This window comes from Rattus norvegicus, chromosome 19, assembly GCF_036323735.1.
Source record: "Rattus norvegicus strain BN/NHsdMcwi chromosome 19, GRCr8, whole genome shotgun sequence".
NCBI lineage: Eukaryota > Metazoa > Chordata > Mammalia > Rodentia > Muridae > Rattus > Rattus norvegicus.
The window spans coordinates 26,497,657-26,569,745 of NC_086037.1; the positions used below are offsets into that span (position 1 = coordinate 26,497,657).

Sequence of the window (72,089 nt, forward strand, 5' to 3'; positions counted from 1 at the left end):
GATGGCAGGGCCCATGTGAAACCCTTTTGGTTTCCACTTGAGTGGAATCTTCACCATGCTTTTTTTTTTTTTTCTTGAAACACAGGTTGCCCTGGAACTTACAGTCTTCCATCACTCTGACTCAGTTTCTCATGACTGGGCTCACAGGCTTAAATTACTATGCCCATCTTTGTTTTTTTTTTTTTTTTTTTTTTTTTGTATTTATAAATCTTCTAAAAGCCAGAAGGATCTAGAATTTAAAATTTTGCAGTCCAAGGCATTTCCAACAGGGGATTCTTGACCTAGGAGTATCCAGACCAGTTTTTATTGTGTGGGTACTTCATTCCCATAACAGCTTATGTTTGACAAAGAGTTCCAAGGTGTGATGTCACTGGGCATCAGGCGGTGTCCCAAATAGCAGCACCAACTCAGGTTGTAATTTAGGCTGGAGAAACTTACTAGGACGCTGGTAATCCTAGCACCCTGGGGCCTCACATGTCCTTAGTCTGATCTAGCAATGAATCAACTGCTCTTGAGGGTGGATTGGAATTCTAGTCACTGTGAGGCAGGAGCATTAGGATCCTACAGCCACTCTGGGCTCCATAGGAAGACCCTGTTTCAATAATAAAAGGGGTCACCTGCGAGTTCTTACTGTCTTCCCTGAGACCTTCCTGCTTGAGTTAGAATAGCTGTCTCACCAAGTTGAAGTAGAGGGCAGAATGTTGGTGCCTTCTATAGTGAGGACTAGTGACAGATAGTCTATGGAAATTCTAGAAAGATCTACAGGTATTTATGTCCTGTGCATGGGAATTGCTGGCTTCCCTGTGTCCTTTGCCTTTAATTTGCAGTCCATGGGGCACCTGGGAATGTCCCAAAACCAGGCTGCACACAGGGCTTATCCCATGATTCTCACTTGCACCCAGTGCCTGCCTGATAGTCATAAGTCTGACAGAGCCACTGTATGCTCTCCTGACACCTGCAGAGAGCAGTATACGGGACCCTACCATCCCCACACTGCCCATCAGTGTCTACAATGTCCCTATATGGCACTGAGATGGTCTAAGCTCCTTTCCGCCTATATGCTGCATCAGAATCTGACCATTCCTAATTTCCTCCTCTCACACCCACACTAGAAGCCCTGTACCCACACTAGCCCCAGCTGGCCTGTTGCCTACTGACATCTCATGGACTCTGTCCCAATCCCCTGCCCTGCCCTGCCCTGCCACAATCACCAGCCCTACCCTGCCCTGCCCCAATCCCCTGCCCCAATGCCCTGCCCTGCCCTGCCCCAATCCCCTGCCCAGCCCTGCCCTGCCCTCACTCAGCTGACATTGTGGACATCTCAAGACAGTCACTGGACAATGGCTGACACACTTGTCTGAAGACTGGAAATGTTTCTCGATCTTGGAGAGGAAAGAAGGACCCTCCAACTACACTGAACTCTAAGGAAGTTTATTCAGGTGAGGGATGACAGGGACTGTTTTGTCTCATGTCACACATGACAGTAGAAAATATCCTAGGTATTGGATGCCGCTGTTAGCATTAACAGAACAAAGCACATAGTGTTAGGAAGGATAATAAATTATGAGTAGGATTAGAACACCCCAAGCCTCTTCCAGGTTCTAGGAGAGAAAAAAAAAAAAACACGAAATACAGCATTAATGGGATAGTTTGGTTAAATCTAGTTACTAGTTTCTATTGTGATCCTATTGTCTGTGCCTGCGCCGACAGTGTGTGAATATCGGGTGTAGGTTTGTGGGGTTGAAAGAAAACACCTACACGGGTCACCCCTTTTTAGCCAGTGCCACCAAGGCTTTACTGAGATCTCCTTATATACCAGAGGCAAAAGCTGTGGAAAAACAACAAGGCAGGTGAAAATCCCCAACTAGGAAAATAGGACAAGTCTGTGTGGTGAAAGTTCCAGCCCACTCAGGGGCATAAACAGCTTCTTAAAAACAAGAAGCAGGAAAGCTCAGTGGGGAGGAAGGGTGCCATGGAAAATCCCAGCCCAAATCAGGGGCTAAGAGCAGCTGTCAAAGGTGTAAACAATTTCTTGCTATAGCAGGCTGAAAGGCTCAGCGAGGGGGGAGGGAAACACCAAGGTAGGGCCCAACAGGAGCCTTCACTGGTGGCTCTAATGTTTCACTTTCCTCTGCCAACTGGCCTCCACACTGTTTCTAGCACCATAATGATTTCAAGTCTTCCTCCTAAGGAATTTTGTGGCAACCGTTGAATGCTAAGCACAAGGCTTCATGAGTGTTCCCCTAACACACACCCATGTTGCAACTTTCCATGCAGGCTATTTCTTGATGTGATTTCAAGCACCTGTACATAATAAGACAGGAGAACATTTTGACTGCATATTCAAACTGGTATTATTTCTCAGGAATTTTTAATGGCTAATATTGGTGAAGGAGGATAATTTGAGTTAGGATGAGACATTTTTGGGCAGGATTTGGAAGGAACCATTCATTTAGATGCATAGGAATTACTAAGGTTTTTATAATCAAGCCTTGAGGAAAATTTGGCTTTGGAAGCAGGAGATGCTCAGTGGCTCTGCCCCGGGAAAGTCTCCTGGAAAGGGCACCTCTGCTTATGCTCAGTACAGGGAGAACATTAGCAGGAAGGCAAAGTCTGTTCCCCATGACATCAGTTGTCCCTTCTTGGACATTCTATTGTCTCCTAGAGAGTTCTTGGCGTCCTCTGCTATGTCACCAATGTTGTAGTGACAACGAGTGCCCTAGTTTCTCTCACTACGAGTCTGGCAGATACATCCTAAGACATGTTTTCCAGTCTTAGAAGTGTTTTGGGAGGGGGGATGTCGATTGTGGAGAGACTAGGGTGAAGGAGTCTGACCTTTCGTCTCAAAGAAATGATGGACAAAGAAAGTGGTTCTGGGGAATGTGGAGTAAGTTCTGGGCAGTGTCTTTTGAGCTTTCTGTGGAGGCGGGGGGAGGGATGGTGGGGGTCCTGCAAGCTTAAGCTGACCTTTCTAGCAATTGGCCACAACAACTGGAGCATCTAAAAAGGAATTGAATTTCCATGAATATCACAATTCCTGAAGGTCATGGATTTCAGAATTCTTTTCTGTAAGAAAGCACAACAGAGGCTAATAGGAGGAAAACTCCAAGACAATGAACTAAACTATACCCAAGAAAAACCAAGAAATTAATCTTCTCTCAATAGTTTAAAAAAAGAGAAGCACACAAACATAATTTCACCTATAACCAGAAAAAGAAGAGAATGCAGCAATCATTGGCTTTAATATCTGACCAGATCCTCTTTCCCTAATCCCCAAGCTCCCAGGGGCCAAACTGCCAGCCAAAGTGTATGCAAGGATGCTCTATGGTTCTAGGTGAGGCCTGTTGCCCCACCAAATGCAGATCCTAGAAGTGTGAGGTGGGGATGGATATGTGTGGGTGTAGGAGTACTGTCACATAGGCAAAGCTGAGCAGAAACGGGATGTAAGGTTTGATGAGGGGAGTGTGGAAAGCAGGACAACAGTTGAAATGTAAATAAATAAAATAACCAATTAATAAAAAATAGCCAAAAATAAAATAAGTAAAAAGGTAAATGAAAATTAAACCAAACCAACCAACCAAACAAACAAAAATCCCTGTAGTGTATTGGTCTAATTCTGCTTGTATTTTAATGCTAATTTGTGGAACTCAGGACTGGTTAACCCCAAATAACTGACCCTGTTCCCAGTTAACTGTGATTATAAAAAAGCCAACAGCCAACAGCCAACAGCAGAGAGATGGGGAGGTGAGCTTTGAGGGCTTTGCTAGAGAGGATCATGAGGAGGGAAGAAGGAGGAAGAAGCTGCCATAGAATAAAGGAAGAACATGTGTGATGGAGAGGAGAGAGGAAGAGGACAGCAGCCATGGTTAAGGGAGAGGAGAGCCTGGTCCTGAGGGCTGTCCAAGGGGAACAAAGAGCAGCCAAGATGCTACACAGTCTGTAAGAGTTGAGCGTTATTGTTTGGAAAGTAGATCTGATACCATGGAGGGCAGGCAGCTGCACAGCTACTGTGCTGACTAATGCACACTAAAATAAATTTAACAAAATATGTATAACCAGTAAGACAGCTCTGTAGAGGATCCTAAAAGGATTACTTTAGTTTGAAGGGAAGGACAAAATACCAGAGAACACAGGGGATAAATTAATAAAACTAGGAAAGTTAATCAAAGAAGACTGTGAAAACCACAAAAATTAACAAAATGACAAAATTTAATACATAGGTTTAAATAATAATTACATATCACTAAACTCAATATCTAGGGTGGTGGGGCATGAATTCTGCCATGGTCTGAACTCAGAAAGGTGGGGTTGGGAGAAACATGTATGGTTCAATATTCCACCCACATTGTGTCAATGTGATTTAATCTAAGGACAAAGAAGTGGAGCATCTCTCAGGACTTTCTTCTAACCCCTTGACAGGATCACTGGGGTGTGGCCTCAGTACTTCATACTTCTTGCTAGGTCAGCGAAACTCAGGGAAGCTTGAGATTGTCACAGCACAGTATTAGGCTAGATATACTGAGTAGATGATACTAAGTTGTTCAGATGGTGATATCCATTTGCATGTGTTCTTAATGTGGACCTAAGGAAAGAGAGATCAAGGTCCTTAGAATAGAAGGAACATTCCCAGTCCTTTTCTCCCATTCCAGACTGAAAGGCTGGTAGGGAGAAAGTGGTAAATAATAAAGAATTAATAGATGATGCTTTGAATGAAGGGTTGGTTTTTGTGCTGGTTTAAGGGAGGGTCTCAAGTATCCCATGTTGCCCTCTCCCTGGCTGGCCAGGTTCACTTTGAACTCAGATAAACCTGCTTCCACTTTCCAATATATAGTCTTACAAGAGGGGCCTCCGAGGTCTCTGAGGACAGCATTAGCCATTGACAGTTGAGGTGTGCAACCCACAACTTTAGTTTTAGCCACTTTGTTCCATGTCTACCAGCTATTTCAGATTGTTGCTGTCTATGCCTGACAATCAAGGACACAGAAAAATAACCTGATAGAGAGCAAGGACATGGTGATCACATCCTTTCCTCTTCTATATGTTCTGGATGAGGTTTGTTAAAATTCCAATATTGCAAAAAGCTTTATATAGGGCCCATCACATTAAGGGTCACTATGCACTGTTTCATCTAAAATGGCCTAATCAGAACTGACCGCCAGACAACACTTCCTGCGAAGTTCCTATGAGAAGCTTAAGTTTTTTGTGTTTTTTCTTCTTCCTTCCTTTCTTTCTTTCCTTCTTTCTTTCTTTCTTTCTTTCTTTCTTTCTTTCGCTTTATAGGTTTAGAGGAATGTATTTTGGGCCACGGATCTGCCCCTTGTATCTTAGCTATGGATGTGATCAATCAGTGTTAGTGTATGCATTCAATAAAATGTCCATTTTTGACTAAGGTAGATGCTTCTGTGTTTTGTGGGGTGACCCATTGTCAATGTCTAGTGAGTTGGGGCCCTGGGTATGGTCGCATACCACCAGGACACAGGGGGTACAGAGCAAAGGCAGAAGAAACTGCACGCAGTTGCAAGCTTTATTAATCCTTATTAAGCTAAGAATATGCATTACTACAATTTTCATTGTGTCAAGATACCATAAGATCATTATTCCCAGGATACCAGGAACAATGAGGGAAGATTATACAAAGAAAGACGAATAAACGAAAGCTTCTTCTAAAAATATTCATATAACAAATAACCTCTCTTATTATAATCAAAATATACTCACCATTACAAGAGAGCGTTAGAACCACTTCCACAGAAACGGGACACAGCAGAACATAATTTAAGGCCAAGTGAGAAAAACATTTTCTTCTCCAGGGCGGCATTCCAGCCCCTAGTTGAATCTGTCACCAGGCCTTTCTTGACCCTGCCTGGGAGCTGCATCTCTATGTCTTAACAATTCCTTCTTTTTTCTTTTGTTTTAAAGTAACACTTTACATAACATAGCTAAAGGTCCTTGTAGGGGTTTAGTCATGTAAAAATAAAGCAACATAATACATAATGTACATAAGATTATGGCAAAACTAGCTCCTCCCATGCCATGGAAAATTCTTTGAAGCCAAGCCTTGGGATCTAATCCTGTCAATTGATCAGCCAATAATTTCGCTATTTCCATAGGGGTAGTATCTTCTAGCTGTTTACCAAAAGACATTCGAACATCATATTTCAAGGCATTAATTACTTTTGAAGCACTTTCATTACGCTCTAAATAGGCTTGAATTAACTTCCAATCATGTTCTGTGTCATTATCCATATATTTACTAACACAAAAGTAGTAGGATTTCATCATGATAAGCAATATAAACCCGATAACTGGCATTTGCCGCAGCAGAAGAAACCATGAGTAAAGCACACATTGCTAAGAATAAGTGCTCAGCAGTAAAGGACTTTCCTGAAAGAGACAAAATTATTCCTTTCAGTGCTTAATTGCTTCACCTGACCCCACATAGGTAATAGGGTTGTCACTACACGGATCCTTATCCATTGTTGTTTGTGGACACTAAGAGAAGCCAGGGCCTCAGTAATGGAGGACACCTCCTCATCTCCTGAGAACATCCATCAGGAGAAAATGTAGCTGGTTTAACTGGATTCCTTTGAGGGTAGGGAGCAGTTCTTATTATTCTGTGCTTGGATCCATCTCCCGGGTAACCAGAATAGTCTCCCATCCTGTAATGAGACAAAACCCTCTCCCCTATATACAATGATGTCCCTTCCTGCCATTCAGCATCCCGGGCAATTTTTATCCATACTGTATGTTCCATTCCTTCTGGGGGGAAGTTCAACAAAGTGTCTATCTGCTCTTGATATAACTTCACCTTGTGGTAAATTAAGAAAATTAATAACGTATAATGCTTGTGCCATATAGCTCTGGGACTGGTCTGCAAACTCCATTCAGGTTGCATAAGGCCATCTCTTTTCCCCCTTTTTAATTTTATAATTTGTCATTATATGGTGTGGTGAATTCTTTCAACAAAAGCTTGTCCTTGTGTATTGTGTTCTGTGCCAGTAATATGTACAATATGATATCGTTGACAAAATTGTTTATATTGATAAGAAATATATGTTGGTCCATTATCAATTTTAATTTTAGAAGGCAGTTCCATAACAGCAAAAGTTTCCAATAGATGCTGTATAACATGAGCAGTGCGTACTCCTGGCAATGGTGTAGCCCACACAAATTTTGAAAAATTATCTATGCTTACATCTATATGTGAAAGGCGACCAAACTCAGAAATATGGGTTATATTGATCTGACACGATGTATTAAGTTGCATCCTTCTGGGATTAATTTGAGATGGAACACATTTTATACGTGAAGACTGACACATAGGACAATTAGCAATAATTTGTTTGGCTTGAGAATAGGGAAGCTTATATTTAATATGTAAATATCCTGTATTGGCATGATTATGACTGTGTTCTTCTGGGGTAGCAAATGCCACTAATTGATCTACCATATGATTGCCAAGTGTTAAAGATTCTGGAAATTTTGAATGTGATCTAGTATGTGTAATGAATATTCTAGAGTTTCATAATAACAACAGTCCTTTAATATGTGAGAATAACATTTAATATAGGCTTAGATGTAGAAACAACAGCAGTCGCAATATTCTGTACTACTCCTACAACATAAGCGGACTCAGCTATAATATTTTTACATCATGAGTAAAATCCGGCAATACATTAATTACCGCTAATAATTCATTTTGTTGTACTGACCCAAAAGAAGATTCTTGTCCCCAAAATTAATCTTTGGTCCAATAAGCCATCTTGGTGTTAGAGCCATCTGTAAACACAGTAAAGGCTGATGGTAATGGTTCAACAGAAATTAGTGTATTTATCAAATTTTTTTTTTGTTTTTTAAAGCAATCCCACAATTTACTATGGGGAGGATGAAATTCAATATTTCCAGTGTAAGAAATCATGGCTAATTGAAAAACCTCAGACATCTGCATTAAATATTCCCCTTTATCTTTGCTTAATGGGAAAACAAGAGCAGCACAATCATATCCCCACAGAGTAACACGTCTTTGTATGCCTTGCTGAATAATTAAAGAAATTTGTTCCTCATAATTTGTTAATGTTTGGTTAAAGTTTTATTTAATATAAACCCATTCTAAAGGCAACTCATCCTGAGCGAAAGTGCCTGTAGGATATTCAAGAGTATTTAAACATATAATTTAATAACTCTATCTGGATCAATACATGCCAAATATGCATCTTTCCATTTCCAGAAAAGATACCCTTGCATGCCTTCATATAAGCATTAATATCCCCAGCCTCCTTTATAGGTAATAATGCTCTCCTGTACTCTTCATTAGCATTTTCAAAAGCAAGCATTTGCAGCAGTTGTCCTCCAGCTTCCTCTCCTACCATTGTTCTTTCCAATGTTAATTTTAATATACATAAAAACTTAATATATGGTTCATAGAAAGCTACTACCTTTTTCAACCAACCAGTATCATCCTTTATAATAAGTCGGTTGGGCCACACCTTGAATCGATGCTGGCCTAATTATAGGAAAAGAAAAAGCAGGTGAATTCGTCATTATCCTCGTGTGAATCTAATGGTCAATACGCCATCCTTGGGAAACGACTTAGAAAAACCTGCTTCAGGCAGTGGTGCAGAGGGCAAAACTTTTACTTTCGTTTTGTCTTAATGAAGCTCTAGCTTCTTGTTCTGTATTCGTTATTACCCTGTCTGCATTCATGGCCTTGAACACAGTAAAAATTACAGCCCAAAGAGAACAGAAATTGGAATCTTTTTGCCCTGCCTGACAGCCTTTTTCACCTTAACTTTCACTTTGACCCAGATATCAGAATCCCTGGAACCCTCGTCAGGGAATCATGGAGTTTACTCTTGCTGTGTCTAAACACTTTTCTAAACCAGACTGAGAGACATGAATTCCCTGCACTCTTAAAGATGCTTAAGCATAGCGAGATGAAGAGAAGATTTATCTTGTCCCATTTCCTTGTAATAAAATGTACTTACCTTATCTGACTGTCCAGACTTACCTTCAGGGACCCTGTTCCAGTGCCATAGGTCGACGTCTAGGGTGTTGGGAGCCCTGCGTCCGGTCGCATTCCTTTCTGTGTTTCCCGATGCTCAGTGGCCATGCCACTCAAGCATGCTTTGAAATGAACCAGTCCTCAACCACCACCACCACCACCACCACCACCACCACCACCACCACCACCACCACCATCAGCACCACCACCAATTTGGTTTTGTAAATAAAGTTTTATTGACATCGCCATACTCAGCATTTACATCCTGTTCAGTGCTGCTTCTGGCTGCAGCTGCAGAGCTTAGGAGCCACAGAGCCCTTTAGGCTCCCAGAGCTGAGAGCATTGACCTTTTGCCTTGATGTGAAAGAGGTGACTGACCCCTGTGCTCGAGGTACCTTTCCGTGCCCCTTAACCCATAGCATAGGTCTCTGTGCCATCCTCTCCCTTTGCTGTGGTGTGCACTTCCTGGTACATTTCCGTTAGCTCTTGACATTTCCAGAGCATTGGTCTTGCAAATTGAATTTGCATGGCATCAGGAATAGACCTGATAGCAGGGTGTGGGACACTCCCTATGGGGAGCCTGCCCAGGGGCATAAGCTTACTTTTCCAGTCAACTCCCTGAACAGTGAGCCTTTGTGGGACAAGGTACTTCAGGACATGACTTGACCTCTCTGCAGTGCACCCAATCCCTGCTTGGCTCAGATGTCCCCCAGAGAGGTTGTGTGTTTTTCCCCAGTAGAGGCAGCACTCTGTGTGGTGGCATTGACATGGCATCCAGGAAAGTCAAAACCAGAGGGACATGTCGGGCAGTTGGAAGCAGATGTCTGCGTCCATGGAGAGAAGGATGGACTAGACACTCCTACAGGGGGTGAGCTGAGAAGCACTTCCTTGGCTTTTTCATAGCCATGTAGGCTGCATGCCATGCTGTGTACCCATGCTGTGATGAAGCCCCAGGCTTTGAGTCTCCCACAGCTGCTGTGTCCTGGGGCCAGGGTAGGATTAAGGAGACTTAAGATTAAGCAGGAGAAAGGTGAAAACCCTGGTTGCAGGGTGGGGATGGCACAGTCATAACACTCCTGCACATGAGGCCCCTGACTTAGAGCCGTATAGCAGCTGTGACAAGCCAGCTGTGGTGACACTCATCTGCAATGCCAGGCCATGGGGGGTAGAGGCAATAGGATCAGTTGTTTAAATATCCTTGGCTACACGGCAAGTTCGAGGCCAGCCTGGGCAACTTTGTCTATGAAAATAAGACAAAACTAGGTCTTGACTCTGAGCATCACAGCGTGTACCTGGCATGGTTGCCCCACCCCAGGTAAGAAACCCTTCTGTCCAGAGGCCATAACTGCAGGAGACCCCTGGCCAAGTGTCTATACAGCGCCCTGTTTGACTGGTCTGTGCTGAGGACCAACCACGCTCTCCTCAACAGGAAGGACATGGGAGAGGCTGTTTCTGTGAGATTCCGGGCCCTGAGACGGCCAAGAATAAACCCTGTCCTTGGGAAAGCCATGGAGACTAGGAACCCAGGGGATCTCTGCAAACACCAGGGCTGGCAGGGGACTCTCATCCTCTACAGCAGCTGCTCTCAATCTGTGGGTTCTACATCAGAGCTTCTGCACACCAGACATTTACATTACAAATCCTCACAGTAACAAAGTTACACTCATGAAGTAGCTCTCCAATAAGTTTATGGTTTGGATGACAACAACATGAGGAACTGAAATAAAGAGACACAGCATTAGGAACGGTAAGAACTGCCATTCTATAGGAACCCAGGCATCTGCACTCGGTGTCTGGGAGAGTGATAGGCTAGGCTTCACCCTCAGCGATGCCAGCATGTGGGCACCAAGCCCAGGTTTCACCACAATGTTTACTGGATATGTGCAGGCCTGGTTCCATCAAGAAGTAATAAAGGAACGCTTGGTAAAAAACACTGGGTACCAAACTGGTCAGGAAAACACACCCCCTCTGCTGAACTCCTCTCAGGAGGGCTAGTCTTTCCAGGAGGCCCCGGCTATAACCACAGCTTGTCTCTCAGTGCTTGCCCATTGGTGTCTTGACCATATTCAGATTTGAGGACTTTGAAGAGAATAGCTTCGAGCAGATTTGCATCAATGAATCCAACAAGTAGTTGCAGTCCTACTTCACCCAGCGCATCTTCAAGCTGAGGCAGGTGAGAGTGGACGCCTATTCCCCAGCCCAGCCCAGCCATCACCCTGAATGTCAGCGGTGTCCCTCAGGATCAGCAAGGATCTAAAGCTATGTCCTTGAACTCAGTGCCATGCTCAGCCCTTCCAGCCTCTTTCAACCCTTCTGGATGCTCAACTGCTCCTGCAGCAAGGCAGCAGTGTGCACATTCTGTCACGTCATTTGTGTGTCTACAGGAGGTCAGAGCCTGTCCCCTCTGTTCATTTCTTTTGCTGTATTTGCCTTTCTGAGGAGGCAGGACCCACAGGTATGGGAGGCAGCCACATGCATATTCTGCAGCCATGTCTGATTCCTCTGAGGCTCAGTCCCACTTACACACCTACCCTCCAACCTCCCCACTCCATGTCACCCCTGGGGCTCTGTAAACCTTCCTGCTTTCTGTCTTTATATAATTGGTGACACTGCAGCCCTCAGTGGTGTCATAGAGTGTTAGTTTGTCTTTGCACTGCCTGGAGGTCTGACTTAGGAGAATGGCTACCATTCTCATTCCTGTTCAAGGGTCAGAATCTGAATCCTATGTAAGGCTGAATAATACTCCAGCACATGGCTGTGCCATGTTGAATTTACACAGTCACCTATGGATCTTATATTTTGGCTTGTAAACACACACATATAAGACTCAAGTGACACCCAAGTGGAGAATTGCTGGAGTCCTCCATGGCTTTCTGAACCGTCTGAGAGACCATCCTGTCCACAGTGTATAGGGCACCATCTACTCATAGCTCACACAGCATGAGAAGATTAGGGAGGGTTAACCTGGCTTCTCTGTCTCCTACTTTCTGCCACACTAGCCTTAGCATCTTTCTGTATTGCAGTGAATGTTTAGAACCCAGGAGGATTCCAGCTTCCTTGCTCAAATATAGCAAGTTCCTCCTTGCCTGCTTTGAGACTGAGTCTCATGCAGCCCAGGCTGGCTTTGATCTCACCATTAGTTAAGATGGCCATGAACTCCTGGTTCTCATGCCTCAGACGTCTCTGAGTGCTGGGTGACAGGTATGCACCACTCTTAAGTCCTGCCACTGGGACAAGAGTGAGCAGAGCCAGCTCTGAAGCACACACTTTGCTGGTGTCAGTGATGACTGACTTATGTTTCCTGTCTTCCTTGCCCATGGCCCTTCTCCTTGGTGCATGCCATCCTTCCTCCCTGTGACTCATGGGGGACACCAAGCCTGAGGATGTCAGGAAGAAGTTTACTTACTTCACTGGGTTGGAGGCTGTTAGGTTCCTGCGTCAGTAGGTGAGATTCAAGCTAGAAGGTTTGTGGCATGAGAAACTGGAACAGAACTGGAATGGCAGGAACAATCGTCGCCTGGCTCTGAGAAGACCAGGTGGGCAGAAACTCATCGTTGGGCAGGTAGTGAGCTCAAGACCAGGCTGGGCATTGCTCAGCGTATGTGAACAGGTGTGCTTACATGGACATGTGTTTCCCCCACATGGTCACCACTTATCCAGGCACGGTGAATACTCCAAGGAGCTTTTTATGTTTTAACATTGTGTGTGTTTGTGTGTCCATACATACATATACACATATACATTCGTACATATACACGAATACACGTACATGAAAACACATGCATATACATGACTATACACATTCATGCTCACACACATATATATACACACCTACATGCATACACACATACACCCACACATACACACACATACATACATATACACATACATGCATACACACATACACATATACATACACACATACACACACATACAATACATATACACACATACAAATACACCTATACACACATATAGACAGACATATACACACATATACATATACACGTATACACATACATGCATACACACATTCATATCCACACGTACATACAGACATATACATATATACTCACATCCATGTAAGACATGAGTGGAAGCCAGAGGACAGCTTGGCCCTTGGTTCTCTCCCTTTTACCACGTGGGTCCTGGGGATTGAGTCAAGCTCATCAGACTTGACAGCAAGCCCCTTTAACTGTAGAGCCCTCTCATTGGCTGCCAGTTGCCTCTTTCCACAAATTCTATCCATGGTGGAATGTTTACAGTTGTTATTCTCATGATTCCTTCAGCAATAGCGCAGACATCATTTACACTGCATTAGGAGTTATAATTCATGTAGATGTCAGGAGAGCTGGAGGCGTGGATCAAGAAGAGAGCCCACTTTCAATGTCATTATGTGGTATTGCCTTAGGCCCTTTTATACACTCCCCTGGCTTTGTCTGAGCATATGTTTGAGGTCTCTCTATGACTGTGCAAAGAAGTAAGAGCTAGGGCTGGGCCACAAAATAGGAAAGTACTTGTTCATCCAAAAACAAAAACAAAAAACAAACAAACAAACAAACAAAAATAGCTCTAGGGTTAAATATTGGTGCTAGTACTGAACTACACAGCCAGAAGGTATTTTTCTAAGTAAATAACACAATATTGGGGATGACAATATGATCAAATATCCTACAACATGAGTTTGCATTGCTCCCTACATTATATAAATCAAATACTCTGACTACCATTTTGGTTGTTTCCAATCATGTCTGAGTGCATCATCACGGGAATCCCAAGGAAAATCAGAACTGGGTTCTTGAAGCTGTTGCACAGGGCCAGTATAGACCTAAATACCACAGAGGAAACCTTGATTCTTATCACAAGGGATCATTCACCATCCCTCTTGTCACATAACTTATGACAAGACGTCACCTTTCCTAAACTTAGCCTTTTTCCCGAGTGCTGCAGAAGGGAAGACCTGATGTCAAGGGGTCTGGATTCAAACCACAGGACACTGAATTCATGTAAATAGGTGTAGTTTATTAATGCACACACCAATACAGTTCAACCAGAGCAACAGCTCACAAATGTGTACTGGACATTGCTAGGCCCAGCTCATTGCAAAATCCACATGGGCTCATGCAGAAGTGCTGGAAATGCTTCGGTCTATGGCCCTGACTCAGGCCATTTTACACATAATTGTTCCTATTTTCCTTGAATCTATTGGGTCCCATGTGAAGAATACACTTGGGGAACTTGTTAAGATTAACAAACCTCATAACATACAGAACATAACAGGGTATGTGACCAGCACCACACAGTTCAACGTCAGAGTTTTTTGTTCTTTGTTAGTGTTTTTCTTGGCATCCATGATGTGGAGGCGTATTACAGAACAATAGGAAAGAGCTGGCTGCTGTGTAACAAATTCGCTGCTATTAAGGTAGGTATGGGGGCAAAACCTCAGCAGTAGCCCTTAAGATGGGAAGGAGATGATGTGTTTGATAACTGAAAGGAGCTGCCTCAGCTGTGTTTCTCTGCCTGCTCAGTGCCCATTCACCATCACTCTGTCCCTGAAGAGGAACTCAAGGTCTGCCCCCTGCTGCCTGTGAGCCAGGAAGAGGCACAGAAAGGCAAGGCCACAGCACTGGTTTCCAATCCCTCAGTAATGCTGGATTTCCAATAATGTACTTGTATACACAAATACAGTGTGGTAAGTTGCAATAGATACTAATCATTTCTCACATAGGGCAGCAGTTGATTGACTACAACTAATTCTATTAAAAAAAAAGAAACCTGGCTCTTGTAGAAATATACAAAGAAATATCTAGGATGGTGGGGGATGAATTCTGCCATGGACTGAACTCGTGGAAGTGGGGTTGGGAGAAAGATGCTGGTTAAATAGCCCACCAGGTTCACATTGTGTCAACTTGATTTAATCTAAGGACAAAGAAGTGGAGTATCTCTGATCGCTTTCTTCTAGTCCCTTTAAAGCATCACTGGGGTTTGAACTCAGAACTTCACACTTCTTGATGGGGCAACTACACTCAAGGAAGCTTAAGATTTCCATAGGCACAGTATTATGCTATATATACAGAGTAGATAATACTAAGATGTTCAGATGGTGATGTCCATTTGTATGCACTCTTAATGTGGACCTAAAAAAAGAGAGATCAAGGTCCTTAAAATAGAAAGATCAGTTCCAGTTGTTTTCTACCATTCCAAACAGAACGACTGGTAGGGAGAGAATGGTAAATAATCGAGAATTCGTAGATGATGCTTTGAATGAAGTGTGGATTTCTGTGCTCATTTAAACAGGGTCTCAAGTATCACATGTTGCCCTCTACCTGGCTGGCCAGGATCACTTTGAGCTCAGATAAACCTTCTTTCACTTTGCAATAAATAGGCTTATAAGAGTGGCCTCCAAGGACTGTGCAGACAGCATTAGCCTTTCACAGTTGAGGTGTGTAACCCACAACTATAGTTTTACCCATGTTTTTCCATGTCTACCAGCTATTTCAGATTGTTGCTGTTATATGCCTGACAATCAAGGATGCAGAAAAATAACCTGATGCAGAGTAAGGACATGGTGATCACATGGTGCCTCTTCCGTACGTTCTGGATGAGGTTTGTTAAAATTCCAATATTGCAAAAAGCTTTATATAGGGCCCATCACATTAAGGGTCACTATGCACTGTTCTATCTAAAATGGCCTAATCAGAACTGACTCCCATATAACACTTCCTGCAATCCTCCTATGAGAAGCTTGAGCTTTTAGTTTTGACTTTTTCTTTTCTCATTCTTTCTTATTTTTTGCTATATAAGTTGAGACAAAGATAGTTAAGGCCATGAATTTTCCCCCAAAATTTGAACTACGGATGTGATCAATCAGTGTTAGTGGGTGCATTCTATAAAGTATTCATTTTTGACTATGATAGATGCTTTTGTGTTTGGTGGGGTGGCCATTTCCCAGTGTACAGGTGCTGGGACCTTGCTCTATCCACTTAATGATGTGTATAGCCTCATTTTAGACGTTTCTGTGCCACCCTCTATATCTCTTGTGTATTTTATTTTTCTGATAAAAGCTCATGGTATATCTTACTCAGGCCTGTGAGCAGTGCTCCTTTGGTGACGTTGGTGCAACGAGCAGAACCCCACAAGCAGCATGAGGTTCCCTTCACTGGTGTTTCCAATATTGCACTTTCCTCTGCCAACTGGTCTCCACACATTTCCTAGCACCATAAAGACTTCAACTCCTTCTCCTAAGGAATTTTCTGGCAATTGTCGACTGCTAAGCACATGACTTCATGAGTGTTCCCCTAACACACGCCCATGTTGTAACCTACCATGCAGACTATTTCTTGATGTGATATAAAGCACCTGTACAGAATGAGACAGGAGAACTTTTGACTGCATATTCAAGCTGGTATGAAATCTCAGGAAGTTTTAATGGCTAACATTGGTGAATGAGGACAATTTGAGTTAGGATGAGACATTTTGGGGCAAGATTTGACAGGAAACATTCATTTAGATGCTTAGGAATTACTAAGGTTTTTTATAATCAAGCCTTGAGGAAAATTTGGCTTTGGAAGCAGGAGATGCTCAGTGGCTCTGCCCCAGGAAAGGCTCCTGGAAAGGGCACCTCTGCTTATGCTCAGTACAGGGAGAACATTAGCAGGGAGGGAAAGTCTGCTCCCCATGACATCTGCTGTCCCTTCTTGGACATTCTATTGTCTCCTAGAGAGTTCTGGCATCCTCTGTGATGTCACCAGTGTTGTAGTGACAACCAGTGCCCTAGTTTCTCTCAGTCTGAGTCTGGCGGTTACTAGCTAAGACATGTTTTCCCGTCTTCGCAAGCGTTTTGGGAGGGGGAACGTCGATTGTGGAGAGACTAGAGTAAAGGAGTCTGGCCTTCCGTCTCAAAGTAATGATGGACAAAGACAGCACTTCTGGGGAATGTGGAGTAAGTTCTGGGCAGTATATTTTGAGCTTCTGCCAGGGTGGCTGCAGGCTTAAGCTGACCTTTCTAGCAATGGGCCACAACAACTGGAGCATCTGAAAAGGAATTGAATTTCCATGAATATCACAATTCCTTAAAGTCAAGGATTTCAGAACTTTAGTTTCCCCATCCCCACTGGGAGGATATGGTAAGGCCAATGCTATTATACTGTGAACTTCTGGTCTTTACTTTTCAGTTCATTTGTTCTGTTACATTGATATGATAACACCATCAGTAGTCATGGAGGGTCCACCTTTTCTGAGTTTAGACAGGACAGCAATGTATTTCACTATCATTGCTTCTTTAAATACAGTGGGTATCTGACAGTAGTAACAGGGAGAGATTGTGCTCCAGGCAATAACCTTATGTTCTTAGACCTTCTCTGATTTCTTCTAACTGGCAGGGTCATTGTTTGCTTTATATATTAGAGGTTGTATGTTACAAAAATTTTTCTACAATACCAAAACTATTTGGAACGTGTAGACCAAGATTCAGCCTGTAACCTATTCGCACTTCTGGGGCATTTGGTATTTCACATAGGGACATTGATAAGTCTGTTGAACATATCCTCCCTGGAAATGCGTTTTAAATCCAAAGTTGTTGGCTTAGAGTATCAGGGTAGGACATCTGAGTGTCTCCAATCACTCAAGTCTTGTGGATGGTGAATTTATCATCTGAGTTCTGAACCCACAGTGGTGAGGGTCCTGAAACCAAGCTGTACCCTGTTCAGCTGATGATAATCCTGGAGAAGCCATCTCCGTGGTCCATGTAAGCACGTGATGTCCGGCATAGGGAACACCTGGCTGCTTACATCTCTTGGTCTCTATAGAGTAGTGGGAGAACTGAAATCCACTGAGGAGGCCTCTTAAGCATAGACCAATCGCCTAGCATTGACACTGGGTTCCAGGCTTGTTCTCCTGTTTAGGCCTCACTGAGGTCTATGAACACTCTATGCATTCTCCCCATGCAGGTTCACTTGTGTTCTTCTACCTACAGATGCTGGGAGAGAAACATCATCCCCTGGCACTGAACTAAGGGAGAAGCAGGCCAAGAAGGAAAAGGAGAGGCTGATTAAAGAGCTGCAGCTCATTACCGAGGAGAGAAATGACCTGAGAGATCGCCTGAGGTTTCTGACAGAGAGATCCATGAAGAACAGGTATGAATCGCTCCAAATGCTCATGTTTCATTCCTGGGTCTGCAAGGTCACCTTCTTAACCTATTAAGGTTTTGGGTTCTAGAAAGCTGTGCCTCCCTAACCACCCTGTGCTAAACCTCAGCTCCCATATAGAGGAGATTCAGAACCTGACCCTTCCTGAGGAGTGAGATTGAAAATGGACTCATCTGCTTCCATTTATTTAAAACATAACTTGTAGTCTGAATGAAGAATTCAGGGATAAAGTCAGGGAGAGTGAGTTCCCAGTGTGCATTTGCAAAGCCCTTGACAGCTGGTGGCTTTGCAAGATTGTAATTGCAGTGAGTTTATGGTGAGTCTCTGTACTTGCTAGGCAGGGGACTGAGTGCTGGAAGATCCAGGCAGCAGCCTGGGGTAATATAGGACCCACCCTGCGTTCATATATTCCTAAATGCCGATGTTCATTGTATTCTATCATTTGGGGCCAGGCCACACTTCAGGCCAAATCCATATTATGAAGACCTGGAGAGAATGGAGGAGGCGGTCATGTCAATTCTGCACAACTTAGAGATGGAGAACACTGAGGTCCATGAGAACAACCATAAGCTGAAGAAGGAGATTACCTTCTCTAGGTAAGTCCTGGTCAGAAAGGCTATCACCTGTGGAATTGCCATTTCTGACTTTCTTTGTTCTGGATTGGACGGTCTTCAGCTCTGGTTCTATCTCTTGTGCTGTTTACACATCAGTGTTCCAGGGTCATTAGGACTCAGTTTTCAGTTCCATAAAAGACTGTTCCTCATCCCAGGATTGTCTAGGCATCTTCAGAAGGCTCTAGATAGAACAGTACTGATTGAAGTCAGCAGAAGGTTATTAGGCTGACCTGGACCTATGGTGTCACACCAGGTTTTACAAAACTCAGTGCGTGGACCACATGGTTAGCATGACCTTCTCTTGGTTCTACTGACCGTTTTTGAGGGTGTTGGCCCAGTACTAATTGATGTTGGCCCCATGCTTTGGGCTTTCATGGATTTCTTGTAGATCCATGTTCTTTCTCAGAGGTGTGGACACTAATTGGTGTCAGGCCAAGCAAACAATTTATTCTTCCCCGAATTAACTCTTTATGGTTTGTGCAGCAGCCTTATATGTATCAAGATGCATTTTATTAAGTCTTCATGGGTATGTGGGACCTGGTAGAGTTAGTGGGACTTGGGAGTAGGAATGGGAGAAAGGGACAGCATGATCTTACTATGCAGACTGTATTTCCAGAAACCTGCTCAGCCAGCTCCTGATGGAGAACACATGTAGGAAGAAGTTGGTCCCACTGAAGCAGGAGAGCAAGGAGGTACATCTTGATTGTGCACTGAACCAGAAATATTTGGTTGACTTCAACAAGAAAGATAAAGACCATCAACGGCCAGAACCAGCATTATCAGGTAGGGACGAGCAGATGTGTTAGCTTAACAATATCTGATAAAATTTGCCAATTTGATACATCTTTGCTTCTCTTACCACCTTTCTAATTTACACTCACAACCAGCCAACCACCTCATGTAATGGAATTGTTCATTGCTCTGCCTATGTACAAGTATTCTGGGAAGTTAAGCACTTTTCAGAAACTGAATTATTGTGCAAGCATATTTGTCTGCTCTTTTTGAAGCTGCAGTCTAGAAATGGTGACAGATGAATAACATATCATATTATTGCATATCCATGTGATACATTGGATCCTATGTAGAGTTTTGAACAAGTTCTTGGTTCTTTGACAAATGACACTCTGTGGTCATGCGACTTCTTGTGTAGGAAGCACCTTTCCGGGATAAGAACCAAGTGCAAATGTCAAATTAGTACTTGTCACTGGCTTCAACCTTGGTGACATATGGACATCTCCTTTCTTCCTGCAACCCAATGAGGTTCCTTCCATTGCCCTGTTCTTGGTTTGCACTGGTATAAGTCTGGGTCCCATATTGTCAGCCCACATTACTGTGAGGCTCTCTGGAGATTTTGTCCTGCCCACAGAGTTGGCAACAATGATATCACTTAAAATGTCCATGTCGACTGTTCAATAGAACTGAGGTGGTAGAAGGCAGCATTCTGACAGCTGGCTTGCATTTCCCCACCAAATCAGTGTCTGAAAATCTGCCTTCCTCTCCCAGGTCTCAGAAAGTGCAAGAGAGCTGGAATTGGACACACCCCAGTAAGAGAGCTTCCTGAAGAATAAGTTGCTTTCTCAGGAGTCCCTGATGACCAACATCCTGAATGGTAACAACATTTTTTCGATGAGTATTCATACTCTGAGTTAATTTGTCATTTCTTAGAGACTCTAAATTTATATACCACTAAGCCAGCCTGACTGATTGAGGTCTTACTTTCTTCTCAGAAAACAGCACTTGAGAGACAACTTGGGGGACCGCCTTTCATTATGTGTGCCAGAGGAGAAACAGCAATACGTCTGTGCTTCTAAATGTTCGTTAAGAATATCCTTTTAGAAATATTTTTGTTATGATTTTAATTGAAGTTTTCTTTTTGTTGTTTCATATTTATATGTTCTTGTTACTATTTTTACTTTCAAATATTTTTAAATATTTTTATTCATTTTAATCCTGTTTTGTTGTAAAAATGTATTTGTTATGAATAAAAATTGAATTCTATCTCTTGACTCTTAAGACCATCATTCTTACTCAAGGGTTCTGTCCCCTCCTGTGGACCTAGAACTGACAGCTGGAGATGGATCTCTGCATGTTCCATGGAGCCTGGGCTAATAAGTGAATTCAAAGTCACCAAGCGGTACCCAGTGTGATAGTGTCTTTTGTGTGGATAATGTGGCTGTTTCTCCGACACACACTTTGTGATGTAATCACTGACATGCTTTACCCAATTGTTAGGGTCCATGTGGTTCTTCTGAGAGACAACACATGCTCTACCCTGTGAGTCATCACCACAGCTCCTGCAGGTGGCTTTTGTTATTCCACATGAGGTGCTGTATTAGGTGGACAGGATCACCTACAATTAAATAGAGAGATCTCAGGAGATGTGTGTTCACAGGGAACTTACTGAGCTGTGCATGCTCAACGTGTTAGGTTGCCAGGCATCCCTACAGGGCTCTGGTGTCCCCACTGCTCATTGTGGGTCAGGATCATCCTCCAGCATCACTTAGTGTCCCTATTAGAGCAGAACTTTCAGCTGTTATCAATGATGACTATATGTATTATACACATCTGATAAAATACAGAATAGAAACTAGCTTCTTGTAGGCCAGATTGACATAATGAGTTTTTTGATTGTTAGCAAGAAAATTATTTTAATCTAAGCAGTTTAGGGAGGAACCTCCAGAGCATCCATAGTGAATGCAGCCTGCAGCTGTGAACACAGGTTTCTTTTGGAGAGCAGGCCTGTGCAGGCCCAGAACCTAGGTGGGACAGTTCAAGCTACCCTTTTTCCATGGCCAATCTGGGATCGTATTGAGAATGTATTTTTTCCAGGTGACAGATTTCCAATTTATGGAATTGAACTAACTTACTGAGAGTGGAGGCGACTCACAGAGTTAAAGTACAGAAGGACCAATCCAGAATGTCCACAAAAGCTTGCTGTCACCCCAGGGCTTTTAAAAGCTCAGCACCTAGAGAACTAATGTAGTCTTTGCTTATTCTCAAGCTTAGGTCTAGTCATTCATTATAAGCTGACCATGACACAAAAAGTGTCATCTGTGTCACAATAGAAACTAGTTGTCACTAGATTCACCCCACACTATCACATCACTACCGTGTTTGAGGTTCTCAGTTACTATCTAAGAACCTGGAAGTGGCCAGGGTCTTGCTACACATACTCATAATTTATGTCCACATTGTCAGCTGAGAGTCTTCATACAGCCTGCTCTGTAATTTTGTAGAAGATTAATAGTGTTCTTGTGAGCACAATGAGATTAGGAAATCGGGGGATCCCAGGAGCCTCTCTGACTTCTAGCCCCCCATGCACTGCCAGATGCAGCCAGAGGACAAGGGGCTGTCGGTTCCAGGACTCTCCACATCCCTGCTGGGGTGCCATGCCCAGCCTGGAGAGTGAGGGTCGGTCCTGCTGTCCCCAGTCCCTCATGCCCAGAGCCTATCCACTGGCTGGCTGGGCTTGGCTTTCCTGTGCCTGGCCCTCCTTTGCCCATCCCTGCCCTGCCTTGCCCTGTCCTGTTGACTCTCACTACTTAGGCCAAAGAATTTGAGATTTGGGCTCCCTGGCCCTGCACTCAGAGCCTCTGGGAAGCAAGGAGACCCAAAGGGACAGACCCCAGGCCTGGCCCTGGAGTCGTGCATCTCCCCCTACCCAGAGGTGTATTCCACAGTTCTCCACTCCAAGTTTTGTTTTCAGGAACCCCAGCAGGTGGCGCTCTTTGCTGAGCCTTACATGTGAGCCTGGGATAGTGGTGGGATGTAAAGTGCTGGAAGTCTTTCAGAAAATTCAGGCTTTTCTCAAACTCTCTGACCATCCAGTGCCCTCCCTGGTTCACCCACCCTGTGGAAGGTGGGAATCCACTTTTCGATGTCCTGTGTGACTTTCCCTGCAGACTGGGCTCTCCTGCAGGAGATGCTTTCACATGCTTCTTTAAAAGCACCTGTTCCTCAGACATAGATCAGCTGTGAAAACAGGCTTCTTCAAGTCAGTGTGCGAGCTCCCCCTCCCAGCTTAGAGCTGCAACACCATAGGATCCTCCAGCCCCAGTGCTGGGTGAGTCCCCCAAAGGACTTAGAGCAAAGTGCCCCTTCTGAGATGTGACTTAGAACAGAAGGTTCAGAAGTGACAGTCAACCCCCAAGTGCTTCTTCCAGGAGAAAGCAACCAGCTGTCCCTTTGAAACAGTGGTGGCTCCCACATGACCCAGTTCTGTGATTGGAGAAGATTTTCTGGTACTTTGTTGCCCAGTCACAGTGGGGATACATTCTTGATCCATGCTCATTCCTACAAGAAAAGGTCCTCCTCCCCACCCAGGCCTTGAGGTGAACCCAGGTACTTAAAGATCAACGGACCAGAGAGAACAGAATGCAGTCCAGGGGAGAGGAGAGGCCAGAATGATCTTAAAGCAGAGAAAAGCCCCATATTGGCCATCTAACATCTTTAGGGTTTGTGCATATTGTGTACTTCAGAACCTTAAGGTCACATTTTCTGATAACACTGTTAGGAGAAGCAGAAGTCTACTGTGGGTGGGATTGTCCCAAGCAGGGAGGGGATCTGACTCTGCAGGCCTGGCCACCCTCTGTGTTCTCCTGAAAATAACTGTTGGTCAGCTGTAAATCTGAAGTGAGAATTGTTTTTTGTCAACTCAAACGGATGACATTTCAAGTCTCACACGCTATGTGACTTTACACACAGGGGACTTGAACTTACTTCTAGAGAAGTGACTATGGGCCGTCAGAGGGAAACCATTCTTGACTTTAGCATTCTGTCTGTATAACAGTCTACAGGGACTGGCTTCCTGGACAGACATGTTCAAGCAGACTCACATTGTTATGGGGAAAACCTGAGGCAAGAAATGTCCTGGGGACAGTGATTTCAGATTGTGCCTTTAGCCAGGAATCTCTGTTGTCCTTAAGGCCTGCTAAAACATGTAACTAGTTCAGGGCATCTCTTTCTGATAACTGTTCTGGGTTCTCCTGAGAAGAAGGCCTTACTTTAAAAGTATTTCACAGAGCAATGTTTCTCAACCTGTGGGTCGAGACCCCTTCCCAGGCCCTTTTTTTCTGATACTTTGCCTATCAGATATGTTGCATATTATGACTTACAAGAACAGCAATATTAGTTACAAAGTCGCAATGAAATAATTTTATGGTGGGGGTGACCACAGCATGAAGATCTGTATTAAAGGGTTACATCATTAGGAGAGATTTGAACCACTGCCATAGAAGCTGACAGATGGGAACAGACTCCTCAGATGAGTAGAGACCCATGGCAAGTGATACTGTGTCCTACCCTAGAACCCAGAGGCAGAATCTATCCCAGGAGTCTGTGGGTCACCTTGTCTTAAATTCTCCCAGGGTCAAGAATAGCATTGATCATCTCAGCAGAGTCAGCTTGCACAGCCCACCTCAGGCCCATGGCTTCCCTGTACAGAGAAGGATGTGGGTCTGAGTGACAGCCAGTGAGACTGAGGGGACCCTGATACTCATTTGCTTTGAGCTGTGGTTTCTTCACCTGTAAAATGGACGTGTTTCTGCTGAATTGGGTTGTTGTGGAGATTAACAGAACATACAACCTGCTCAGTGTCTGCCTGGCATGGACACCTGCTGGTTAAATGGAATTTGTTCATGGTGATGCATTTAAAAGAAGAATCTCTAGCCCCATAGTGTTAGATCCCGGGTTGTGGGGAGCGGGTGTGGCGGCAATCCCAAGATGGCGGCCGGGACTGCTGCCAAGTCTTATGACTAGCACCTGACTTCCTCATACATCCAAAAGTAAGCCACGCCCATCGTGAGAGCTGCGCAGGCGCACCATGACACAAGATCAGGCCATTTGGCGTGGACCTATGAACTGAGACTATGTAGACTGCACTGATGGGGCGTGGTTACTGGTTTTTTAGTAGGGAGTGTCCTTGGGGGTAGAAGATTGCTGCTTGCATGCAGAAAGAAAGGTTCCTGAATAAACTGCTTTGAGAAGAACTCCGTGGTGTCTCTCCTATCTGCAGGATGGAGACGGAGACGACACCGGTGCCATACAGGTATTGTAAGCATTTTGTGACTCTACGACCACCTCAGATTAAACCCGAAGGCTCTTGTTTAAAATTAAAAAAAAAAATCAAGTATAAATTACTAATATGAAAAAATCATAGTCAGAATTGAGGTAATTCCTGTGAAGACATTTAGTTTTTCATTATTTTCTCCTTGAGGACTTCTCAATTGTCTTTCCAAAATGTGATGGCCACACAAATGGTTCCCAGCGGGTGTGATCTCTCTGTCCATGGGCCTTCCCAAAAGCTGCAGAGCCAATGTGTTGTTTTACAACACAAAATTCCAGACATTAAGTTTACCAATGAAGTCTCAGGAATCAGATGCTGAAGTCAAGTAAAGCTCCCAACTGTCCTTCCTAATTCACTGACCCCACAGAAAGAACATTCTTGTTCCCTCTGCACACTTTCTTAAAAATCCTTCAATTCAAAGACTTTCCATTGCATTAGTCATCTTCATTTCCTTTCAAGATATGCCTTGATCTCCTCTGGACCTAAGTGCACGTTTTACCTTTGCAATGAAGGTGTGTAGTAGGTGAGTCATATGGTAATAAAGTCCATGTTTGCAGTAAACAAACAACTTTTTCTTTAAATGTCTGTGCCATGGCAATGCTATACCACACACTAGTTTTTCACTAAATAATACATTCATAGAGATCACCGTGTGATCTAATATTTTGTAACATAACTTAGTAATGTTCTCTCTATTATAGAAATCAAGTTCTCTCATGTGTATTCTGGTCTTTTTTCTGTCCTGTCTGAGTACATCATCATGGGAATCCCAAGGAACATCAAACCTGGGCTTTTGAAACTGTTGCATGTGGCCAACCGGGAACCAAAACCACCCAGGAGACTACTGATACTTGACACACATCAATTCCCCTCCCTATTTTCATATAGTTTATGGGAAGAGGTCACCATTGCTGACCATGTCTCATTATCCAACGTGCTACTAAATAGAACAGTTGGGGTAAAGGAGGTCACCCACAAAGCACAAAACACCCATCTCAGATAAACATGTATGGTTTATTGAATCCAAACATCAATGAATTTCAGGACACAATTAAATGTCGAAACCTAAGGATAATAGATAGTGAAGAGAATTAAGATTTCTAGTTCATAGGTCCAGTAAACACCTTCAACAAATCATAGCAGAAAACTTCCATAAGGTAAAGAAAGAAAAGACCATAAAGGTACAACAAGCTTACAGAACATCAAATTAATTATACCAGAAAGAATTCCTCCATTCACACAATAATTAAAACACTAAATGCACAGATCAAAGAAAGAACATTAAAAGGGGTAAGGTATTGAAGAGCTAAATTTCAAAAAGTCAGTCACAAACAAATTGCTGACATGCATGAGAGAATTTGAGATAGGGTTCACCGACCCGGCTATCAGCCCCCAAGGACACTGGCCATCTGGAGCCACCCCCTCCCCTTCCTTCACTCCCTGAGGATGAGTCATCCCCCTGCTGAGTGAGATGAGTCACCCTACCCACATTGCTGAGATGCTAGATTACACGTATTCTTTGCTGATGTAACTCCGCACTAAAAGTAACTGTGTACCATTTGAATCAGCCAATCATGTGTAAAAGCGCGAAATCCCCTGGCTTTCCCTATATAAACCCCTGCCTTTAGAGGCTCGAGGTCGGCTCCGTGAGATACATGTCGGCCCGAGATCTTGTTAATAAAGCTATCTCTTGTTGTTACATCAAGATCGGCTATGCGTGTTTCCTGGGGCAAGCCATAAGGAGACTGGAGCGAGAGTCTCCCCAAATTTGGGGTTCTTTCAGTATAAACATCCAGTAACAAAAAAAATTCAGACGTATCTGAATTACACCAGACTTCTCAACAGAGACTCTAAAGGTCAGAAAATCTTGGGCAGATGTAATGCAGACCCAGGCTCCTATATCCAGCATAATCCTCAATCACCATAAATGGAGAAACCAAGATATTTCTTGTCAAAACAAATTTAATGAATATTTTTTTTTTTTCCGGAGCGGAGGACCGAGCCCAGGGCCTTGAGATTGCCAGGTAAGCATTCTACCACTGAGCTCAATCCTGAACCCTACAAAACCAAATATAAACAATACTTTTCTCTAAGAAAGCACAAAAGAGGATAATAGGAGGAAAACTCCAAGACAATAAACTAAACTATACCCAAGAAAAACCAAGAAATTAATCATCTCTCAATAATTTCAAAAAAGAGAAGCACACAAACATAATTTCACCTACAACCAGAAAAAGAAGACAATGCAGCAATCATTGGCTTTAATATCTGACCAGATCCTCTTTCCCTAATCCCCAAGCTTCTAGGGGCCAAACTGCCAGCCAAAGTGTATGCAAGGATGCTCTATGGTTCAAGGTGAGGACTATTGCCCCACCAAAGGCAGATCCTAGAGGTGTGAGGTGGGGATGGATATGTGTGGCTGCAGGAGCACTGTCACATAGGCAAAGCTGAGCAGAAACGGGATGTAAGGTTTGATGAGGGGAGTGTGGAAAGTAGGACAATATTTGAAATGTAAATAAATAAAATAACTAATTAATAAAAAATAGCCAAAAATAAAATAACAAGTAAACAGGTAAATGAAAATTAAACCAAACCAACCAAACAAACAAACAAAAACTCCTGTAGTGGATTGGCCTAATGCTGCTTGTGTTTTAATGCTAATTTGTAGAACTCAAGACTGGTTAACCCCAAATAACTGACCCTGCTCCCAGTTAACTGTGATTATAAAGAAGCCAACAGCCAACAGCTGCACAGCAGAGAGATGGGGGAGGGGAGCTTTGAGGGCTTTGCTAGAGAGGATCATGAGGAGGGAAGGAGGAGGAAGAAGCTGCCAGAGAATAAAGGAAGAACATGTGTGATGAAGAGGAGAGAGGAAGAGGACAGCAGCCATGGTTAAGGGAGAGGAGAGCCTGGTCCTGAGGGCTGTCCAAGGGGAACAAAAACAGTCAAGATGCTACACAGTCAGTAAGAGCAGCTCTCAGGCGAGCAGAGATCAGCAGAGACCCCAGACCAACAAGCTACGCAAGCATAACTCTATCCAAACTCCCTCTCAATATCCCGTGTCCTCCATGGGCCTGGCCTCAGCGTGTGTCCTGCGTCAGCACATGTGTCTGTCTCAGCTGACATCACTCTGCCCATCAGCCCGAGCCCAAGGAAACAGCGAGAAACCACACAGCCCACCAGAAGGGTTTTTGCTGTGGTTCTATGAAGTCCCAACAAATGCAGCTCAACTACAGAATGCAAGGCAGACCAATGCATGTGTGTCCTTAGTGCAGAACCCTTCATCACATGTCCTTTCACATGCGTGCGTTAGCAGAACATCCTTTTACCTGCATCTGCCTCAGTGAAACATTCCTTCACACATCTGCCTTAGCCTTTCACCTGTGTCCACTTCAGGGAACCACTCCTTCAGGTGTAGAATTTCTCTAGAATAGCAAACCGCATACAGAACATTCAGAACAAAACAAGGTGTGTGGTCAGCATGTCCTTGAGCCAAGTCCCTTCTCCTCGTCAGTGATAGCAGGCTTGTTACAGCAACAATATGAAATGGCTGGCAGGCATGGAACAAAATGGCAAAGGTATTCTGGGGGATGTCACACAGTACCAGCCAGCAGCTCAACTGAATTTTTAAGTTTTGATGTTACAAGTGAATATACTTGACCTTCAAACGCTGAGAGAGCCCATTATAATATGAACTATATAAACTAGGCCAAGACCGCCTCTAGGGCAAAGGCCCTCAGCCTGGGGGTCGTGACCCACACAGGGTCTCCTATCAGATAGTTTACACTACAATAAAGATTCATTACAGTAGCAAATTTACAGTTGAGAAGTAGCGACAAAATAATTTGTAGTTGGGGTCACCACAGCTTGAGGAACTGTTCTAAAGGGTTGAGGCCATAGGAAGGTTGAGAAACACTTCTCTAGGAAATTATGTTTTCTTTCTCTTTCATATTTTTCAGACAGAATCTCAAACTGTAGCTGAGATTGGCTTGGCTTGGAACACGTGTGTAGTTCATGCTGGCATCAGACTTATGGCAATTCTCCTGCTTCAGCCTCCTACTCAGGAGCCTACCAGGGTGAGATCACAACCACGGGTAATGGGATTGCTGTTCTTGGTTGTCAACTTGAGTGTACCTGGAATTAACTAATGCCAAATGGCTTGATGCCCTGTGAGGGGGATTGATCTCTCTCTCTCTCTCTCTCTCTCTCTCTCTCTCTCTCTCTCTCTCTCTCTCCCCCTCTCTCTCTCTCTCCTTCCTTCTTTCTGTTTTCCTCTCTTCAACCCCCTCCTCTTGGTCCTCCTCCTCTTCTTTGGTTTTTTTGAGACAGGGTTTCCCTGTGTAGCTCTGGCTGTCCTGGAATTCATACTGTAGACCAGGCTGGCCTTGAACTCAGAGATCCACCTGACTCTACCTCCTGGATGCTGAGGCTAAAGGCATAAGCACCATTGGATTTTTTTTCTTAATTAAATTTTCTGAAGCAAGAAGACCTACTTGTAATCCAAATCTTGGAGATCAGAAGATAAATCTTGGGGCTGGGGATTTAGCTCAGTGGTAGAGGGCTTACGTAGGAAGCCCAAGGCCCTGGGTTCGGTCCCCAGCTCCAAAAAAAAGAAAAGAAAAAAAAAAAAAGAAGATAAATCTTTAATTCAGATCTTTTGAGATGGAAAGGCCCACCTCTTATCTGGACCACACCTTCTTTTTTCTTTTTATTTTTTTCATCTTTATTAATTTGAGTATTTCTTATTTACATTTCGATTGTTATTCCCCTTCCCGATTTCCAGGCCAACATCCCTCAACCCTTTCCCCTCCCCTTCTATTTGGGTGATCCCCTCCCCATCCTTCCCCGATAACCGCCCTCCCCCCAACAATCATGATCACTGGGGGTTCAGTCTTGGCAGGACCAAGGGTTTCCCTTTCCGCTGGTGTTCTTACTAGGCTATTCATTGCTACGTATGCAGTTGGAGTCCACCGTCAGTCCATGTATACTCTTTGGGTAGTGGCTTAGTCCCTGGAAGCTCTGGTTGGTTGGAATTCTTGTTCATATGGGGTCTCAACCCCCTTCAAGCTCTTCCAGTCCTTTCTCTGATTACATCAACGGGGGCCCAGTTCTCAGTTCAGTGGTTTAATGATGGCATTTGGCTACGTATTTGCTGTATTCTGGCTGTGTCTCTCAGGAGAGATCTACATCCAGTTCCTGTCGGCTTGCACTTCTTTGCTTCATCCATCTTACCTAATATCTGTATAGGTATGGGCCACATGTGGGGCAGGCTGTGAATGGATGTTCCTTCTGCCTCTGTTCTAAACTTTGCCTCCCTATTCCCTGCCAAGGGTATTCTTGTTCCCCTTTTAAAGAAGGAGTGAAGCATCTGCATTTTGGTCATCCTTCTTGATTTTCATGTGTTCTGTGCATCTAGGGTAATTCGAGCATTTGGGCTAATATCCACTTATCAATGAGTGCATACCATGTGAGTTTTTCTGTGATTGGGTTACCTCACACAGGATGATATTTTCCAGTTCCATCCATTTGCCTATGAATTTCATAAAGTCATTGTTTTTGATAGCTGATTAATATACATTGTGTAGACGTACCACATTTTCTGTATCCATTCCTCTCTTTAAGGGCATCTGGGTTCTTTCCAGCTTCTGGCTATTATAAATAAGGCTGCTATGAACATAGTGGAGCATGTGTCTTTGTTATATGTTGGGGCATCTTTTGGTTATATGCCCAAGAGAGGTATAGCTGGATCCTCAGGTAGTTCAATATCCAATTTTCTGAGGAATCTCCAGACTGATTTCCAGAATGGTTGTACCAGTCTGCAATCCCACCAACAATGGAGGAGTGTTCCTCTTTCTCTACATCCTCTCCAACATTTGCTGTCACCTGAGTTTTTGATCTTAGCCATTCTGACTGGTGTAAGGTGAAATCTAAGGGTTGTTTTGATTTGCATTTCCCTTGTGACTAAAGATGTTGAGCATTTCTTTTGGTGTTTCTCAGCCATTCGGCATTCCTCAGCTGTGAATTCTTTGTTTAGCTCTGAGCCACATTTTTTAAATAGGTTTATTTGTCTCCCTGCAGTCTAACTTCTTGAGTTCTTTGTATATTTTGGATATAAGCCCTCTATCTGTTGTAGGATTGGTAAAGATCTTTACCCAATCCGTTGGTTGTTGTTTGGACCACACCTTCTGCTGGCAGCTCATATCAAGGACATGGAAGAAGGAAGTTTGCTATATTAATTTGCCTACTTCTTCAGGATTCCCGCATGTACTGAAGAGCAGCTGAAATATCCAGCCTTATGGGGTCCAGGAGTTGCCCCATAAACCACACAAACTCTGACCTCACTTAGAGAGGGATGGTTTTTTGAATGCCCACCCTAAGACTGATCATCAGAGACGTAGCTGAGAATTTGTCAGGCTACGACCCTGGACATTTTTCTATGTCAGTTTATAAAGCTTAAATCTGTGAGCTCATAGGCAGGTGCTGGAAGGGCTGTCTGGTTGTCAGCCCTGACTCAAGCCATTTTAGACAACAAAGGTTCATACTGACTTTTTATCTGTTTAAAGATTTATTTATTTATATATAAGTACACTGTAGCTGTCTGCAGACACACCAGAAGAGGGCATCAGGTCTCATTACAGATGGTTGTGAGCCACCATGTGGTTGCTGGGATTTGAACTCAGGACCTCTGGAAGAGAAGTCAGTGCTCTTAACCATGGAGTCATGTCTGCAGCCCTCATATGGACCTTTAATTTTATTGGTCCTACATGAAGCTTATAATTATGAAATTTAAGATTAAGAATATTAATAAAAAATGATGCTTATGCCAATATTACTCTGGGACTGGTATGCCAACTCCATTCAGGCTGTGTAAGGTCATCTCTTTTCCTTTTTAATTTTATAATTTGTCATTTCAGGGTATGGTGAACTCTTTCAACAAATGCTTGTCCTTGTGGATGGTATTCTATACCAGTAATATGTACAATATGATATCATTGACAAAATGGTTTTTATTTTTGCTCTGATTGGTATTTTATTTCTCCTTTACAAATTCCACATAATAGAAAAAGGCTTTTTGATAACATTGTTAACTTTGCTGGAAATGATCATATAATCATTTGAAACAGCACAAATGTGCACATACAGGACTGAGGTTTCTGCAGCCTGTAAACACCTCTGTGGGTTTAACAAGGAAAAAAAGCAATTAACTGACAATTCAACTGTAACTCTTAGAAAAACACCGGTTTCCTTACCAAGCACGAGTGTCCTGTACAGGGACCTATCATCCCAGATGGCAATGAGTTCAAGCCTAGGGCAGCCAGGAGCAGCTCCCCACACCAGCTCAGAAGACCCTCCCCACCTAGCACTTCTTCCAAGTGCTCCTTAACCTCATCACAGGTGACAGCAGTCGCCCCAAGAGAGGACAGAGCAGCAGACACAGTGGTGGTGGTTCCCGAGTGTTGTGTGCGGCATTTCATATCCAGCGTCTCAGGAACGTGTCCATGCAAGCATGCGTACCATTCTTTAGACTGCTCCCCTCATTTCTTGAGTGAGGGGACCAGGCCTTCCTAATTCACTTTAGGTGCCTGGAATAACAAAGTATTTCACCAGAAGGGGTGTAAGCAGTGCTATCTGATAAGAATACGAAGAAGGAAAAAGCAGATATCTTAAAGAAAACGTGTGTTCTACTCACACTAAAATATCAGACCAATGCACAATATACTGCAAAACTGTGACACAATACGGCCAAACACAATGTTCAAATATTGAACTGTTCAAGCATGTGAAGATCATCTTCTGAAAGACAAACTGGGTTCTTATTTTGTAGCTACCTTTGTGTAACTTCAACTGCTGTCCCTCAACAAGGTCTGACACTGTCTTGGTACTTGTTAGGAAGTTAGATGAGACAATTTAAGCTCAACAGTCAACTCCCGGGATCTCCCAGCGCTCATTTTCAGCATTCGTCCGAGGACTGGGCATCATCTTCATCCCTCACTTCTCGGTATCTCCCTGAAGACTCCCCTTCTGGATTGTAGCTCTGCATTGTAATATTCAGTCTCTCAGCTAGTTTCTGTGCTGCGAGCTTTGCCCGCATCTTCTCATAATTCTGCTTCTGCTCTTTCTGCAGAGCCAGCGACTCTTCTATGGAGAGCCACTGTGCAGGCAGGGGGTGGAGCAGAAGAAGGCGAGCTGCTGTGACATCATCAAGATGCTGCCTAGCCCTGCGTCTCTGCTCTTCTGAGGAAGCAGGAGACTGAGCCCTCTGACAATGACTTGTTGAGTCACTCTGTTGTGTGGGTAACACATTGGTCTTAAACTTATGAGGAGGGGGCACTGGGTTTCTAGCTCGCATTTCTAGCACTGTCATGTAATGAGGCTTCTTAGGAGTCTCACTCTGCACTTCTGGAAAGTTCTCAGTGCTGGTGTTTTCTTCTGAGGGTTCAGTCTGGTCTGCAGTTGTGATCTTTTGCAATTTAGTGATAAACAGACTGTCGACGCTGCTGGAAACCTCTTCCGCTTGACTTGAATGCTGGGGGAGATGTTCATTAACTTAAGATGGGGGAGCCTGGGCTGTGATGCGGACAGACAATCTGGTAGTCACTGTGCAGCCAGTCTCCAAAGTCTCATCATTGCCTTTGTGAGTGAGCTGTGTAGGTCCCTGAGTTTCTGAGGTTGTTTTAGATGATTCAATGTCTACTGACGAACATTCAGGAACTAATGATGAAGTATCAAGCATCAGGTCAGAATTCTGGGCCTTGTCTATGTCGGTATCAACTCTTGTGGATGCTTTATGCCTTAGCTTACAGTCAACACTAACAGGATGAAGTAGTTCAGTTCTCCCTCTGACCTCTTCACTTTCTGAAATGGCAGCTCTCAGTTTGGCAGTGGTGTCTGAGATCTTTTTACCAGCATCAGATCCAGCCGTCTCCAGGCAGGTGTCAGCCAGTCCCTCAAGGGCACTAAGAGCATTAACCATGAAAAATAGAACAAGATCTCTGCCTCTTGCCTGCCTGACAGCCAAGCATGTGTATGCCCTGGCTATGCTCACGCTGGGACCCCTGCTAGATATTAAGATATAGATACCTGATAGTTGATTAGGACCCTGTTCGAAAAGGAAGACACCGGATATTTCCCTCTGGCATCCATATGTCATGCGTGGTTGTACATGCTGGTAGAATCTCTCTCTCTCTCTCTCTCTCTCTCTCTCTCTCTCTCTCTCTCTCTCACACACACACACACACACACACACACACACATTCAAAGTTTTGAAGCACAGCAGAAGAATCTCTGGGACTCTAAGCCTGACCAGCCTCATCTGTGAGCCACAGCTTCTGTGTGAGAGCTCCTTTGTGTGAGAGGCATAGGGTGACTGAGGAAGGTTGCTGGTGTCCATCCCTGGCCTGCAAGTGCATGTATACAGAGACATGGACACATGCACATGCTGAGTACCCCTCATCCAATCCTGAAATCTGAAAACACTGAATTTCAAATCCAGGCATTCTCCTAACCTACACCTTCCCTCAGGAATTGGAGATGAGGCCTTGCAAGAATCCTCAACCAGTGAGACTGGCCCAGACCTTCTGAGATCTATTCTGACCCAGGAGGAAACAGCACGTGTTATCAGGACAACACAGAAACTCAAAACTCCAGCCTGATGCAGGGACCGCCTGCTGGGTTAGGAGAAGACTCAGCATCAGGTTCCTGAATGAAAACATCACCTCCGAACACACAGGGTGGCTGTGGCTATGCCTTCAAGGCATCTTCAGCAGCAGCTTAAATGGACTAGGGATGACTAAGGGAATCTGCCTGCAGGATGATGTGAGAATCCTTTTGCTAAGGCTTGGTCGCTAGATGTTGCCACACAAACCCTTGAACTCTTCTTGGAGTACAGTCCAGGCAGTGGCTGAACACAAAACATTCTGATTATGAACTGAGTTTAACAGATAATCCGGAACCTGAAGGCCACAGGCCCAAAGGTCTGCACTGCAGGGGTGAGGCATCACTGCGGGGATGACCACACACTGCAGGGGTGAGGTGTCACTGCGGAGATGACCACACACTGCAGGGGTGAGGTGTCACTGCAGGGATGACCACACACTGCAGGGGTGAGATGTCACCGCAGGGATGACCACACAGTGCAGGGGTGAGGTGTTACTCAGGGGATGACCACACACTGCAGGGGTGAGGCGTCACTGCGGGGATGACCACACACTGCAGTGGTGAGGCGTCACCGCAGGGATGACCACACACTGCAGTGGTGAGGTGTCACTGCAGGGATGACCAGGAAGCTGACTGAGCTCCTCAGGGCTCTCCCTGTCCTGAATGTGCTTCCCTTCTAGGTGAGCACTGCAGCTTTCAGGGTGCTGGAGGCCTGTGTGGGCAGCAGTAGAAACTGCTATCCTTGTTATTCACAGCTGAAACTATCACACAGGGCATTCCAGAAGTGAACACCACTAAAGTGGAGCCTTTCACAGCATTCTGGGTAGGATGGCAGAAAGCCCCATGACAATTTCGCCTGTGATCCATACCAAATGTCTGCTGTCAGTGCCTGTCTCTTAGGAGCCACCTGGATGATCCAGGGGATGGTCCTGAAGAAAAGGCTTGGCAAAATTGAGGTCTCCAAAGCCAGAGGAGCAGTGAGGAGGTGCAGGGGCCGTAGACCATGGAGACTGATATATGCTGATGTTAGATACCCAGACTCATCCCTGTGTCCAAGTCTGGATGTCACAGAGGCACCTGGCAAAGGTCCCAACAGTGTCCTTCAGGATTCAGCTGTCTCCCTACTTGCCCTCCACCTAACCCACTTCTTGTGGCTCTGGGAGTCAAGGACTTCATCACCTTTTTCGTTTTCTTGTCATATTGCAGGTACTGTAACTCGACCACTCTTCCTCCTGCAGGAGACACATCATTTGTCACAGAACAGGACTGCTGCACCAGGAAGACCCATAGCATAACCAGGACGCTACAATGAAAACATGACTGGCCCTTCATGCTGAATGACAGGAAAAGCACCCGGCCTTCTCTTTGTTGCAGATTGGATTCCTCAGCCTTCCTGTTATGAACAGGGCACTAGTACCCTTCACAGGATACTTAGTGTTTATAAGACATTTATAGAATTCATCTTGTATATAGGCCATTGGGCTAGGAGCCAGCATCAAGGCATCAAGTAGGAGGAAATACAGAAACATTCTAGGAAGGGAAAGCCAGGGGCCAGTGGGATGGCTCAGTGATTGAGGACCAGAGTTCAGATCCCAGCACATGGATGTTCACAGTCATCTGCAGAATCAGATCTAGGGGGTCCCATGGCCTCCCCAGCTCCCAAGCAGCTACATGTGTGCGTCTTAGACACTTCTCACTCACCGTGAAACAACCTAAGCCACAAAACATCCCACACCTTCTTGGATGGGCCCATCCCTGGGGGAGTCTTGTGTGTTCTGGGCTTCAACTCTAGGAAGGCTTGGCCTTGTTTTATAGGATGTCTTATTACTTGTATCAGCAGAGAGAGAGAAAAAAGATCCAGTCCTGGAACCCTAGAGGACACTGCCAAAATGTCACTGCTGTGCTGGCATAGGCTTAGAGATATCTCCATGATCCATCCGAGTCACCTAGAGCTCAGGGAATGATGGAAAAGTCCATGTGAGTTCGCCCAGCGCTTGCAACCATGACAAAGCTTGGAAAACACAGGGCACATGTGGTGTTTGATCCTGGGTCAGTTCAAACCTCTTGAGCCTGCAGCTAAGACAAACAGCTACACTGGCCTGAGTGCACAGGCCAGATCTCAGAACCTGTTTGCCAACCATGGAACACTCTGGATTCCTCCTCTCAGCTGGACCTTGATCTGCTACACCTCATCCACCCAAGCTTCTCAAGAAATGAAGCTACCAGGTTAATGCAACAACTAACTGAAGGCAACAAGAGCCTTCAGCCGCCCTGTGGCAGTAAGGTCAGTCCATAGGTCTCCTGTCCCTGCACCCTCAGTACCTGTGAGAGCCATGGCCACCTATTCCCTTCCGAGGTGAGGACAATTATACCCACAACCTTGCTTTCAACAAATCCTGCCTTGGCCATTGGTGGGACCCTCATGAGTCTCAATCTGATGCAGGCCTCCTCAGACACTTTGGCTTCCTTTCTGGCTGCTGGAGCTTGGGCCCTCTGGCTTGGCCTAATGTAGGATCAGCAACATCCAACTCTGTCAAGCCTCAGCCATCCCACATTGGGTGCCCTGCTTCACTCCTAGGTGCATTCTTTTCCCACATCTCTCCAGTCTCTCCCTCATCCCTAATTCCCCTTGCCTCTCAGGCCCAGCCCTTCAGTCTCTGATGGAGACTGTCCTGGAGGGACAGGAGCCCCTCCCCTGCTGGGCTCTGACAACTCCCCCTTGGGCTGACTCATCTCTACAGGCACAGCCTGCTGCTCCCCTGCCCCTGCAACCCACTTCCTAGCTCTGCTTCACACAAACACTCTGAGATCTCTACACTGGCTTCCCATTCTATTTTGCTCCCTCTCTGTCCTCCAGAAGTTCTGCTGCTCTCTCTCACCACAGCAGGACCCACCAAGACACTGCTCCTGACCCCAGCAGCCACCAGCAGCCCAGGTCATGGGGCTACTAACAGCTTTGGCCCAGGACTCAGGGCTCTTTCCTTCTTCAGTATCGAGTCCAGGCTGAGACCATCTGGCCTGCTGCTGGGTCCTTGAAACCCTCAGTCTCACAGCCTCTGGGCACTCTGAGCCCTAGTCCTTATGGCTAACAAGTAGCTGCCCAGTCAAGCAACATGGGCCTCACTGGCTTCCTGGTGTGCCATGATGCTTTCCATGCATGGCTGGGGATGACTGCATGCTAGGATTATGTCTGGAACTAGACCTGCAGGTAACACCTGATGGGTTGGCCAGGCTGTCCTCCTACTCCTGTTCTCAGGAGATTCTCCTGACTAAGCCTCCCAAGTGCTGGGATGACAAGTATGTGCCACCATGCCAGCTAGGGGTCTTCAGGTGTGATGAAAGACTGGGATCTGTGGTCCTGGTTACTTCCAACAGTGGGGATGCCAGTGTTCTGAGCATTCTGTCATCTAGGACTTATATTCCATAACACTGTGAGACTTCTGCACTGGTTACCTGTTCTCTTTGAAACCTGTCTTCAGGTATCTGACAGTGGGAGTCTCCATGAAGTTTTTGTCACCCTGAGGATGTGGCTATATTAATAAGCTCAGGCAGCATGCAAACACAGCAGAGGTTACAAACAAGACTACCAGGCTGGGGTCACTAAGTGATAGAGTGCTCCTTTGGCATGGTGAGGGCCCAAGTTCTCTTGCAACCAACATCTGCTGGGGATGTAGCACAGTGATTAGGCACTTGCCTAGCGTATGTGATGTCCTGGGCTCCATCCCTAGGACTAAACCCTCATCCCCACCCTGAACTCACCAGGTCCAGGCATCACTGTCATTCCTGAGGGCTTGAGTTTGATCCTCAGGCCCTCTCTGATACAAAAAGAGAAAAAGCTCCCTTGATTTGTGTTTGACCCCCACATGTGTCATGCCCGCCCCACTTTGAGTGTACAATTAAGGAAAGCATGAGGAAGTGGTTGAGAGGCACTCACTGCCCTTGCAGGAGACCCCAGTTTGCTTCTCAGCACAAACTGCATGTGACTCAGCAGGTCTCAGGGTGGAACTGGATATGTGACCCTGTGCTATAGCACTGTCCAGAGTGGGGACTGCAGCTTCTGAAGAGGAATGCAGGCCTGGCCTCCAGACCTCCACCTTCAAGTCCTGTCTTGAGAGCCTGATGCCCTGGCCAAAGAAACTCCATCTCTCCAGAGGAGCACTGCACTCAAATGACACCTCAGTGATGAAAACTATCTGTCCCCAAAGGCATGCCACTGAGCAGAGATAGCCTCAGTCATGCACCTCTGCCCATCCCCAGTTCCTCATGTCAATAACTCAACCTTTCATGAAGTAGATGGCAATGCTTGAGGTAGGATGATCAGTAGTTTACTGGCCAGTCTGGGCTCTATGAGATGCTCTCCCTGAAATCAGAGCCAGCAAGAAATTCAGCATGAAAGCTCTTTGTAAAGAAGCTCAATGACCCAGTTCAGAGCCTGGGACCCCGCACGGTAGGATAAAGTGACTCCCATGGCTTTTCCTCCACCTTCAACACTCATGCTTTGGAATGCACACCCCTACAATGAGATCAATACACATGGAATAAAAAATTAAACAGAAAAATTAATGAAGACAATGCATACAATGTTTTAAAGGATCCCGGGAACCCTCACTTAGCACTTTCCTTTCCTTTGTCTTGGGAACAGCACCTGCATCAGAGACTGGAGACTTCCTGCAAGAGAGAGAGGAGAGATGCACTGTTCATTCAGCTGGAGAGCTGTGCAAAGACCAGAGCCACCTGCCTTTTTCTGACAGTGGGAGCTGGGCCCAAGTGTGGGCTGTTCCTACTAGAGGAACCACAAGAAGAGGACCACCTTCCTCAAACCTTCCTGGAAGTCAGAGCACTGGCTATGGACGTCCCTCAATCCTCAGAGGACTCTCTTTCAGCGATGGCTCAGAGCCTGTTAGGACAAAGAGGGACCAGAGCTTCCCCCCAAAGCAAGATCCCTGTCTTATCTGACAGGTATGAGGGCTTAGGGATGGGACAGAGGATGTGACAAGGTTACATGTAGCACAGGACTAGGTTAGTAAGGCAATCAAAGAGGAAAGAATCCTGGAACATTCCTCATCTGTTCTTTTTGCTCTGTTCGTAGGGATGAGGGGCAGTGTGGGGTAGAGGACTAGGACACAGCACAGCCTTCTCTGCACATGGTGAGCTTTCTAGGCTGCCTGGTCACTGTGACCAGCAACTTTTCAACTGTGCCATTCTACTACCATGGCTGACACAACTGGTGGACCATGTAGCAATAGGACTTTACTGACTTAGCGACATTTGGAATCACACAATGATCATGTGTCACAGAAGAGTTTTTTTTTTAAGAAAAGGATTTTAAAAAACTATTTATTTTGTCCATCTGAGTACGGTGTCCCTGTTTTCAGACACAACAGTAGAGGGTAGTATATGAGAGTAGAAATGGTTAAGAGACACAATGCGTGGTTGCTGGGGATTGAACTCAGATCCTCTGGAAGAGCAGTCAGTGGTATTAACCACTGAGCCATCCCTCCAGCCCCAGTATATTGTATTTTCAATGTTGTTTGTTTTTATTTCCTTTTTCATGTATGTCTGTATGGCGTTTCTGTGAGTACAGGTGTGTGTGTGTGTGCCTGTGTAAAGGTCAGGGACAACCTGAGCAAAGGTCCTCACCTACCTCTCATCCATGGCTGTGATTGCTAGGCTAGCCCTTCCCCCTAATCCTAGAGACTGTCCACTTTAGGCTCCTATTTCCCAGTAGGAAGGGCGGGATGACAGACACTACTGCATCCAGGTTTATGTGTCTTCTAGGGACCTAAACTGTTGCTGGGCTTGTTCAGCATGAAAATAAATCCCATTTCACAGCCCTAGCTGGGCCAGGCAGCGCACAGGTCTTTGCTGCTCTTGCAGAAGACTTGGGTTCAGTCTCCAGCACCAGGGTCAGGTGGCTCACAACCACCTGAGACTCCAGGTCCAGGGACTTCCAACCTCTTTCTGGATAAAGCTACATGGCAAAAGCAGGGTTGGGAGCTGGAGGCTTCTGGTGTTGGCTTCTCCCTGCAGCAGGGGGCAAATCATGGGCATGTGAAACATTGAACCCTGTAATTCTACAAAATGCAGAAGCTCCTGATGTCCCTCATGGTGCCCTAGAGCCTGTCCACCACTCACGGAGGCTTCATGAACATGGCCTTTTCCTGACATGTGTGCACTGTGCATCCTCACTCTCTACCCCCTGCTTTATGGGGTTGGAAGTCTCAGGTGTAGGAGGCGCCTACCATAGGCCTCTTCTCAGCATTTCAGCATTTTACCCACTTGACTATCACCAAGCATCCTCTGCTCTACACAGTTACCTCAGCCTGTGACCCTCATCCTCCAGACTCTCGTGAAGCAAACACCCATGGGTGTGCAGCTCTCATAGTTAGCCAGGCTAAAGGGGAAGGCAGCAAATCCTTCATGAACTCTACAGCTCCTGAGGCCTAGGAAAGTGTCTATACCGGGGCTAAACTCATGCTGCCCTGTAAGACTACATTTTTCCTTTAAACAGAAGGATGTGTGGTGGTGGTGGCACAGGCCTTTGATCCTAACACTTGGGAGGCAGAGGCAGACAGATTTCTGAATTCTAGGCCAGCTTCCTCTACAGAACTAATTCCAGGTCAGCTACACAAAAAACAACACTGTCTCCAAGAGTAAAACAAAAAGAGAAAGAAAGAAAGAAAGAAAGAAAGAAAGGAGTGAAAGAAAGAAAGAAAGGAGTGAAAGAAAGAAAGGAGTGAAAGAAAGAAAGGAGTGAAAGAAAGAAAGGAAGGAAGGAAGGATTCATATTTTGTATACAATGAGATGCCTGCCTGTCTATACCTGAACCACCATGTTAACTATAACTCTTGTCACATCTGTATTAATTCAAATACTGAAGGCCAAATGGTTAAATCTTTTTTTTTTTTTTTTTTTTTGGTTCTTTTTTTCGGAGCTGGGGATCGAACCCAGGGCCTTGCGCCAAATGGTTAAATCTTAATGACTATACAATTGGGGGGTGGTGCTGAAGAGATGGTTGGTTTAGTGGCTAAGAGCAGAAGACCAAGGTTCAGTTCCCAGTGTCCACATGGTGGCTGCTATTAACCTGTAATTGCAATTCTAGGGAATCAGTCTGGACTTCACGGGCACCACACATACCACATGGTGCACAAGCATTTATTAGGTGAAACACTCGGGCCCATAAAAATAAGTAAATAAAATATATGGTTAACAGACACTGTGATTCAGGAAGTTCTTAGTGACTTTGGTTATCATTTCTCTCTCCCAGAGACCTGTCTTCCTCATGCTCAGCCTCCCTGGCTTCTAGGACATTTCCTAGCTCTGTGGAGCATGAAGTACTCAACACCATAAGCCAAGCATTGCAAAGCCATCTGCACCTTCACTGCTACACCTTCTCCATGGCTGTGTCTAAAGGGAGAGACTTGGAATCTCACAGATGCAAGGCCAAACCTGTTGGGCTATGTGAGCCCAGCCACCCAATAGTCAGATCTACTCCTGTCCTTGGCTATGGCATGAGGCTCTTAAGACAAATTAATCTGAAGGATCTCAACAGCTATGCTGTTAGACCTCTCATTGCTCTGCCCGACCTACAAGCTCCTTTACTGGCTCAAATTCACACCCGAACTCCTCTCCTGCCTCAGCCACCATCAGCTCTTCTACTCCTCTCCAGCTGTGCTCTGAATAATCCACACTAAGGTGGACGTTAACCTCTTGTGGACCTCCAGACATATGCTTGTGATTACTCTTCATTGGCTGTTTTGTATAGGTAGGCGGGTTCTTCTAGTCTCATGCAGAAAACTGCTCACACATTTTGGATCTTACAACACCCTCTTGATTGAGAATCCTGACTAATGACTGACTGAGCCTTCCATGCCTGAAGTCACCCTCTGTCTCCCAGTCCAAGATGAGAATCCCCACCCTAACCCCATGGTGTCCAGTTTCATCTCAGAAGCTAGACTCTGCACTGCCCATTACCTTTTGGTTCTCTGCCTCTAATTCTGTTAAATAGTTCCTCTCTTCTTTAAAACAAATTCATTTTGTTGTTTATTTTTTGAGACAGGGTTTCTCTGTTTGGCCCTGGCTATTCTGACATGCTCTCTGTAGATCAGACTTGTCAGGAAGCCAGATATCTGCCTGCCTCGGCCTCTTAAGCACTGGGATTACTGGATTGTGCCAGCATGTTTAATTAAAAATTAATTAGTGGCAGTGCATGTTGGCACATGCCTTTAATTCCGTCAGTTTGGAGGTAGAGGCATTGTGAGTTCCAGGACAGCCAGGGCTATAAATTAACACCTTGTCTCAAAGAAAACAAGCCAAAAGTGAAACAAAAATGTTGCAATATGGTCTTAGGTATGTAACTGAGTCTGTTCTTGAACTCTGAATCCTCCCACTTTCACTCAGGTGCTAATCAGCAGGCTTCTGTCTTGACTTTCACTGAGCACTCAGGGCTGCCAGGACAGTTACCTCTCCCAGTGTAACTCCTGACTCTCTCATCAGCATCATCACAAAACTCCTGCTAAGAATTAAGGAAACCTGAATTCTAAGGAACAGTCGGAGCTCCAGTATTTCCAAAGCTCACTCTAATACAGATGGATCCTATGCTGCAGTAAAATGGTCACAGCTGGAGGTCTTAATTCCAGGACTTGGGACAGAGGGGTTGGTGGATCTTGAACTCAAGGTTATTTTTATGTTACATTGTTGCTCAAAGCAAGTTGGGCTGCTACAAGATACCCTGTCTCAAAACTATACCAAACACACCTAAAATGAAACAGAGGAGTTTGAGTGGGCACAGATGGGAAAGCTCGGCACTTTATGGCTAAGCCACCTGCTGCCAGCACCAAAGTCCATGCACAGCCCCGATTCTGAGCTGTGTCTGGGACCCCACTTAGGAGCACGCACTAAAGTAGCTCAGATCCAGGGCTTTTGGTCTAAGAGGAATTCAGGCAGTCACTCTTTGGATGCCAGTTCTCCAGCTCAACTGCCTGTCAGCCCAGGATCTGGTCTTAGTCATGGCTTGGCATCCCTAAATTCCTCCCAGCTGTGCTCTGAACTCACCCTGTGCCCCGTTCTGATGAATCTGCCATTCTCAATGGGAGTAGCCTGAAGAAGTCCCTCACACCTGAAGCACCACTCTGAGTGCACTAAATACTGCAGGGGAGGGGTGTGGCCAGCAGAGCACCCACCCCTTTCAGCTGTAGAACATTTAGCTCTAGAGTGAGCACTGCTGTGCATTGTGGAACTTAAGCAGTATCCCAGGATTGGCCTGGGAAGAGCCGTTGACACTCACACTTTCTGGGGTGACATGGTCTCCTGAGGATAGAGTCAGGTCAGGAGCAGCAACTGATGCTCACGAGAGACAAACTTTCTTCACCACCTGCCCATGCTGCCATCTGGGCTTTTTGGGTGACATGAGTGCTGAGCCCCCCAGGTAGATGGGTTTTCAGGGGTCCGGTGGTTATTGTCACCAAAGGTATCCACAAGGATAAGTCATACTGTACTAATTCCCATATTAGATCCCTTCTCACGGGTCACAGAGGCCGTGCTGGGTCCTAAATGTGGACCCAGGTTCCTGCGCACTTTTGAGGAGACTGGTCAGGGCGCAGGTTTCAGGACATTTTGTTTGAATTATTTTGGGGGATTTCATTTTTACTGTTGGGGACAAACCTAGGGCTGCCATGTGCTGGGAAAAGGCTTTGCACAGCTGTAGATCAACCCTAATTATAAACTCCTAAATTCTCCCAATCCTGGAACTTTCTAGGTCCCTCACATGATGCAACCTTTGGGGGTTTCCTCACATAGAATCATGGGGTGGATTGCATCCCAAAGAGAGACAGTGGGAAATGTTCCCCAGTGTCTGCCTGTGGCTGTGGTGATGAGAGTGCTGACCAGTGGATGGCAGGGCCCATGTGAAACCCTTTTGTTTTCTACTTGAGTGGAATCTTCACCATGCCTTTTTTTTTTTTCTTGAAACACAGGTTGCCCTGGAACTTACAGTCTTCCATCACCCAGACTCAGTTTCCCATGACTGGGATCACTGTCTTAAATTACTATGCCCATCTTTCTTTTTTTGTATTTATAAATCTTCTAAAAGCCAGAAGGATATAGAATTTAAAATTTTGCGGTCCAAGGCATTTTCAACAGGGGATTCTTGACCTAGGACTATCCAGACCAGTTTTTATTGTGTGGGTACTTCATTCCCGTAACAGCTTATGCTTGACAAAGAGTTCAAAGGTGTGATGTCACTGGGCATCAGGCGGTGTTCCAAATAGCAGCACCGACTCAGGTTGTAATTTAGGCTGGAGAAACTTACTAGGACCCTGGTAATCCTAGCACCCTGGGGCCTCACATGTCCTTAGTCTGATCTAGTGATGAATCAACTGCTCTTGAGGGTGGATTGGAATTCTAGTCACTGTGAGGCAGGAGCATTAGTATCCTACAGCCACTCTGGGCTCCATAGGAAGACCCTGTTTCAATAGTAAAGGGGTCACCTGCGAGTTCTTACTGTCTTCCCTGAGGCCTTCCTGCTGGAGTTAGAATAGCTGTCTCACCAAGTTGATGTAGAGGGCAGAATGTTGGTGCCTTCTATAATGAGGACTAGTGACAGATAATCTATGGAAATTCTAGAAAGATCTACAGGTATTTATGTCCTGTGCATGGGAATTGCTGGCTTCCCTGTGTTCTTTGCCTTTAATTTGCAGTCCATGGGGCACCTGGGAATGTCCCAAAACCAGGCTGCACATAGGGCTTGTCCCATAATTTTCACTTGCACCCAGTGCCTGCCTGATGGTCATAAGTCTGACAGAGCCACTGTATGCTCTCCTGAAACCTGCAGAGAGCAGTATATGGGACCCTACCATCCCCACACTGCCCATCAGTGTCTACAATGTCCCTATATGGCACTGAGATGGTCTAAGCTCGTTCCCGCCCATATGCTGCATCAGAATCTGACCATTCCTAATTTCCTCCTCTCACACCCACACTAGAAGCCCTGTACCCACACTAGCCCCAGCTGGCCTGTTGCCTACTGACATCTCATGGACTCTGCCCCAATCCCCTGCCCTACCCTGCCCTGCCCCGCCCTGCCCCGCCCTGCCCCGCCCCAATGCCCTGCCCTGCTCCAATTCCCTGCCCCAATGCCCTGCTGTGCCCTGCCCCAAACTCCTGCCCTGCCCCAAACCACTGCCCTGCCCTCACTCAGCTGACAATGTGGACATCTGAAGACAGTCACTGGACAATGGCTGACACACTTGTCTGAAGACTGGAAATGTTTCTCGATCTTGGAGAGGAAAGAAGGACCCTCCAACTACACTGTCCTCTAAGGAAGTTTATTCAGGTGAGGGATGACAGGGACTGTTTTGTCTCATGTCACACATGTCAGTAGAAAATATCCTAGGTATTGGATGCCGCTGTTAGCATTAACAGAATAAAGCACATAGTGTTGGGAAGGATAATAAATTATGAGTAGGATTAGAAAACCCCAAGCCTCTTCCAGGTCCTAAGAGAGCAAAAAATACCACCAAACACAGCATTAATATGGCAGGTTGGTTAAATCTAGTTACTAGATTCTAGTGTGATAACTATGACCCTTTTTGTGTCATGCTCAGCTTATAATGACTAGAGGACCTAAGCTTGACGGTCACCAATGCCTCTCCCTTGCTTCTCTAGCTGCTGAGCATTGAAAAGCCCTAATGAGGCAGCATCTGTGTGCAGACATACTGGATTATTCTTCTTCACTTTATCTCTCTGAGTCACCTCCACTCACAGTAAGTCAGTTTAATTCCATAAATTGGAAATGAGTCACGTGGAACATATACTTTCTCAATACAATCACAGATTTCCATGTAAAAGGTGAAACATGAACTGTCCCACCTAAGCTCTGGGCTTGCACAGACCTGCTCTGCAAAAGAAACATGTGTTCACAGCTGCAGTCTGCATTCACTATGGATGCTCTTGAGGTCCTCCCTAAACTGCATGGATTAAGATAATTATCTTGCTTTCTATCAAAAGAATTCATTATGCCAAGTTGGCCTGTAGAAGGAGGCTAGTCTCTTCTGTATTTCATCAGATGTGCTTAATGTATATAATCATCGGTAGTAAGTGAAAGATCTGTTTGGAATTGAAACTGAGTGATGCTGGAGGATGATTCTGAATGCACAATGAGCAGTGGAGGCACCAGAGCCCAGTACGGATGCCTAGCAGGCTACCACATTGAGCAGGCACCGCTCAACCACCTGTACATACACATCTCCCTCTGAGATCTCTCTCCTTAATTGAAGGTGATCGTGTCCACCTAGTACACCACATGCCCTGGAAGGACAAAAGCTACCTACAGGAGCTGAGGTGATGACTCAAGGTTAGAGCATCTGCTGCTCTCTCAGAAGAACCACATGGTCCCTAACAATCATCTACAATGGGAAATGCTATTCCCTCTTTTGGATCAGTAGGGAAATGCACTCAGGAGTGGCCCAGATACATTTGAAAAAAAGAGATCCATTGAGTTTAATGATAAAAATAAATATAATCAGCAACAATAAAAAACACAGCATATGAATGATCAAGTGAAACAGCACCTATAAAAACCTATTTCCCAAAATGACGTAGATGGTCATTATCTTTGTGGTTTAATACTAATGCTGTGTTGTAAGAAAAACTGAGGCACATGGTTCTCCATTAGGATTATTCTATATTCCTTTGTGAAAATTGTCATTTTTTTCTGCAGCTCTACAGGCATGAGTGTGTGTTACTCAATATCTGGTGCACACAGTCAATAAGGAATGTGTGTTGTAGACTGATATAGACTAGGATGAGCAGAAGACATGACAGCATGGATACAGTATGTCAGTGATTACATCATAAAGTGTGTGTCCTTAAAAAAAGTCACATTATCCACACAAAAGACACTATCACCCTGTGTACCCCTTGGTAGCTTTGAATTCACTGGACCATGCACAGATCCATATCTAGCTGTCAGTTCTAAGTCTACAGGAGGGGAAAGGACCCTTGAATAAGATGGTCTTAAGAGTCAAGAGTTACAAATCAATTTTTATTCATAAGGAATACAATTTACAAAAAACATAAAATGAACAAATAAAATGGTATAAAAAATGAAAAACAGTAACAAGAATATATAACTATGAAATAACAAAAAGAAAACTTCAATGAAAATCATAACCAAAAACATTTCTTAACAGCATTTTCTTAATGAACATTTAGAAACACAGTTGTAGTGCTGTTTCTCCTGTAGGACGTGAGATGTCAAGGTAGTCCCCTCAATTGTCTCTCAAATGGTGTTGTCTGTATGAGAAAGGAGAAAGACCTCAAGGAGATAGGCTGGCATACGGATACATAAATTTAGGGTCTCTAAACATTGAGGAAATTAACTGAGAAGAAGAATATTCACCCACAAAAAGTCTTTGACTGTGAGGATTGTCGTCACAGGGAACTCCTGAGAGAGAAACTCATTCCTCAGGGGGCTGTCTTCCTGGGACCCGTCCTATGCCATGTCTCCTGCAGTTCCTGAGACCTGGGAGGAGAAGGCAGCTATTAAGACACTGATTTGGTGGGGACATGCATACCAGCTGTCAAGTTGCTGCCTTCTGTCCCCTCAGCTGCATTGGACAGACAGCACTGATCTTTTCACTGAAATCATTGCTGATATCTCTGCAGGCTGGGGAACATCACCAGCAACCCTCAAAGTACTGTGGGAGAACAAGCTGCTCCTCAGACTCTACCAGTGCAAACCAAGAATGGGGAAATGGGGAGAGACCTAATTGGGGTGCAGGAAGAAAGGAGAAGGCCACATGATACCTAGATCAAAGCCAATGACCAGGACTCATTTGCCATTTGCACTTGGTTCTTATCCCTACAATGTGCTTCCAACCATCACATGACCCCTGTATGACCTTTGTCACACGACCAAGAACTCATTCAAAACTCTTCATAGCATCCAATCTGGGACAGGGAGATGCAGTCATGTGATATGTTATTCCTCTGTCACCATTTCTGGACTGCAGTTTCAAAAAGGACAGAGAAGTATAATTGCCCATAATTCAGTTTCTGAAGAGTGGTTAACATCCCAGAATACTTGTGCAAGACAGAGCAATGAATAACTCTGTCACATGAGGTGGGTGACTGACTGGGTGTGGGGAGATTAGAAAGGTGATAGGGGAAGCAAAGATGTATCCAATAGGCAAATGGTATCACACATTGTTAATCTGACTCAGCTGCTTGTTCCTACCACATTTTGCTGGGTCTGGAGTTTGCTGGTCTTCTCCTGTTCATCTTCATCATTCGGGTTCAACTCAAACAAATATCTCTGTAACTCCTTGCTCTCCTGCTTCAATGTGACCAACTTCTTCTTCATACATGCCTGGTCCATCAGGAGCCGGCTGTGCAGGTTGCTGGAAACACACTCTGCATAGTAAGATCCTGAAGCCTCTTCCTCCCATTCCAACTGCCAAATCCCACAAACTCCACCAGGACCCAGATACCCATAAAGACTTCATAGAATACATCTCCATACATGTAAGGCTGCTGCACAAACAGCAAACAGCCAATCCAGGGAAGAATAAATTGTTTCTGTGACCCAAGCACGAATAAGAGTCCATGTCTGTCCAAAAGAACAAGGGATCTACAACTACCCATGAGAGCCCTATGCATCTGGACAGCATCAATTCGTAGGCAGTAAACAACCACAAGAGGACAGTAGAACCAAGGGAGGTCATGCTAACCATGTGGTCCACACATTGAGCTTTGTTAAACCTGGTATGACCCCAGAGCCACAGGTTGGCCTAATAACACTCTGATGCCTGAATCAGTATAGTTCTATCCAGAGCATTCTAAAGATGCATAGACACTGTGGTGAGAAGTAACAGTCTCTTATGGAACTGAAACTGAGTCCAAAAGACCCACGGCACAGTGATATTTAAACAGCAGAAGAGATGGGCCCAGAGCTGCAGGCTCTCCAGTCCAGAACAAAGAGAGGCAGCAATGGATATTCCACAAGTGATGGGCCCTTCTGACCAGTACTTACCGATAGAAGTTAATCTCCTTCTTGAGCTCCTGAAATTTCTCACGATGTTCAATGTTCTTGGTGTCTAAGTTGTGCAGTAATGACATGACCTCTTTCTCCTTTATCTTCAAGTTTTCATAAAATGGATTTGGCCTGAAGTAGGGGCTGGCCCCAGAAAGATAGAACCCAATGAACATCGAGGTTTAGGATTATATGAACTCAGGCTGTGTCCTGTACTACCCCATGCCTGGAAGGACACTTTCTGAATTCTACATATTTGGATCTTCTTCAGCTTCAGAAACTTGGAATTGTGTGCCCAGGACAACAGAAGCTAAGCATCCAGATAAAGGGTTCCCTGGCTCACTTTTTTCAATCAGGAGGGGTGGATCTGCATTCAAACCTGTTATGCTGTCAAGAGCCTAGGCCACAGATCTTACCCAACCACACACACACACACACACACACATCCAGAAACCTCTGATTTCATTTTTCCTGTTTTGACAAGTGGAATGCTACAAGCCGAATAACTAATATTCTAGAGGCAGACAGTACACATAATTCTGGAGATGAGACCAGATATTGCCACAAACTTATAATCTGCCCGAGGCATACAAATGTATAGACAAATGTGACTACACAGGCAAAGAACTGTGCTGTTGAAAGTGGGGCTTCCAAAATAAAGCACTTACACCTCCATGAAACTATTATACAGGTAAATCCTGAAGTCAAAAACAGACCCCTAAATTCCAAGGGTGGAGGGACACAGAAACATATAAAAGTTGTGCATATGCATGCAGACCTGTGCACACACAGACACACAAACTGGGACACACCCACAAGAAAAGAAAAGTAAACAGACTCAGAGAATGAGAAAGAGAGACAAATATGGAAAGAGCACAATGAGAATCAGTAGAAATGTATGCACCATTACTGTCTCAGAGTTTAAGGCACACAGACAAGAAGGAACAGGCCTGACCCTCAGGCCTTCTGGTTAAGCATTGATATGAACAATGTGGGACCTGTCACCTAAGGGTGCTGCCAGGAGATGATAGCATTCAGTCACCTTCCTAGCAAGTACAAACACTCTCCACAAACTCACAGCACCTAGAACCTTGCAAAGCTACCACCTGTCAAGGGCTTTCCAATTGTACACTGGGAACTCATGCTCCAGTGACTTTATCCCTGAAATCTTCACTCAGATCACAAGTTCAGATTTTCAACAGGTGGAATCAGAGAGTCCATTTCCAAACTCACTCCTCAGTAAGGGTCAGGTTCTGAATCTCCTCTCTATGGAGATGAGGTTTAGAACAAGGTCATTTGTTTGGAGCAATGCATACCTCTTGTTCATGGATCCACCTGTCACATAAAGGAGGCGATCTGTCAGCTCATTTCTCTCCTTGGTAGTTAGCTCTAGTTCTCTATTCAGCCTCTCCTCTTCCTCCTTGGCCTGCACCTTGTTTAGGACATTTTCAGGAGATGACGTCTGTCTGCAGGCCTCTGTAGGTAGAAGAACACAAGTGAACCCGCATGGGGCTAATGCATAGAGCATACACAGACCACAGTGAGGTCCAAACAGGAGAACATGCTTGGAAGCCAGTGTCACTGCAAGGAGTTTGGTCTATGTGTAAGAGGCATCCTAAATGGATCACAGTTCCCCCACTACTATATAGAGACCAAGAGATGTAAGCAGCCAGGTGTTCCCTATGCCCGCCCACACAGGCTTACAAGTACCAGAGAGATGCCTTCTTCAGGATTATTATCCGGTACGCAGGCTACAACCTGGTTTCAGGACTCTCACCCCTCTGGTTTCAGAAGTCAGATCATCAATTCAGCATCCACAATGACTTGATTGATCAGGGTTACTCAGATATCCTACACTGTTACTCTAGTCCAATAACTTTGCATTAAAAATCATGTAGGGGGAGGAGGACATGGTCAACAGACTTATTAATTCCCCCTACTGAAATGACAAATGCCCCAGAAGTGCCAATAGGTTACAGGCTCTTTCTCTACCTGCTCCATATAGTTTGGCTACTGTAGAAAAATATCTGCCACACAGAACCTCTAATATATGAAGGTAAGATTGGCCCCGTCAGCCAGAGGTAGTCCGAGGAGTTCTAAGAATATAAGGTCATGGCCAGGAGCACAATTCTCTCCCTCTTACTACTGTCAGATAGTCACTGAATTTAAAGAAGCAATGAAAGTGAAGTACATTGATGCCCTGTTTAATTCAGAGAAGTTATCCCCTCCATGACTCCTGATGGTGTTATTATATCAATTTAACATACCGAATGCACTGTAAAAGTAAAGACTAGAAGTTCACCCAATAATAGCATAGGCATTGCCATATCCTCCATGTGGTTATGGAGAAACTAATGATGTGAAAACCTTGACTTTCAGGAATTGTGATAATCATGGAATTCAATATCTGTGGAGATGTTCCAGTGGTTGTGGCCCATTACTAAAAAGGCCAGCGGAAGACCCACACACACACCCCTGACAGGAAGCTCAACATACACTGCCCAGAACTTACTCCACATTCCCCATGTCCTGTGTCCATCATTACCTTTAGGTTTCGTTTGCTTCACTCTAGACTCTTCTCTATCAACATCAACTCTCCCAAAGCGCCTGAGAAGACGGGCAAACATGTCTGTGGATATATCCTTTGGACACTCAGAGAAAAAGTAGAGAATTGGTTGTCACAACGATACTGGTGACATCACAGGGATTCCAAGGTCTCTCTAGGAGACAATAGAATGTCCACGAAGGGACTGCTGATGTCACGGAGAACAGACTTTGCCTCCCTGCTAATGTTCTCCCTGTACTGAGGAAAAGCTGATGTGCCCTTTTCAGGAGACTTCCCTGTGGCATAGCCACTGAGCACCACATGCTTTCAAAGCGAAATTTGACTCTAGGCTTGATTGGAAAAACCTAAGTCACTGCTATGTACCTAAATGAGTGCTTCCTCCACAATCCCTGCACAGAAATGTTTCATCCTACCTCAAATTCTCCTCAGTCAGCAATATTACCCATTAAAGATTACTGAGAAATCACACCAGTTCCTATAAGTAGCCAAAGAGGTCTCATATCTCATCATGTGCAAGTGCATGAAATCACACCCAGAAATAGCCTGTCGGGTAGGTTGCGATGTGGGTGTGTGTTATAGGTACAACCTGAAGCTTTGTGCTTAACATTTGACAGTTGCCACCAGATTCCTTAGGAGAAAGAATTGCATTCATTATGGTCCTGGCAACAATGTGGTGATCTGTTAGCAGAGGAAACTGAAATATTGGATCCACCAGTGAATGCACCCTCAGGCTGAGTGTGGGGCTCTCCTCTCTGCACTTAAGTTACCAAAGTAGGATTGCTTACAGGCCTCTCTAAGCTATAACGTGTGATTTCATCTGAAAAATAAAATAGTCAGCAGATGTGTGTGTTTGCGGGGGTGCAGCCAAAGGAGTAGGACAAGCCTAGAGACATAACTCAGTGGACAGAGTAAGAAACAAGCATCTTCACTCCTGTTTCATGGATCACCCCACAAAACACAAAAGCATTTATCGTACTAAAAAAAAAAAAAAACCAAGTTATTTTATTGAAAGCATACACTAATACTGTTTACAGTATTAGTAGCAAAGCTCAGATTTTGGGGGCAGATCCATGACTTGAACTATCTTACAGACAACATATAAAACAATAAATAAATAAATAAATAAATAAATAAATAAATAAATAAATAAGGAAAAAAAACAGAAAAATAAAAAAACACAAAATGCACAAGCCTCTCATGTGAAGTTACAGAAGAGTGATCCAGTGGTCACTTCTGACCAGGCCATTTTAGCTATGACAGTGCATAGTGACCCTTAATCTGATGGGTCATATATAAAGCTTTGTGCAATTTTGTCATTTTAACAAACCTCATCCAGAACATACATAACGACACAGGATATGATTGCCATGTCCTTGCTGTGTATCAAGTTATTTTTCTGTATCCTTGATTGTCAGGCCTATTACAGCAACAATCTGAGATGGCTGGTAGACTTGGAAGAAAGTGGATATGAAAGATCCCCATTTATATATCAGTACAGCCATTTCTTAAGCATGAGAATCTTTTAAGCTGGCCCTCGCTTAGCCCCTAGACGTTAGACAATAGACCAGAAAGTACAGAAAGCACATTCCCACCCACTCTCTAGGAAGCTGCCCGACCATAAGAACAGAGGGTATAGAACATATTTACTGCAGGGCAATTACAAGACAGGAAACATCTCTGGGAAGCTGACTGACCACTATAGAAGTGAGATGTCCTTGGTACTGAATGCAGCTGTGCTATAGGCTGACATAGCTATAGCCTTGTCCTGGGAACTCCAGAAGAGAAACACCTGCCAATACAGATATCCTTGGTCCTTGTCCTGGAAACCCCAGGATAAGAAAAACATGTATCAAGTCAGACGGCCTTCATACTGAAATAGCTGCATCGATGTGGTTACGGCCTTATCCCAGGAATTCCAGTATGAGAAACATCTGCCTAGTTATCCTTGGCACCGAAATAGCTGAGCTAATGAAACTGTGTGATCGTAAATGACTGTTTAAGCTGTACATTTCTGTTGTTTGAGCCTCTCACATCCCTCCTGCGTGAGGACCTTGTCGAGCCCCAGTGCATTGGTATCCCAAAGTAAACCTCTTGTTTTTACATCAAGACTGAGTCCTGTGTGTTCATGGGGTGGTGATTGTCCTCAGGACTGGAGCGAGAGTCTCCTCTGTCTGAGGGTCTTTCAGATAAAGCTATAGTTGTGGGTTACACACCTCAATTCTCATTGGCTAATGCTGTCCTCACAGTCCTTGGAGGCCCCTTTGTAAGACTACCTGTTGGAAAGTAGAAGCAGCTTTATTTGAGCTCAAAGTGAACCTGACGAGCAACGTAGAGAACAAGATGGGGTAATTGAGAACCTGTCTAAAACCAGCACAGAAACCCACCCTTCATTCAAAGCATCATCTACCAATTCTTGAATTTTTACCATTCTCTGCCAACCAGTCTTTCATTCAGGAAAGGTAGAAAAGAACTGGAAATGATCTTTGTATTCTAAGGACCTTGATCTGTCTTTCCTTAGGTCCACGTTAAGAACAAATGAAATGGGTATCACCATCTGAATAACTTAGTATCACCTACTCAGCATTTCTAGCCTAATACTGTGCCTATGGCAATCTCAAGCTTCCCTAATGTTGCTGTCCCAACAAGAAGAATGAAGAACTGAGGTCAAACCCCAGTGAACCTTTCAAGGGGTTAGAAGAAAGCCATCAGAGATACTGCACTTCTTTGTCCTTAGATTAAATCAAGATGATACAACGTGAATCGATTGTGCTATTCAACCATACATCTTCCTCACAACCCCACCTATCTGAGGTCATTGCTTGGCAGAATTCATGCCCCACCATCCTAGATATTTCTTGATTCATTGCTGCCAAGGGCCAGGTTTCCTAAGTTTTGTTTTTTATAGAATTGGGTGTAGTCAATCATAGTTGCCCTCTGTAAGAAATGACAAATATCTATAATAACTGACCACACTGTACTTGTGTATACAAGTACAGTAGTGGAAAATTCAGCATAACTGAGGAGTGGGAAATCACCACTGTGTCCTGGCCTTTCTCTGCCCATACCACAGCTCACAGGCGGCTGGGGCAAACCTTGAGTTCCTCTGTAGAAACAGAGTGATGTTGAATGGACACTGAGCAGGCAGAGCAACACAGCTGAGGCAACTCAATTCCAGCAACAAATGCATTATTTGTTTCCCATCTTAACAGCTCCTTTTGAGGACTTGTCCCCACACCTAGCTTAAACACAGCAATTTTCATACATGCCCGCCTGCTATTTCATATTGTTACTGTAATACGCCTCCACATCATAGATTTCAAAAAAATATATACCTAATACTGAAAAGGGTGATGCTTGTCATCATCTAGTGCATTGGGGGCCCAGGTATGGCCACAAATAACCAGGACACAGGGGATGCAGAGCAAAGGCAGATGCAACTGCATGCAGCTGCAAGCTTATTAACCCTTATACAGGCATGAATATGGATTACCTCACATTACCTTTTGGCAAGATATAATAAGATCGTTATTCCCATGATACCAGGAACAACCGAGGCAAGACTAGGCAAAGAAGTAAGACTAAGCCAAGGTTCTTCTTAAAATATCTGTATAGCAAACCACCCCTCTTCCTAGTATCACAATATACTTGTCATAACCCAGAGAGCATGAGAGCCTCTTCCACAAACATAGGACGTAGTACAACATAGTGTGAGGTAAAGTGAGAAAAACATTCCTTCTCAAGGGCAGCATTGCAGCCCCTGCTTGCATCTCTCAGCCGTCTTTCCTTGATCCTGTCTGGGAAGTGTATCTCAGTGACTCCACAATTTCTTTCTTTGTTCTTTTGTTTTAAAAGTAACACTGTCTATAACACAGCTAAATGTCCTCAAAGGGGTTTTATCATGCAAAAAGAAAGCAATATAATATATAATATAGGCAACCTTTAATGAGTGTATCTATTTTCTTAGGGGTATTTTTCAGATATCTTCCCAGATTTGGATTTAACTTTGGTAGTTGTTATCTGTCTAGAAAATCAACAATATCAAATAAATATTTCAGTTTCCTGGCGTAAAGTCCTCGGGAGTAAGAACTAATGATTTTGGAATTTGCTCGGTGTCTGTTGTTATGTCCCTCATTTCATTTCTGATTTTTAATTCATGTATTGTCTCTCTTGTGCATTGTTAGTTTGAGGAAGGGGTTGTCTCTCTTGTGGATCTTCTCAAAAAAAAAAAAAGAGGAAGAAAAGACAGCTCTTGCTTTCCTTGACTTTGTATTTTTCTCTTTGTTTCTAAAGGCTTGATTTCAACCCTGAGTTTATTGCCCTTCATCAGATCCTACCAGACTCTCTATGGGATGAGGCTTTGTCTCACTTAGTAACAGCAGCATGGAATAAATGAAGCTTCTGCTGATCTCTGTTGTGGTGTTGCACATCACAATCTCACCGAAAACCATGCATAGCCTGGTTATAGGCTCTATTAAAGCAGCCCAATATTTCAGTGTTCCCTGCAAGGTGCCATGGAACGGTAGTAACATAATTCTGCATGCACATCGACAGGTTTCTCCACGGTCTTCTGGGTCATTTGATAATAATTTATAGTGAGTTCATGGATGAACACACACACACACACACACACACACACACACACACTTTACTGACATGGTGCATATTCTTTGCACACCAAAAATAAAGTGAGAATTACTGAAAATGCACCAATAGTGCAATCGACGGAGGGAGCTGTGGGGAAGCTGGGGCTTAGAGTTACTTAAAAGACCGATGCAGATTCTCCTTCTATTGGAGGAGAAACTTGATAGACAATGTGGTTCTTTATTTTCTTTCTCTAGAGCACACAGGACTAGGGTGGCAGCTAGGGCTTTGAGTGTGTTTGGCAAGTACTGTAGCACTGAATTAAATCCTAGGGCTGGAACCCTATTAATCATCTACAACAATTACAGGGCAGGCTGGATGACGACACTCAGCTGACAATGTGGACATCTCAAGACAGTCACTGGACAATGGCTGACACACTTGTCTGAAGACTGGAAATGTTTCTCGATCTTGGAGAGGAAAGAAGGACCCTCCAACTACACTGTCCTCTAAGGAAGTTTATTCAGGTGAGGGATGACAGGGACTGTTTTGTCTCACGTCACACATGTCAGTAGAAAATATCCTAGGTATTGGATGCCGCTGTTAGCATTAACAGAACAAAGCACATAGTGTTGGGAAGGATAATAAATTATGAGTCGGACTAGAAAACCCCAAGCCTCTTCCAGGTTCTAGGAGAGCAAAAAAAAAAAAAAATAATACCACGAAGTACAGTATTAATGGGATAGTTTGGTTAAATCTAGTTACTAGTTTCTATTGTGATACCTGTTGTCAGTGCCTGCGCCGACCTTGTGTGAATATCGGGTGTAGGTTTGTGGGGTTGAAAGAAAACACGTACACGGGTCACCCCTTATTTAGCCAGTGCCACCAAGGCTTTACTGAGATCTCCTTATATACCAGAGGCAAAAGCTGTGGAAAAACAACAAGGCAGGTGAAAATCCCCAACCAGGAAAATAGGACAAGTCTGTGTGGTGAAAGTTCCAGCCCAATCAGGGGCATAAACAGCTTCTTAAAAACAAGAAGCAGGAAAGCTCAGTGGGGAGGAAGGGTGCCATGGAAAATCCCAGCCCCAAATCAGGGGCTAAGAGCAGCTGTCAAAGGTGTAAACAATTTCTTGCTATAGCAGGCTGAAAGGCTCAGCGAGGGGGGAGGGAAACACCAAGGTAGGGCCCAACAGGAGCCTTCAAGGGTGGCTCTAATGTTTCACTTTCCTCTGCCAACTGGCCTCCACACTGTTTCTAGCACCATAATGATTTCAGGTCTTCCTCCTAAGGAATTTTGTGGCAACCATTGAATGCTAAGCACAAGGCTTCATGAGTGTTCCCCTAACACACACCCATGTTGCAACCTTCCATGCAGGCTATTTCTTAATGTGATTTCAAGCACCTGTACATAATAAGACAGGAGAAAAATTTGACTGCATATTCAAACTGGTATTATTTCTCAGGAATTTTTAATGGCTAATATTGGTGAAGGAGGATAATTTGAGTTAGGATGAGACATTTTTGGGCAGGATTTGGAAGGAAACATTCATTTAGATGCATAGGAATTACTAAGGTTTTTATAATCAAGCCTTGAGGAAAAATTGGCTCTGGAAGCAGGAGGTGCTCAGTGGCTCTGCCTCGGGAAAGTCTCCTGGAAAGGACACCTCAGCTTATGCTCAGTACAGGGAGAACATTAGCAGGGAGGCAAAGTCTGTTCCCCATGACATCAGCTGTCCCTTCTTGGACATTCTATTGTCTCCTAGAGGGTTCTTGGCGTCCTCTGCTATGTCACCAGTGTTGTAGTGACAACCAGTGCCCTAGTTTCTCTCAGTGTGAGTCTGGCGGTTACAAGCTAAGACATGTTTTCCAGTCTTAGAAGTGTTTTGGGAGGGGGGATGTCGATTGTGGAGAGACTAGGGTGAAGGAGTCTGACCTTTCGTCTCACAGAAATGATGGACAAAGAAAGTGGTTCTGGGGAATGTGGAGTAAGTTCTGGGCAGTGTCTTTTGAGCTTTCTGTGGAGGCGGGGGGAGGGATGGTGGGGGTCCTGCAAGCTTAAGCTGACCTTTCTAGCAATTGGCCACAACAACTGGAGCATCTGCAAAGGAATTGAATTTCCATGAATATCACAATTCCTGAAAGTCATGGATTTTAGAACATTAATTTTCCCATCCCCAAAGAAAGGATATGGTAAGGCCAATGCTACTATTCTGTGAACTTCTGGCCTTTACTTTTAAAGTTGATTTGTGGCTTGTTTTTTGTTTGTTTATTTATTTATTTAGTGGGTAATATTATTTATTGCCAAAGTCAAACATCTGGGTTACATCCTGGGACCCACACGACAGAAGGAAAGAAATGGCTCCTGAAAGTTATTTGGTCATGTGCTGCACACACACAGACACACACTCACACACACACACACACACACACACACACACACATTCACACACACTCATACTCATACTCATACTCACACTCATACATACACACTCACACACACACACACACAAACTTTGAAGCAAAAGTAATTTTTCTTAGAGTCTGATATAATTGGGCCTAATAAAAACAGCCTTGGGTGTAGTTCCTCTATAATTAAATAGTACTCATGCTCTCAGGCAAAGAGTTTAAAGTTTATAGGTACCTAATAAACTAGCATTGGGACATATGAAGAACATTTAAATGTTCAGCTGAAATACAACGAATAGCTAATTTAATTTGTTAAAAGTGAAAGCATACATAATTCTGAAGGTTTTTATACTAGTTTTATTATACATATAACTATGAAAGAGAAAACATACATACTTGATCAATGAAATGAGGAAGAGTGATTTAATGAACAGAAAAATGGATGGTACTTCAAAATTTCCATGATTACATATTATCTATTTAATTCCCTCCACAATAGCAAGAAACGGACATTACTATTTATGCGACATTACAGATACATAAACCGAGAAAATATTGTTTGGCCTGATTATCTGAGCTTTTTAAAGGTTTAGTTAATTGACAGAGCTGTGGTTTAAAATTAGGGTCCATATTCTTCTGTTTTAAATGTGTGACACTTTTCTCTTTTTTTCTCCATCTTTATTAAATTGGGTATTTCTTATTTACATTTCAATTGTTATTACCTTTCTGGGTTTCCAGGCAAACATCCCCCTAACCCCCCCTCCCCTTCTCTATGGGTGTTCCCCTCCTCATCCTCCTCCCATTACCACCCTCCCCCCAACAAGCCCCTTCACTGGGGGTTCAGTCTTGGCAGGACCAAGGGCTTCCCTTTTATTTCTAGTGGGTGCTTCTCTCCCTGCTCCTTGGGAAGTGGATGGGGGGAGGCCCGGGCCTGAGGTGAGTTGGAACTGGGGTAGAAAGGCATAGGGTCTCCTAGGTGAGAATGCCAAACCACCACTGCTGCTGCAGCCACCATGGAGAAGCCCTTGTTCCTGCTGCAGGGAGGAGAGTCTGGTGCCCACAAGATGGCTGAAGGGGAGCTGAGAGTGGACAGCTTCATCACCCGCCTGCTGGAGGTATGAGGATATCGTCCGGGAAAAATTGTGCAGATGACTGAAGCAGAAGTCCGAGGGCTGTGTATCACGTCTCGTGAAATCTTTCTTAGCCAGCCAACAGCTGTGAACACAGGTTTCTTTTGGAGAGCAGGCCTGTGCAGGCCCAGAACCTAGGTGGGACAGTTCAAGCTACCCTTTTTCCATGGCCAATCTCAGATCATATTCAGAAAGTATTTCTTGGGCTAAAGAGATGGCTTCGTGGTTAAGAGCACTGACAGCTCTTCCAGAGGTCCTGAGTTCAAATCCCAGCAACCACATGGTGGCTCACAACCATCTGTAATGAGATCTGATGCCCTCTTCTGGTGTGTCTGAAGACAGTCACGGTGTACTTGTATATAATAAATAAATAAATAAATCTTTAAAAAAAAAAGAGTATTTCTTCCAGGTGATGGATTTCCAATTTATGGAATTGAACTAACTTACTGATGGTGGAAGTGACACAGAGAGTTAAAGTACAGAAGGAATAATCCAGAATGTCCACCAACAGTTGCTGTCACCCCAGGGCTTTTAAAAGCTCAGCTGCTAGAGAAGCAATGTAGTCTTTGGTTATTCTCAAGCTTAGGTCTTCTAGTCATTATAAGCTGACCATGACACAAAAAGAGTCATCTACATCAAAATAGAGAATAGTAACTAGATTCACACCACACTATCACATTACTACTGTATTTCAGGTTCTCAGTTAATATCTAAGAACCTGGAAGAGGCCTGGGTCTTGCTACACATACTCATAATTTATGTCCCCATTGTCAGCTGAGATTCTTCACGCAGCCTGGGGTCAAGGAGGTCATCCCACAAAGCACAAAACACCCATCTCAGATAAACATGTATGGTTTATTGAATCCAAAACATCCATGAATTTCAGGACACAATTAAATGTTGAAACCTAAGGATAATAGATAGAGAAGAGAATTAAGATTTCTAGTTCATAGATCCAGTAAACACCTTCAACAAATCATAGCAGCAAACTTCCATAAGGTAAAGAAAGAAAAGGCCATAAAGGTACAACAAGCCTACAGAACATCAAACTAATTGTACCAGAAAAATTCCTCCATTCACATAATAATTAAAATGCTAAATGCACAGATCAAGAAAGAACATTAAAAGGGGTAAGGTATAAATATCTAGTAACAAATAAATTCAGACGTATCTGAATTACACCAGACTTCTCAACAGAGATTCTAAAAGTCAGAAAATCTTGGGCAGATGTAATGCAGACACAGGCTCCTATATCCAGCATAATCCTCAATCAACATAAAAGGAGGAACCAGGATATTTCATGACAAAACCAAATTTAAAGAATTCTTTTCTGTAAGAAAGCACAACAGAGGCTAATAGGAGGAAAACTCCAAGACAATGAACTAAACTATACCCAAGAAAAACCAAGAAATTAATCTTCTCTCAATAATTTAAAAAAAGAGAAGCACACAAACGTAATTTCACCTATAACCAGAAAAAGAAGAGAATGCAGCAATCATTGGCTTTAATATCTGACCAGATCTTCTTTCCCTAATCCCCAAGCTCCCAGGGGCCAAACTGCCAGCCAAAGTGTATGCAAGGATGGCTCTATGGTTCAAGGTGAGGCCTGTTGCCCCACCAAATGCAGATCCTAGAGGTGTGAGGTGGGAATGGATATGTGTGGGTGGGGGAGCCCTGTCACATAGGCAAAGCTGTGCAGAAATGGGATGTAAATTTGATGAGGGGAGTCTGGAAAGCAGGACAACAGTTGAAATGTAAATAAATAAAATAACCATTTAATAAAAAATAGCCAAAAATAAAATAACAAGTAAAAAGGTAAATGAAAATTAAACCAAACCAACCAACCAAACAAACAAAAACCCCTGTAGTGTATTGGCCTAATGCTGCTTGTATTTTAATGCTAATTTGTAGAACTCAAGACTGGTTAACCCCAAATAACTGACCCTGCTCCCAGTTAACTGTGATTATAAAGAAGCCAACAGCCAACAGCTGCACAGCAGACAGATGGGGGAGGTGAGTTTCTGAGGGCTTTGCTAGAGAGGATCATGGGGAGGGAAGAAGGAAGAAGAAGCTGCCATAGAATAAAGGAAGAAAATGTGTGATGGAGAGGAGAGAGGAAGAGGACAGCAGCCATGGTTAAGGGAGAGGAGAGCCTGGTCCTGAGAGCTGTCTAAGGGGAACAAAGAGCAGCCAAGATGCTACACAGTCAGTGAGAGTTAAGCGTTATTGTTTGGAAAGTAGGTCTGATACCATGGAGGGCAGGCAGCTGCCCAGCTACTGTGCTGACTAATGTACACTAAAATAAATTTAACACAATATGAGTAACCAGTAAGACAGCTATGTAGAGGATCCTAAAAGGAATACTTTAGTTTGAAGGGAAGGACAAAATACCAGAGAACACAGGGGATAAATTAATAAAACTAGGAAAGTTAATCAAAGAAGACTGTGAAAACCACAAAAATTAACAAAATGACAAAATTTAATGCATAGGTTTAAATAATAATTACATATCACTAAACTCAATATCTAGGGTGGTGGGGCATGAATTCTGCCATGGTCTGAACTCAGAAAGGTGGGGTTGGGAGAAACATGTCTGGTTAAATAGTCCACCCACATTGTGTCAATGTGATTTAATCTAAGGACAAAGAAGTGGAGCATCTCTCACGGCTTTCTTCTAACCCCTTGAAAGGATCACTGGGGTGTGGCCTCAGTACTTCATACTTCTTGCTAGGTCAGCGAAACTCAGGGAAGCTTGAGATTGTCATAGCACAGTATTAGGCTAGATATACTGAGTAGATGATACTAAGTTGTTCAGATGGTGATACCCATTTGCATGTGTTCTTAATGTGGACCTAAGGAAAGAGAGATCAAGGTCCTTAGAATAGAAGGAACATTCCCAGTCCTTTTCTACCATTCCAGACTGAAAGGCTGGTAGGGAGAAAGTAGTAAATAATAAAGAATTAATAGATGATGCTTTGAATGAAGGGTTGGTTTTTGTGCTGGTTTTAGACAGGGTCTCAAGTGTCCCATGTTGCCCTCTCCCTGGCTGGCCCGGTTCACTTTGAACTCAGATAAACCTGCTTCCACTTTCCAATAGATAGTCTTACAAGATGGGCCTCCGAGGTCTCTGAGGACAGCATTAGCCTTTGACAGTTGAGGTGTGTAACCCACAACTATAGTTTTAGCCACTTTGTTCCATGTCTACCAGCTATTTCAGATTGTTGCTGTTCTATGCCTGACAATCAAGGACACATAAAAATAACCTGATAGACAGCAAGGACATGGTGATCACATCCTTGCCTCTGCTGTATGTTCTGGATGAGGTTTGTTAAAATTCCAATATTGCAAAAAGCTTTATATAGGGCCCATCACATTAAGGGTCACTGTTCACTGTTTCATCTAAAATGGCCTAATCAGAACTGACCGCCAGACAACACTTCCTGCGAAGTTCCTATGCGAAGCTTAAGTTTTTTGTGTTTTTTCTTCTTCCTTCCTTCCTTCCTTCCTTCCTTTCTTTCTTTCTTTCTTTCTTTCTTTCTTTCTTTCTTTCTTTCTTTCTTTCTTTCTTTCTTTATAGGTTTAGAGGAATGTATTTTGGGCCACGGATCTGCCCCTAGTATCTTAGCTATGGATGCGATCAATCAGTGTTAGTGTATGCATTCAATAAAATGTCCATTTTTGACTAAGGTAGATGCTTCTGTGTTTTGTGGGGTGACCCATTGTCAATGTGTAGTGAGTTGGGGCCCTGGGTATGGTCGCATACCCCAGGACACAGGGGATGCAGAGCAAAGGCAGAAGAAACTGCACGCAGTTGCAAGCTTTATTAATCCTTATTAAGCTAAGAATATGCATTACTACAATATTCATTGTGTCAAGATACCATAAGATTATTATTCCCAGGATACCAGGAACAATGAGGGAAGATTAAACAAAGAAAGACGAATAAACGAAAGCTTCTTCTAAAAATATTCATATAACAAATCACCTCTCTTATTATAATCAAAATATACTCACCATTACCAAGAGAGCGTTAGAACCACTTCCACAGAAACGGGACACAGCAGAACATAATTTAAGGCCAAGTGAGAAAAACATTTTCTTCTCCACGGCGGCATTCCAGCCCCTACTTGAATCTGTCACCAGGCCTTTCTTGACCCTGCCTGGGAGCTGCATCTCTATGTCTTAACAATTCCTTCTTTTTTCTTTTGTTTTAAAGTAACACTTTACATAACATAGCTAAAGGTCCTTGTAGGGGTTTAATCATGTAAAAATAAAGCAACATAATACATAATGTACATAAGATTATGGCAAAACTAGCTCCTCCCATGCTATGGAAAATCCTTTGAAGCCAAGCCTTGGGATCTAATCCTGTCAATTGATCAGCCAATAATTTCGCTATTTCCATAGGGGTATTATCTTCTAGCTGTTTACCAAAAGACATTCGAACATCATATTTCAAGGCATTAATTACTTTTGAAGCACTTTCATTACCCTCTAAATAGGCTTGAATTAACTTCCAATCATGTTCTGTGTCATTATCCATATATTTACTAACAGAAAAGGAGTAGGATTTCATCATGATAAGCAATATAGGCCCGATAACTGGCATTGGCCGCAGCAGAAGAAACCATGAGTAAAACACACATTGCTAAGAATAAGTGCTCAGCAGTAAAGGACTTTCCTGAAGGGGACAAAATTATTCCTTTCAGTGCTTAATCGCTTCACCTGACCCCACAGGTAATAGGGTTGTCACTGCACGGATCCTTATCCATTGTTGTTTGTGGACACTAAGAGAAGCCAGGGCCTCAGTAATGGAGGACACCTCCTCATCTCCTGAGAACATCCATCAGGAGAAAATGGAGCTGGTTTAACTGGATTCCTTTGAGGGTAGGGAGCAGTTCTTATTATTCTGTGCTTGGATCCATCTCCTGGGTAGCCAGAATAGTCTCCCATCCTGTAATGAGACAAAACCCTCTCCCCTATATACAATGATGTCCCTTCCTGCCATTCAGCTTCCCGGGCAATTTTTATCCATACTGTCTGTTCCATGCCTTCTGGGGGGAAGTTCAACAAAGTGTCTATCGGCTCTTGATATAACTTCACCTTGTGGTAAATTAAGAAAATTAATAACATATAATGCTTGTGCCAATATAGCTCTGGGACTGGTCTGCAAACTCCATTCAGGTTGCATAAGGCCATCTCTTTCCCCCCTTTTTAATTTTATAATTTGTCATTTCAGGGTATGGTGAATTCTTTCAACAAAAGCTTGTCCTTGTGTATTGTGTTCTGTACCAGTAATATGTACAATACAATATCGTTGACAAAATTGTTTATATTGATAAGAAATATATGTTGGTCCATTATCAGTTTTAATTTTAGAAGGCAGTCCCATAACAGCAAAAGTTTCCAATAGATGCTGTATAACATGAGCAGTGCGTACTCCTGGCAATGGTGTAGCCCACACAAATTTTGAAAAATTATCTATGCTTACATCTATATGTGAAAGGCGACCAAACTCAGAAATATGGGTTATATCGATCTGACACGATGTATTAAGTTGCATCCTTCTGGGATTAATTTTAGATGGAAAACATTTTATACGTGAAGACTGACACATAGGACAATTAGCAATAATTTGTTTGGCTTGAGAATAGGGAAGGTTATATTTAATATGTAAATATCCTGTATTGGCATGATTATGACTGTGTTCTTCTGGGGTAGCAAATGCCACTAATTGATCTACCATATGATTGCCAAGTGTTAAAGATTCTGGAAATTTTGAATGAGATCTAGTATGTGTAATAAATATTCTAGAGTTTCATAATAACAATAGTCCTTTAATATGTGAGAATAACATTTAATATAGGCTTAGATGTAGAAACAACAGCAGTCGCAATATTCTGTACTACTCCTACAACATAAGCAGACTCAGCTATAATATTTTTACATCATGAGTAAAATCCTGGAATACATTAATTACCGCTAATAATTCATTTTGTTGTACTGACCCAAAAGAAGATTCTTGTCCCCAAAATTTATCTTTGGTCCAATAAGCCATCTTGGTGTTAGAGCCATCTGTAAACACAGTAAAGGCTGATGGTAATGGATCAACAGAAATTAGTGTATTTATCAAATTTTTTTTTCTTTTTTAAAGCAATCCCACAATTTACTATGGGGAGGATGAAATTCAATATTTCCAGTGTAAGAAATCATGGCTAATTGAAAAACCTCAGACATCTGCATTAAATATTCCCCTTTATCTTTGCTTAATGGGAAAACAATAGCAGCACAATCATATCCCCACAGAGTAACAGGTCTTTGTATGCCTTGCTGAATAATTAAAGAAATTTGTTCCTCATAATTTGTTAATGTTTGGTTAAAGTTTTATTTAATATAAACCCATTCTAAAGGCAACTCATCCTGAGCGAAAGTGCCTGTTGGATAATCAAGAGTATTTAAACATATAATTTAATAACTCTATCTGGATCAATACGTGCCAAATATGCATCTTTCCATTTTCAGAAAAGATACCCTTGCATGCCTTCATATAAGCATTAATATCCCCAGCCTCCTTTATAGGTAATAATGCTCTCCTGTACTCTTCATTAGCATTTTCAAAAGCAAGCATTTGCAGCAGTTGTCCTCCAGCTTCCTCTCCTACCATTGTTCTTTCCAATGTTAATTTTAATATACATAAAAACTTAATATATGGTTCATAGAAAGCTACTACCTTTTTCAACCAACCAGTATCATCCTTTATAATAAGTCGGTTGGGCCACACCTTGAATCGATGCTGGCCTAATTATAGGAAAAGAAAAAGCAGGTGAATTCGTCATCATCATCGTGTGAATCTAATGGTCAACATGCCATCCTCCGGAAACTACTTAGAAAAACCTGCTTCAGGCAGTGGTGCAGAGGGCAAAACTTTTACTTTCGTTTTGTCTTAATGAAGCTCTAGCTTCTTGTTCTGTATTCGTTATTACCCTGTCTGCATTCATGGCCTTGAACACAGTAAAAATTACAGCCCAAAGAGACCAGAAATTGGAATCTTTTTGCCCTGCCTGACAGCCTTTTTCACCTTAACTTTCACTTTGACCCAGATATCAGAATCCCTGGAACCCTCGTCAGGGAACCATGGAGTTTACTCTTGCTGTCTCTAAATACTTTTCTAAACCAGACTGAGAGACATGAATTCCCTGCACTCTTAAAGATGCTTAAGCATAGCGAGATGAAGAGAAGATTTATCTTGTCCCATTTCCTTGTAATAAAATGTACTTACCTTATCTGACTGTCCAGACTTACCTTCAGGGACCCTGTTCCAGTGCCATAGGTCGATGTCTAGGGTGTTGGGAGCCCTGCGTCCAGTCTCATTCCTTTCTGTGTTTCCCGATGCTCAGTGGCCATGCCACTCCAGCATGCTTTGAAATGAACCAGTCCGCCGACACCACCACCACCACCACCACCACCACCACCACCACCACCACCAGCACCACCACCAATTTGGTTTTGTAAATAAAGTTTTATTGACATCGCCATCCTCAGCATTTACATCCTGTTCAGTGCTGCTTCTGGCTGCAGCTGCAGGGCTTAGGAGCCACAGAGCCCTTTAGGATCCCAGAGCTGAGATCATTGACCATTTGCCTTGTTTGTGAAAGAGGTGACTGACCCCTGTGCTCGAGGTGGCCTTTCCGTGCCCCTTATCCCATAGCATAGGTCTCTGTGCCATCCTCTCCCTTTGCTATGTTGTGCACTTCCTGGTACATTTCCGTTAGCTCTTGACATTTCCAGAGCATTGGTCTTGCAAATTGAATTTGCATGGCACCAGGAATAGACCTGATAGCAGGGTGTGGGACACTCCCTATGGGGACCCTGCCCAGGGGCATAAGCTTACTTTTCCAGTCAACTCCCTGAACAGTGAGCCTTTGTGGGACAAGATACTTCACGACATGACTTGACCTCTCTGCAGTGCACCCAATCCCTGCTTGGCTCAGATGAGTTTGTGTGTGTGTCCCCAGTAGAGACAGCACTCTGTGTGGTGGCATTGACAGGGCATCCAGGAAAGTCAAAACCAGAGGGACATGTCGGGCAGTTGGAAGCAGATATCTGCGTCCATGGAGAGAAGGATGGACTAGACACTCCTACAGGGGGTGAGCTGAGAAGCACTTCCTTGGCTTTTTCACAGCCGTGTAGGCTGCATGCCATGCTGTGTACCCATGCTGTGCTGAAGCCCCAGGCTTTGAGTCTCCCACAGCTGCTGTGTCCTGGGTCCAGGGTAGGATTAAGCAGACTTCAGCAGGAGAAAGGTGAAAACCCTGGTTGCAGGGTGGGGATGGCATAGTCATAACACTCCTGCACATGAGGCCCCTGACTTAGAGCCGTACAGCAGCTGTGACAAGCCAGCTCTGGTGACACTCATCTGCAATGCCAGGCCATGGGGGGTAGAGGCAGTAGGATCAGTTGTTTAATTATCCTTGGCTACACGGCAAGTTCGAGGCCAGCCTGGGCAACTTTGTCTATTAAAATAAGACAAAATGAGGTCTTGACTCTGAGCATCACTGCCTGTACCTGGCATGGTTGCCCCACCCCAGGTAAGAAACCCCTCTGTCCAGAGGCCATAACTGCAGGAGACCCCTGGCCAAGTGTCTATACAGCGCCCTGTTTGACTGGTCTATGCTGAGGACCAACCACGTTCTCCTCAACAGGAAGGACATGGGAGAGGCTGTTTCTGTGAGGTCCCGGGCCCTGAGACGGCCAAGAATAAACCCTGTCCTTGGGAAAGCCATGGAGACTAGGAACCCAGGGGATCTCTGCAAACACCAGGGCTGGCAGAGGACTCTGATCCTCTACAGCAGCTGCTCTCAATCTGTGGGTTCTACATCAGAGCTCCTGCACACCAGACATTTACACTACAGTTCCTCACAGTAACAAAGTTACACTCATGAAGTAGCTCTCCAATAAGTTTATGTTGGGATGACAACGACATGAGGAACTGAAATAAAGAGTCACAGTGTTAGGAAGGGTAAGAACCGCCATTCTATAGGAACCCAGGCATCTGCACTCGGTGTCTGGAAGTGTGGTAGGCTAGACTTCACCCTCAGCGATGCCAGCATGTGGGCACCAAGCCCAGGTTCCACCCCAATGCTTCCTGGATATGTGCAGGCCTGGTTCCATCAAGAAGTAACAAAGGAACCCTTGGCAAAAAACACTGGGTACCAAACAGGTCAGGAAAACACACCCCCTCTGCTGCAACTCCTCTCAGGAGGGCTAGTCTTTCCAGGAGGCCCCGGCTATAACCAAACCTTGTCTCCCAGTGCTTGCCCATTGGTGTCTTGGCCATTTTCAGATTTGAGGACTTTGAACAGAATAGCTTCCAGCAGATTTGCATCAATGAATCCAAAAAGCAGTTGCAGTCCTACTTCACCCAGCACACCTTCAAGCTGGAGCAGGAGAGAGTGGACACCTATTCCCCAGCCCAGCCCAGCCATCACCCTGAATGTCAGCTGTGTCCCTCAGTATCAGCGGGATGGGGCCTGGGCACCATAGGTTCCCCAGGACCTAAAGCTATGTCCTTGAACTCAGTGCCATGCTCAGCCCTTCCAGCCTCTTTCAACCCTTCTGGAAGCTCTACTGCTCCTGCAGCAAGGCAGCAGTGTGCACATTCTGTCACGTCATTTGTGTGTGTCTACAGGAGGTCAGAGCCTGTCCCCTCTGTTCCTTTCTTTTGGTGTATTTGCCTTTCTGAGGAGGCAGCACCCACAGGTATGGGAGGCAGCCACATGCATATTCTGCAGCCATGTCTGACTCCTCTGAGGCTCAGTCCCACTTACACAACTACCCTTCAACCTCCCCACTCCATGTCACCCCTGGGGCTCTGTAAACCTTCCTGTTTTCTGTCTTTATATAATTGGTGACACTGCAGCCCTCAGTGGTGTCATACAGTGTTAGTTTGTCTTTGCACTGCCTGGAGGTCTGACTTAGGAGAATGGCTACCATTCTCATTCCTGTTCAAGGGTCAGAATCTGAATCCTATGTAAGGCTGAATAATATTCCAGCACATGGCTGTGCCATGTTGAATTTACACAGTCACCTATGGATCTTATATTTTGGCTTGTAAACACACACATATAAGACTCAAGTGACACCCAAGTGGAGAATTGCTGGAGTCCTCCATGGCTTTCTGAACCGTCTGAGAGACCATCCTGTCCACAGTGTATAGAGCACCATCTACTCATAGCTCACACAGCATGAGAAGATTAGTGAGGGTTAACCTGGCTTCTCTGTCTCCTACTTTCTGCCACACTAGCCCTAGCATCTTTCTGTATTGCAGTGAATGTTTAGAACCCAGGAGGATTCCAGCTTCCTTGCTCAAATATAGCAAGTTCCTCCTTGCCTGCTTTGAGACTGAGTCTCATGCAGCCCAGGCTGGCTTTGATCTCACCATTAGTTAAGATGGCCATGAACTCCTGGTTCTCATGCCTCAGACGTCTCTGAGTGCTGGGTGACAGGTATGCACCACTCTTAAGTCCTGCCACTGGGACAAGAGTGAGCAGAGCCAGCTCTGAAGCACACACTTTGCTGGTGTCAGTGATGACTGACTTATGATCCTGTCTTCCTTACCCATGGCCCTTCTCCTTGGTGCATGCCATCCTTCCTCCCTGTGACTCATGGGGACACCAAGCCTGAGGATGTCAGGAAGAAGTTTACTTACTTCACTGGGTTGGAGGCTGTTAGGTTCCTGCGTCAGTAGGTGAGATTCAAGCTAGAAGGTTTGTGGCATGAGAAACGGGAACAGAACTGGAATGGCAGGAACAATTGTCACCTGGCTCTGAGAAGACCAGGTGGGCAGAAACTCATCGTTGGGCAGGTAGTGAGCTCAAGTCCAGGCTGGGCATTGCTCAGCACATGTGAACAGGTGTGCTTATATGGACATGTGTTTCCCCCACATGGTCACCACTTATCCAGGCACGGTGAATACTCCAAGGAGCTTTTTATGTTTTATGTTTATGTTATGGTGTTTGTGTGTCCATACATACATATACACACATACATTCGTACATATACACGAATACATGTACATGAAAACACATGCATATACATGACTATACACATTCATGCTCACACACACATATATACACACCTACATGCATACACACATACACACACATACACACACATACACACATACACACATACATGCATACACACATACACATATACATACACACATACACACACATACAATACATATACACACATACAAATACACCTATACACACATATAGACAGACATATACACACATATACATATACACGTATACACATACATGCATACACACATTCATATCCACACGTACATACAGACATATACATATATACTCACATACATGTAAGCACATGAGTGGAAGCCAGAGGACAGCTTGGCCCTTGTTTCTCTCCTTTTTACCACGTGGGTCCTGGGGATTGAGTCAAGCTCATCAGACTTGACAGCAAGCCCCTTTAACTGTAAAGCCCTCTCATTGGCTGCCAGTTGCCTCTTTCCACAAATTCTATCCATGGTGGGATGTTTAGAGTTGTTATTCTCATGATTCCTTCAGCAATAGCGCAGACATCATTTACACTGCATTAGGAGTTATAATTCATGTAGATGTCAGGAGAGCTGGAGGCGTGGATCAAGAAGAGAGCCCACTTTCAATGTCATTATGTGGTATTGCCTTAGGCCCTTTTATACACTCCCCTGGCTTTGTCTGAGTATATGTTTGAGGTCTCTCTATGACTGTGCAAAGAAGTAAGAGATAGGGCTGGGCCACAAAATAGGAAAGTACTTGTTCATTCAAAAACAAAAACAAAAAACAAACAAACAAACAAACAAAAATAGCTCTAGGGTTAAATAT

At 44.2% G+C, this 72,089-nt stretch overlaps 1 protein-coding gene across 1 annotated transcript; it reads right to left on the bottom strand.

Moving 5' to 3' along the window:
- Window positions 1-47,531: 47,531 nt before the first annotated feature.
- LOC134483477 (disks large homolog 5-like) lies at window positions 47,532-52,332 on the bottom strand. Its single transcript, XM_063278733.1, has 5 exons — window positions 52,059-52,332; window positions 50,830-50,989; window positions 49,514-49,657; window positions 48,719-48,881; window positions 47,532-48,004 (listed from the first exon to the last, which is right to left on the bottom strand). Exons 1-5 carry the CDS (start codon window positions 52,138-52,140, stop codon window positions 47,975-47,977), a joined length of 579 nt encoding a protein of 192 aa, XP_063134803.1. The 5' UTR covers window positions 52,141-52,332; the 3' UTR covers window positions 47,532-47,974.
- Between the last annotated feature and the right edge of the window lie 19,757 nt (window positions 52,333-72,089).

Coding starts and splice junctions, on each gene's coding strand:
- LOC134483477 (XM_063278733.1), bottom strand. CDS start 52,140: ATGTTTGCCCGTCTTCTCAGGCGCTTTGGGAGAGTTGATGTTGATAGA. Junction 49,658..50,829: donor GGTGGATCCATGAACAAGAG/GTATGCATTGCT, acceptor TTCTGGGGCCAG/CCCCTACTTCAGGCCAAATC. Junction 48,005..48,718: donor TCCAGACCCAGCAAAATGTG/GTAGGAACAAGC, acceptor TTCTCCTCCCAG/GTCTCAGGAACTGCAGGAGA.